The 72,089-nt window shown below is 45.8% G+C and overlaps 1 protein-coding gene across 1 annotated transcript; it reads left to right on the top strand.

The window, feature by feature from the left end:
• The first annotated feature begins 18,594 nt into the window (after positions 1-18,594).
• Positions 18,595-56,292, top strand: LOC142817908 (uncharacterized). Its single transcript, XM_075895860.1, has 7 exons — positions 18,595-18,662; positions 22,968-23,158; positions 30,712-30,807; positions 32,239-32,371; positions 35,265-35,518; positions 44,659-44,766; positions 50,322-56,292. The coding sequence occupies exons 1-6, from the start codon at positions 18,601-18,603 to the stop codon at positions 44,712-44,714; spliced, it is 792 nt and encodes a 263-aa protein (XP_075751975.1). The 5' UTR covers positions 18,595-18,600; the 3' UTR covers positions 44,715-44,766; positions 50,322-56,292.
• Positions 56,293-72,089: the final 15,797 nt, after the last annotated feature.

The following is a 72,089-nucleotide window of genomic DNA, read 5'->3' as shown; positions in this document are numbered from 1 at the left end:
GAGCTCGTGAAAAAGACGCTTTACGCCTAAAAAAGAATTCTAAAAGACACCAAGAGAAGATGGAGGCCAGGCAAACGAAGAAAAGCGCCAGGACACTTCTAGCTACTGTGCTGGAGCTTTTTGAAGAAAACACGTGTTTTGAACTTTCTCGGCCTGTTTTCTCGGAACGAATTTTTTTGCTAGTTGTGCTGCTGAGAAAAGCAAGAACTCGAAAACCGTTCATCAGATTTGTGTGCCTTTTTTTTTATTCTGTTCCTGAATGACTTTGCAAGGGCGTAACAAGCTCCTTTTTTTGAATATTGGTGCTGTTAATTTATAATAAACAATTAATTTTTGATGAATCTGGTCATTACTGGTTACATCAAATTCAAAGTTGCGTGAAAATTTTTGGGGGAGGGAAATTAAAAAAAACGGCTTTGTAGCGCCCTGGGATAGCTATCAAGGAATGACCACAATGAATTTCAGCTTTCTACTATGTCCTGGGATTTCTCACGACTCTTCCTCAGGCACCCATGTGAAGCACCCAGTTAAACCTCAATAACTCTGGAACTAAAAAACACAGCTTCGTGAAACTTAGCAGTTGTGCTAGTTTTATTGTAGTGAACAACCCCTGAAAGTTTCATCCAGATATCTTAAAAAATAAAAAAGTTCGGTCTCCAGGGTAGCCTCCCCCCTTAAATCAAACCATATCCCGAAAGCAAAAATTAGCTACACAAGCTTGAACAAAAAAAAATGATATCGCACGACCATAATGTCCTCGCACCACGACACCGCCGCTAGTAAACACTGCTGCACTGTCCGGCTAGACTTCACCTCAGTACCGGCCCCACAACAGCAACGTTGCCGTCAGCGCGACGATCCGTCGCTAGCGCCGACACGTCTTCCAGTTGTGACCAGCACTCGCGAGGGCGCCGGACTGCAGGCAGTTGCGCAGGTCCCAGGCATCTCCATCGCCCGACGTCATGACCGCATTCTTGGCCAGCGACGCTGACGATGTGCACGACAGCCGGCCGTGGATGACATCCCTCCCGCTGAATACATCAATAACAACAACAAAAAAAAACTTGAAAGAAAACAATCGAGCAGGTCCTCGGGAAGGGAGCTTCGAGCTTTTCGTGTACGTGGTACATTGGTCGGTACTGCTAGCTAATACATCGGTGGCGGCCGAGACGCCCATCAAAATAAAACAAAAATCACTTTTCCTAACTCGTGCTCACAAGAAAAAAAAAGTGAGGGAAGCAGAGCGCAACACCTCAACGCCACGATCCACCTAGTTGTGCCACGTGCGACAGGCGGCTGCGCAGAGCCTTAGGCCTAATGAGTCGCTCGGCAACAACCGGCATCCACCCAGCACCCAGCCTATGCACAGAAGAGGCAGCCGCGAGGAGACGGCCACTCTGTGAGGTGGCCCTATCGCTCGCCGCACACAGCAGCTTACCGAGCGATCGGCGTCCACCGCCCCGGGCGGTGTCACGACGCCTTGGCGTCGAGCCGCAATACCAGACAGCAACAACGCCCGGCTCCCTCAGCCCAAAGATATAGAAGCTATTTACAGAAAATCGGACCACCCACGAGGCTTCCGTACTCACTCGCTTCGGGCCTGGCCTACAAACCACCCACGTGCTCTAGGCCTTGCTCACCCCAGGATGCGGACCGCATGGCTCTCGTCCTAATTCAATAACGTTTTTGAAAACTAACAGCAACATAAAATAACAACACTTGCGAGCAAAAAAAATAAATAGAAAGTCAACCTGCCGACAAATTCAAACACGTTACAAAATAAATCTCCTCGCTTCTCAACAAAGCACACCCCCGGCGCTAGCAAAGAAGTCCCCTTTAGGCCTACTCTACTCCGGCTCTAACAAAATCCCTGTATTGAACCGCAAAAACTGTCGTCCGATACTCCAAGAGCTCCGTGTTGGGCGCCAATGTGGGGTCTCGACGAGGCGAACGCGCGCATCGCCACGCCACGCTCTTGGAGTGAACGGACACAGTTGACGCGGTCGGTACAAAGCACACAACATACCTACATTTACTAACTAATTTAGACGACGATATTGTCCGCCGAATGATACATCAATTTTAATTAACACGCTACCATACAAACAACATAACGCAGTGACACACTAAACACACAATAACATGATAAACACACACTAACACACCCAACACATACCCAAGGCGGCGTCGCCAACGCCTGACTTTCCACGTGGGACCCCGGCGCGAAGCCTGCGGTGCCGAGCACTGGGGACCCATGCTACAGACAACCGTTCGCGGCAGCCGCCACGTGCAGAAGAGGCTCGCTCAACTCTCGCCCACCACCAAAACCGCCAGGGGCCATCGCCGGCGCTACCACTCTACCAACAGTGGTACTCAAAGCCCATCTATCGCCCGGCGGTGGTCACCACCGAAATAAAGCCTAAAAACCAAAAAATAAAGCCTAAAATAAAGCCTAAAACTGAAGTAAGACACGTGCGCAACGCGGCGCAGACAACTTTACAGGGGGGGGGTGTCAGCACCCCCCACACAGCTTTGCTCTTGCAGCTCTTGATTGCTCTGTCTAGGGACAGCATATGTGTCTCTGGCACGTGTTTTGCGGTGGGGATTGTGAGCAGGTTCTGTACGGTTTGAAGTCGCTGTTATTGATTATTCTGCAGCAGAGGAAAAATTCATATTTGTCCCAGATTTGAACCTGGGACTACCTTTCGAGGACTATCGCTCTTACTATCTGAGCCTGCAAGAAATCTAGTAGATATTGGCCTAAGGGTAAATTAAAAGCTGTAAGCACGGGATGCAGACATTGTAATTTGGCATCTCAGAGTTATGAGTTGACTATTGATTTTTGCTGATGCAATCAGTATCACTGGTCAGCATAGATAACAGCATTTTCATTTTTTCTTGGTAGTGAAGTGTAAATTAGTAGAACAGACTGCTTCATATTTGCTCCATATGTCCACTGTGTGTACGGAGGGCCAGAATTCTAGCAGCTAATGGGTGCAATATTGGAATTCTCTTGTAAGCATATTGCCTGTAAGCAGCTTGTGCTTCTTGTCAGCTGAGCTTGTTCATGATGGCCATGTGCAGGCCGTGCAGCTGCACCGACAAAAGACCAGTGTCGATCGCCGTTTACACTGGTCCAGCCTAGGGAAATCGCCAGTTGCCAGGTTTCACGGTTGCCACGTCTCGTCAAATCATCTGTGCGAACAGCTGCCAGCAACGAGTCTAAGCAAGCGCGAGCGCTTCCACAGAGTAAGCAGTTATTGTCGTCCCAAACACGTTGTGGTGGCTTAGTGGTGTAAGCACGATGGTGGCATTTTAACTCTTAAAAGGGACCTTTGAATAAAACAGTTAATTGGTTTGGATTAATAAAATTCAAGGACTCTGTAATGTCACGAGTATTGCGTTCCTAAGTTCATCATTAGTGGAAGAACACGAGGTAAAAGTGTCATTTTAAAATTTCTCGCTGAATTCTCCGCCCGTAACTTCACCGATTTCAAAACGATTAACAGCTATGCAGGACGGAGTGATGGTGTTAGGTGTGGAAATGGCAAGGCGGTTCCTACACCTTCACTTTCGTTTCATGCTTTTTCTCACTTGCAATGTGTCACCTCATGATCAAGTGGTGTCTTCAGGAATGTGAAATTGTACTTTACTGATACAGTAGACTCCTTTTAAATGAAACCTGAAGGGATCAGAAAAATGTGTTTCCTTTGAGAGGAGTTTTGTTTATTGAGAGATAAACAGGGTTATAATATTAAAGTACGAAACCAAACATATTACCCGCAGTTGTTCCATTTAAGCAGCAATTTCATTTAAAAGAGTTTCGTGTGAAAAATAGTCTTTCTTTAGTGTCCTTCTAAGCTGGGATTGAAACCTTAAAAATGAGTTAGAAAATTTGGCTGTAATGTAGTAATATACCCTATGGCTATGAAATTTGCAAGGAATCTTAAAGAAGGTGCAGCTTGGCACAGGGGCTCAAAATCAATTCAACTGGTATTTTTCATTTTTATTTTTTCTACATAGCTTTTTTTTTTTTAATTTGCTATCTGCAGAGCGTTGCAAAAGTGTAACTTAAATTGTAACTGCACAACAAAAGCTTGATTTATGTTTTTGCATTTCCTAATGCATGAAAACTGCCATTTGGGCATGTCATTTTTTTTATATACTAAAAATCAAATGCCCGTATGCTACAGATTCTAGTTGCATCTATCTAAATGACTCTAGTTAACACACATTAGGATTTTGTTTGCCTATGCTCTGTATAGTTCGTGAAAAAAGGTACATAAGCCTCTGAAATCCTTTTGAGAGAAATGCAGAGACCACACGAAAATATGTGCTCATTTCTTATCAACATTTCCAAGCCCAAAGACCAAAAGTTATTTTTGAAAAAATGAGTACCCAAGTGGGATAAATTTTTTGAAAGCTGAAGAAATTTTCTATCAGGTGATGGCGAAATTAAATTTTTCTACTGAACAAAGTCTCTCTGCACCATCGAGTAGAAGACTGTTTTAGACACAAGGTGCTTTAGTTAGTATGGTATACTTCCGTGAATATGAATTTTCGTAGGCTTATATTGAGCCCAATTATTATGTATAAGGTGGAACTTCGACTGTATGTCCCGTGGTTTGGCGATGACCCGCATTTTACAACGAATCTGTTTGGTCCCAGCGAAATCCCCATAGAAGCAGTGTAAATAACCCTTGATTATATAACACAGTTTTACGCAGTCCCCTCAGCCTATGACGACTTTTATATTCCACCCGAAAAAATACTAAGCCAAACATCGTCCAAACATTCACGAGTGCAAAACACAAGCTTGTTTCCCTCTGGCTAGAGTAGTTACCTAGAAGCTATAGCCACACAGAGTAGCTTCAGCTGGCCGAAAAGCTGATATTTTTCCCGTTTTCAATCCGTGGAAACTTGTTCTGATCGACATACAGCTGATCTTTTTGCTTTGTCGCAGTCACAGGCTCGCGCACGCATAAGGAAGCGACACAGCTGTTTTCACCGTGCAAAATTACTTTCACTTGATGTCTATCTTCGTGCTAATAGCGAGAGATCACTAGTTGCATTTCACAAGCCAACAAATTGCAATGCGCACAGCTCAGTCGTGCATGAAGACATTATACGCGAACTCATGGTTTATCGCCATTATGTGATAGCGATGACACTGCGACTCTTCTAATGGAAGGCTGTTGGCAACACTGTTTCAGTTTCGTTTTCTCGCACTGGCTTATACAAGTTTGATGATACGACGCCTGGATTATACAAGTATTGCGATTTCGCATGGTCCCCGAAAGTCGTATAAGCGTGGTTTCACTGTACCAGACTATTATTTTTAAATGATTCACTAGAACTTCATGGGATAATGTTTTTGATAAACTGGCTACTGGTAGGTGGTAGAGTTCAGCATGTGATGCAAGATCATCTCTTATCTGACAACCACTTGTGATCGTGATAGAAACTGATATCGCTAAAAGAGCTAGTATCTTCCAAGCGGTCTGGATCGCCGAAGTGGTCTCAGTGATCTCGGTTGCCGCTTGTCGAGATGTATCAATCAGCCAATTCCGCCTAATGCAAAGGCTAAGTTTAAAAAAACCTTGCTGAAGACAAAGGATATGTGCCCACTGAAAGCACTCGTAACTGTAACACACAGATTTTAGTGCTAATTTTTTGCTGAGTGCCTTGCTACAACAAGCTTCAAGTATCTGACCAAGTTTTTGGGGCAGCTTTCGGTCACCCATCGCACGGCTGTCAATGCCTAAAAATTCACAAGTTGATAATATTCCATGACAAAATTAACAAGTTAAGCAGTGACAAGAGGGGGATCCTTCCAAGGAGGTTGAGCAGCTATTAGGATGGAAACGTGGGATATTTGGTAATTCATAATTGTTCAGCCAACTGGGAGTGTGGGAAGAACACACACACAAAGCAAAAAAGAGGCACGCAGCACGAACGCTCGGGCTGTGTGCCTCCTATTTGATTCGTCTGTGTCTTCCTCCCACGCTTGCAGTTCGCTGAACAATTATGAGCGGCGATTAGTTTGAAATTTGACCTCTTTCTGCTGCACAAAGCGATGCATATCTTGGCAGTCGTAATCATCAGCGCCCAGTGTATACATTGCCATTGTCAGCTTGAAAAACTCGAACGTGGTAAGGTTCTCGCATTGTTCTAGCATCAGGGGTGTAAATTGTAGATATCACACCCTTAGAGTATCCAGATTTATCTGCGATATCTAAACATTCGTCACTCTCTACAGGTATTCCTGCCAGTCCTTTGTCTTATTACTGCCGACAGCGAATTGCTGACATTCAGGCTGAAGGAATCTCGAGCAAAAAGGGCTCGGAGCTGCCACAACACACAAAGCCATCTGTACCACTGGCAGAGCATAACGACTCGGAGCGGAAGCCAGCACGCCCATTGCCTGTAGATGCACTTCCAACAGGTACGCAGACGTTTTGTTCATGCTTCTTGACATCAATAACGCATGCGAGGTATCCTGTTTATAAGAGACACCTCATATAAAAGGCAAAAATCGCTGTCTGGAGCATGCCTTATAAAGGTGTTCGTCTGTATATTCAAGTCATTGCAGCCACATAATGTCTCATTGAAGCACGCCCCACCAGATAAGTTTGACAGAAAACAGTTCAAACTTTGTAGTTATGCAAAAATAAAAATTAAGTGAAGATGTACTTCTCACAGCGGCCTGTTTTTGGTCCCCAACTTTCCGGGAGCAAAAATGGTACTTAGCTGTTCTTTCAATGCAAGACCACTGCTTCTCTGCTTCCGTTGCCAAAAACATGCACGGGCCTAATCCTGTGCTTTAAACAATGGTGGGACAAGCATGTTTCTTTGAGCATATAGGGCAGACATGGCATCCCCCCCCCCCTCTGACTCTTTCGTGCATAGGCTGTTGTACTCTCCCAATTTTGTGTTAAAATTTTGTTTTTGTGTTTCCTTAATGAATATTATTGCATTTGAGTCCCAAGCTCACTGTAAATGATTGATTGATCAAGTCCACGCATTCTACTTAACCTTGCCCATTCTGCCCACCATTTCACCAAACACTCAATCCCGCACTCACGTGCTTGGCACTTTTGCAAACGACCGAGAAGACAAACTGGCTGTGCTGTAGTAGGTTTTTTGCCCTTCTTGGCCACAGGCAGTGCTATAAAGTTTCTTATCACTGTCTGCAAACACTTTGAAAGATGATAGTCTTTCTTGGGAACCTTCGACCGAAAAATTTTGGTCTGTCTGTCTGTACATTTGTCTGTTTTGCTCACCTATATTGGTCTGTCTGTCTGTACGTTTGTCTGTTTTGCCCACCAATATTGCTTAAGATTCAGCATTCATAGTTATGCGATTGTCAATTAAAAAGCAATTATTATGCATATCTGAGGCACCATAATAACACGTCGATGTTTTGTATGTGTGCCTTCATACTAGAAGAGGCACACACAAGTAACTATAAGGACTGTAGCGTTTATCGCGCTGCACTGACAGTGCAATGCGATGCTCAAAAAGTTAACTGTTTCCAGCACTTTGCTAAGACCACGCGGTGGTGGCACCTGCCCGTCACTTTGCGTTCTACACCTTATCACCTCCGAGACAGGCGCGCATCTTTCTCCGCAAGCGCGCACGCCTTCGTTTTCGAAAATAACTGCTAGATGGTGCTCGGGTCTAATATGCCTCGATGCGCTCGTTTGCGTCAGCTACACGCTCGAGGCACTCTAACGCAGAGCCTCCAGAATACGATTCACCGATTTTCTTGTGCAGAACATCAAATAAACGTTTTGTTCACTCTCTCCAGGCACAAGACTATCGTCTTTCGACGACATTTGCAGTTGACATCCAGATTCGGGACCAATTTTTTAGTCGTAAGCACCATCTTCGACATTTGACAGGGAAGTAGGTTCTCTCTACACTGCTTGCTCCCCTTCAGTAGAAAGGGTGAGATACCACAGACGTCTCTGCTCCTTGTGGTTATGAATGCCTGCTCAGTTCAGAATAGGAGTAGCCGTTGCCACGGCGAGACGCACTCTTGTGATTCACACACACGAAACTACTGCTGAATCCTCCTCGGTGGTGGCTTCCTCCGCGTTGTTCTTGTGCTCTCTTATGACCCATTGCTTCTTGTTAGTGTTGCATTTTTAGTTGCCTCATTCGTGTCTCGGGCTCCCTGGCACTTCCCTAGTACCCCTTGCCTGCGACAAGCAGCCCGGGCACCTTCGGAAGCTGCCCCGTCGCAGTGGTCTAGTGGATAAGGTGTTCGGCTGCTGATCCGCAGGTCACGGGATTCAATCCTGGCTGCGGCAGCTGCATTTTCGAAAATGCTGTATGCCCGTGTGCTGATTTGGGTGCACGTTAAAGAACCTCAGGTGGCTGAAATTTTCAGTCCTCCACTGCTGCCGCTCTCACAGGGGCGGCGCCAGGGGGGGGCAAGGGTGGGCTGGAGCCCCCCCAAAATTCTCGCCTGCCCCCCCTACGCCCACCCAAGTGCCCGGAAGCATATATTGAAAACCTAGTAGGAGCAGAGCTAGCTTGCCCCCCCGGAGGAACTCACTTTTCGTGGTTGCCCCCTCAGTAAAAACATCCTGGCGCCGCCCCTGCGCTCTCAAAATCATTTGGTAGTTTTTGGACATTAATCCCCACATATCAACCAAATCAACCTTCGGAAGATGCCAGACGTGACGCGTAGCTGAAGGCACATGTCACGTCTGCCACCTTCCAGCAGCCCTAGATGAGTCACCCTGGCTTGCTTTTTTTCAGTCCCAAAACTGTGTTTTTGTTTCTTCTGCGCTCTCTCACGAAATCACAAAAGTGCCATGTTCATTTTGTTTTTCAGCCGGGCCTCTTTCGTCGACGCTGCCAGCCTCTTCCTCACTGCTTGTTCCCTTCTCTTCCTTCTCCTCCTCTTTCTTACCTCTATCCTTCCCATTGTCTTCCTTCAAATCGGGATCGAAATGTGCAGATTTCTAGCCGCTGATGCCTGCATTCTGCGTGGTCTCACTTCCTTTTTGCCTGACGTTGTTGTCGGCTGTACCTTCCCACAGACCTGCCAAGTCTTCCGGATTACCCGTACAATGTACGAATTTTCACCCCTTTGTACGGTTGACGCAAAAATCTTCTGGAAAGCGTGCAAAAACGTAGTTTTGCGGAAATATTTAGCCATTTTTAGCAGAAAATTTACTGTTGGTCTAGCAACTTTGGTGAGACTAATCAAAACCAACTGCCATCGCCATCACTCATTTGATCGAGCTTGCGATGTTCGCCATGTTGTGCTTTGTTGGCGGTTGAGTTGGCGTTCTTCGGAGCAGTGGTGTTGGTGTCTTGGTTTGCTGTCAGCCATGGCTCTTAGTAAAGAGCAGGAGCGAAAGCAGTACTTACAGTGGAATCTCGATGATACGAATCTCACGGCGTCACGAAAAATATTCGTATTAGCCGAAATTCGTATCATCGAAACAAATAAAACTAGCTAAATTAACAAAGAGTCAGATGCGAACTCATCCAGGCACAAGTACGTAAAAAGCATTTATTTACTTGCCTCGAGTGGGCGGTGCACTGGTCAAGAAAAAGAAGAATCTTCCGATTCTTACAAGCCATCCTCCTGTCCAGGAGTGACAAAAACTCTTCAAACAACGCCGCCATCATCCACGCCTTTTTGTTTGCGCGATAGACGCACGGCGAACGACTCGCGCTTGAAGCACCGGGGCTTTTGGAACTTTCCGACTACGGTCAGCTTAAGCTTTTCCGATCCGTCGGCGTTACAGCACAAGAGCACAGTAATGCGCTCTTTGCTTTTTTTGCCTCCTCTGCTTGCTTCGCCTCTTAAACAGAGGCTCTTTTCGGATTGCAGGTTAAAAAAGAGACCTGCCTCATCAGCATTAAAAACATCACGAGGCTCATACTCTGCAATGAGTGACGGCAGCTTCTCTAACCAGTCGCTGACAACTGCCTCGTCAGCTTTTTTCCCTTCGCCGCAGACGCTTTTGTAAACGAGAGCGTGCCTAGTCTTAAAGCGCTGCAGCCACCCATCTAAGGCCTGAAATCCGTCGATATGCAGAGCAAGTGCAAACTCGTCGGCTTTCTCCCGCAAAACTTTGCCATCGATATTCACGCCAGCTGTGGTTACCTTTTTAAACCAAGTCAGGAGAGTCTCTTCAAGTTTCACGTGCTGAGCGGTCTTTGCTTCCTTTGCGTTGACGTTGAACAAAAGCACGTTTTTCATTATGGTCTCTCGCTGTCCAACAACTGTGCTCAGTGTTGACGTTGCAAGGCCTAGCTCTTTAGCCAACTCCGTCCGCTTTCTCTTAGGATCCTCATCGACCTTTCGAAGGATGTCTAATTTCTCCTTAAAGGAGAGCGCTTATCGCTTGCGAGACATAGCTCGTTGCGACTAGGCAAAATGTCGCAAACACAAAGAACGCGGCCCGAAGCACAGCACTGCAGCCACTTCGTCCAACGCCACGCAGAGAAAGAGGAAAAGCACAACAGCAACAAAAGCGTCACCGCCCCACTTGACTCGCACAGTCCGCCGCGTCATTGCGTCCTCGCCGCCGCACCCAAAAATAGAGAAAGAAAGGAAACCGTGGCCAGCGCCATCTCTAAACCTAAACCGAAATCAAAGGGCGCAAGCGGTCTCTGAGGTCTCCGATATTGCGCACGCCGCGCGCCAATGTTGGAGGCTGCCACGCGCTGCTGGCAGGCACCGTTGGCAAAATGCAAAACCGGCGGTGCAGCGCGCATTCCTGCGCGCGGCTCAGCGCTGTTCCATTTCGCGGCCGTCAGTGGGGCGGCGTTCATTCGTATTAAACGACGCGGGCAGAAAATCGATTCGTAAAAACATACTCTAGCGCATCGCAATGTAATGGGGCTCGGCAGGGACCACAAAAAAATTCGTATCATCCAAAAATTCGTCTTAGCCGTGATCGTATCATCGAGATTCCACTGTACAGGTGTTTTTGAAGCAGTACACATCTGAATTCTCCTGCATTGTGGAATCAAGGAAAGGCAAGCATTTTGCGTTCTGCGCGGTGTGTGGCTGCGACATCAGCGTTTCTCACGGAGGCAAAACCGACGTTGTCGCTCACGTTTCATCCAAGAAACACGCAAGTCACGTGCAATGCCAAGAAAAGCAGCAGCAGCTGGGACAGTTTTTTTTTTTCAAAGCGGAACTCTGATAGTGACGTGATCCGAGCGGAATGTCTCTTCACTGGGTTTCTGCTGGAACATAACCTTCCATTGACCGTCTCTGACCACGTGGGTCTCCTGCTACGAAAGATGTTCCCTGTTCCCTACTTCGGATGTCGCAAAGCGGTACGGCTGTGCGAGAACCAAGACAAGTGCAATTGTTGGCGAAATGGCAAACCATACTCAGGAGCGCATAGTGAGTTCCTTGAAGCAAGAGGTTTTCTCGGTTGCCATCGACGGCAGTAATGATAGCCACTCGCAGTTGTACCCAATCGTGGTGACATACGTGGGGGAGTCTGGCTTAGTTGAGAGTCGACTACTTTCTTTGCGTACGTTGACGGGACAAGCAAGTGGTCGCAACATAGGCAACCTAATTCTGGAGGCTCTCGCGTCGTTTCATATACTGGTCACGAACTGTGTAGCGTTTTGTTCCGACAACGCCAACGTGATGCTTAGTGAAAAAAATGGCGTGGCAGCGGTGCTGACGGAAGTCCAAGAAAATTTTATTAAAATCGGGTGCGCATGCCACTTAATAAACTTGGCAGCTGAGAAGAGAGCGGTGTGCCTTCCAGAAAAAGTGGACGAAGTTCTTGTAGATATATTTTATTACCTGGAAAAGAGTGCTAAGAGGAAGGAGGCCTTGAGGCAGTTTTAGGAAATTCATGATGCAGACTTCAGAAAAATCTTGAAACATGTCCCAACTTGATGGCTATCTCTTGGGAAATGCTTGACCAGGCTCCTGGATCAGTGGAAGCCTCTGTTGAGCTTCTTCTTGCACGAAGTGAAGGACAAAAAAAGTCCCAGCTTTCTGGACTCATACCAGATCCCAAAGGCAGCAGCAAAGCAAGCAACAGCTCCAGCTGAAAAGCCTGATCAGTGAAAAACGAAAAGAAAGAACTTTGCACAGGCTCCTTCAGTGCCAGCGAAGAAAGCCAAGGCTTCCTGCACACAGAACACTGACCAGCATTGCCCAACACGTGAAGAACGGCTTTTTGTTTTCCTCAGCCTGGAAACCAACCGAGCATATTGTCTTTTCTTGCAGAATATTATTCTCATTTTCGAGAAAGTGAACCTCTCCTTGCAAGCTCAAGCTCCCCAGATCCACGTGCTACGGTCGCTTCTCTTGGAACTTCTTCGAGACATTTTCTCAAAATTTGTAAACCCATCGTGGCTGAAACGAAGCCCAGAGCTGCTCAACTTGGACTACCATAGCAGGGAGGCACAGAAAGGGGACGAGGATCTCATCATTGGACAGGAAACTAGGACTGTGGTAGACAAGCTAAAGCCCAGTGAGCAGCAGGAGTTCTTCGAGGCAGCTCGGCACTACTTTGTGACAGTGTGCGACTACATGCGACACAAGTTTCCCCTGACAGACCCTGCTCTGCTTAATGCAGAGGTAGTTCAGCTGAAAACCCTGGACACTATGTCCTTTCAAAAGGTTCGCTTTTTTGTGGACTCTTTTCCAGCCATGCTATCTCTTCAACCGGGAGAGTCGAAAATGGAAGCAGTCGACCCATTGGAGGTAGAGTTTTCCAAGTTGCAGGCTCAGGATCTTCCTCCCCATATTCTACAAGAAGAACAAGTGGATGCCCAGTGGAGAATCGTGTCACAGCTGAGAACTGCAGATGGAACGTTGAAGTTCAGCCGAATTGCTGAGGTGATGCTTGGAATTTTGTCAATTCCACACAGCAATGCCGAGTGTGAGCGTCTCTTCAGCCTTGTGAGGAAAACAAATGAATTTCGGTCGTCCATGTCCGACAAAACTCTCGGACATGTTCTCCTTGCGAAGTGTGACACGGCTGGACATTGCTACAACCAGACCTACACGGAAGACTTGTTGAGGAGGGCCAAGTCGGCGACCACCACCTTTGTTCAAAAATAAGACAAGCTAAAGCCCAAGGAACAACAGGAACTCTTCGAGGCAGTTCGGCACTACTTTGTGACAGTGTGCGGCTACATGCGACGCAAGTTTTCCCCGACAGACCCTGCTCTGCCTAATGCAGAGGTAGTTCAGTTGAAAAGCCTGGAGACCATGTCCTTCCGAAAGGTGCGCTTTTTTGTTCAAAAAAAAAAAAAAAAAAGCCCCCCCTCCCCCCCTCGGCAGGGTCTTCCTAATTCTGTGTCCCAGTACTTGGCAGGTCTGTTCCCAGTTTTAAGTTCTGCTGTCGCCTCCTGTATTTTGATCTTCATTCTCTTCAACGACCACCTCTTCACCATCCGGGGGCATTATAACCTCGTCACCGTGCTGAGACTACTTGACCCAATTTTAGTAGTACCGAAACAAGTCGAGCTCTTCACCTAATTGAAGTCATCTCCTTCACTCATTTTCATGCATTTCATGTCACTCATCTTCGCTACTTTCTCATCATCCCCTGACCCTGCCTCATAGCTGATATTCATGTCAGTGGCTTCATGCAGGTTCGAAAACCAAGTTTTGGTAGGCATGGAATCCCTCTTGGCAGCGCTGCTGTATCTGACGTCATCTGATGATGCCTCATCGGTTGTGGCCCGCTAGTTAAGACCCCTCTAGCCTCGAGCGATGTGTTGGTCCCTGTGTTGAGCCGTGAATGCTTCTAGCAGTCGTGCACACTCGAGATGCGTCTGTCACAAGAAGATCACGCTGTGCGCAGGTGTGGGAGCTCCAAGCCCTGCCTGCCCACTGTTTCACAGTCTTCGAGTTCCATCGCGCCTCTCCCACAGGGACGCAACTTTACCATGACATCTGCGGTTAAAAGTAGCTTTCACGAAAGCGTACTCTTTTAGGGGCTAAGCTCCTTGAGACGTGGGTCTGTCCATCCTTTATATGTATGTATGTATAACGCAGCCACTGGTGGCACTTACCCGCTCTAGAGCGGGTATGTGACACAGGGGATGCAAGATGGGAGATAGCGGTACTTAAAGTGTTCACCTAAATGGACAGACTAGCAGACGGGCGGATGGATGGATAGACGCGCAGACGTACGAACAGGTGGACGCATGAACAGACAGACAGACAGATGGATGGACGGACTCGCAGACAGATGCATGGACGGATGCACGGATGGTGGCACAGACGAATGGAAACAAGAACAGACGGACTGAAGCACGGATGGGCTGATGGACTCTTCGCCCCACTCATCATCATTCACTCCGCGGATATGCTGAGATTTTTTTTTTTTGCATAGGAATGGCAGATACGTCCAGGTGTGACTTGTGGGATAGTGATGAGTCAATAGAACATCAACTGTGTTCCTATGATTGTTTTGCGTGTGAACGCAATGTGCCGCCAAGGGCAATAAAGTGTTGTGTATTTTTGTATTGGAACACTGTCTGTCTTGCCGCGTCGCGCTAAACGCCTTATTTGATGAGCGCGCGCGGAGCGGTGCGCTACACGCGAGTAGGTGCCTAAGTCGCTGCCCTGTGGCTAGCTAAGCGTGAACCCGCGGTGATCATTCGCTGCAGTTAGTAGCGGGGTCACCATAACCTCCTAGGCCCTTTCCCTCAGTCTACCTCCGGAAACAAATGTATAGCTGTCGCTATGGATCATACAACCCGGTATGCCATCACGCGGGCTTTGCCAACCAGCTGGGCCACAGATGTTGCCGATTTTCTTCTGTACGATGTCATCTTCCATCATGAAGCTCCATGCCAACTCCTCGCAGATCGTGGACGCTATTTTCTCTCCCGAGTTTTTGAGGACCTGCTTCGCTTTTGCAAAACCAAACAGAAATTTAGGACGGCCTACTATCTACAAACTAATGGGCTTACCGAACGATTCAACCGGACTTGGACTGGTATGCTCTCCATGTACGTCTTCTCTGACCACCTAGACTGGGACGTTGCATTGTCCTTTGTTAAATTTGCATACAATTCCTCACGCCACGATACAGCAGGGTTTTCACCATTCTATCTCATATTTGGCCGTGACCCAACTCTACTTTTCAACGCCATATTTCAGACAGCTGTCGATTCGCCGACTGAATACGCCCGTGACACTATCACCAGAGCTCGCAAAACACGAGAAGTCGCTTGGAAGTGCCTCTTAGCATCGCGAGAGCAACAGAAGCAACGTTACAACGCACAACATCGTGATGTCTCCTTTGCCCCGGGTTCCCTTGTGTTGTTGTTTACCCCGACTCGCCATGTTGGTCTCTCCGAGAAGCTTCTTTCTCGGTGCTCAGGATCCTACCGGGTCTTGCGCCAGGTGACCGACGTTATCTACGAGATAGCCCCGCTGAATTCGTCATCTCCCTCCGATCTATTGTCTACAGACATTGTTCATGTCTCCCAACTTACAACTCTACTACTCCTCAACACTATAGAAAGCATCGAGACGGTGTTTCTGCACCCGGTGGTCATGTTACAAGACTACATCACGCTGAAGGAGCAAGACAAACAGCGAGAAAGACGACGTGATTCTGGGATGTGGAGCGCGCTCTCGCTTGCCATCTCCGCTTAGGCTTGGCATCGTGCAAATACATCTCAACTGTCACCTCGTTTCGCTGTGTGCCCTCCCGTAACAATATAAAGAAAAATCTGCATACTATATGTCATGACCTAACTAGTCGACGCAATATACATATTTTTTTAAATTTAAGTAAGGCCTGTGCAAATGCCATATTTTTGGTTCAGAGGAAGTGGAAACAACCTTTAATAGTAGTCGGTGACTTCTGTTAGAATGCAAGTGACAGCCTGAAAAATATGTTGCGTTCTAAAATTTATTATACTTGGAGCATATAAGCCGACATAACAAGCGTTTAAGCTGAAAAATAAAGAATACATGTTCATTGAACCTTGACTTGGATCTTCACGATAGTGCAGATTTTTTTTCAATAAAGGCGTTATTCTTATTCATGATGCCGCACTCCTTCGCTGCAGTGAAACCACCTTTGCAAATGGGTTACATGCGAACCAGCATGCACCTATTCATTCATTTCTTAGACATTTTCAATAATATAAATCTGAATCCAAGGGAATTCAAATACTGTAATATTTGTTCAAATATTCGAAGCTTTTAAATATTTGCAAAACCCACTCGATAGTAATGAACAGACCGCCTCGCCGCGGTGGTCTAGTGGCTAAGGTACTCGGCTGCTGACCCGCAGGTCGCGGGTTCGAATCCCGGCTGCGGCGGCTGCATTTCCGATGGAGGTGGAAATGTTGTAGGCCCGTGTGCTCAGATTTGGGTGCACGTTAAAGAACCCCAGGTGGTCGAAATTTCCGGAGCCCTCCACTACGGCGTCTCTCATAATCATATGGTGGTTTTGGGACGTTAAACCCCACATAACAACATAACAACAGTAATGAACAGACCACTACCACTCATTTGTCATGATCTAGCCCGGGTCTTGACGTGTAGTTTTTAAACAAGTTTTTGTAATCCTAAAGTGAATATCGTTCACAACTCGTATTCAGGTCAAAAAGCAGGTTCGACAGCACTTCGACGCTTGTGTGCACATTAGACGGCTACCTTCTATGCTTACGTTATGGCTTGCTAAAACAGTTTAATGGGCTCCTGGAAGGCTGCTCCTTCAGCTTATACTGTTATGTTTGTTATGTTTTTCCAAGTAAGAAGTCACTGCTTTTTTCCTTAATATTTATTTATTTATTCCTATAACTCAATGCCCTAACCAAAGGCCTGTAAGGTACCTGTAAATAAATAAATAAATAACTCTTAGGGTCCGAGGCACTATAGAGGGGAATGGTACACTTAAATATACAATAGAAACTTCGTTCTGTCATTCTTGATTGAGGTTTAACTGCAGCGGAAGAATAAAATTGCGCGGTTACCTTTAAATAGTTAAAGGTCATCTCAAAGGCAGTATATCCAATTACATGCATTTTTCAACATGTTACGATACCAGACTACGACACTGTTTTTCAATCGCTTCATATGAATCAGCTAATAAGGTTTCTAAGTATTCTTTTTTTCTGTGAACAATCGTAAAGTAGAAGGCCCTAGATGCACGCATCGTTGAAACCAACAGTATAGAAATGTTCGGCTCTTTACTTGCCAGTCGATTACGTGATGTTCCATTCTTGTGCATTAGATGCCTATCGCGTTATCTTTCAACTTGAACGGGTTGTCGGATTTTGTTTTTAGGCTTTTTTTCCTTATTTTTGTCAATACACATTTCGCTCCTCTTTTGCTTCACAAATTGGGTTAGTTCTTTTCTTTATATTGTCTTCATTTTTTCACTACTGTTTTTCCTAAAATGTTCTATGGATCATTCTTGTTTGTAGCCCCACTCTGCAACGACTTTGCCCGGAGTTAGCACTATAGTCAAATAAAATAAAAATAAATAAATGAAATGTTAGCAGGGGTGGCACCAGGATTATTATACCAGGGGGCCACCCATGATGAGCGAGTTGCTTCAGGGGGGGGGCTTAGTCATTCTGTTATGACTGTTTCCTTTCGGGGAGGCAACGGGAGGTAGGGCAGGAGAAAATTTTGGGGGAGCTCCAGCCACCCCGTGCCCACCTTGGGTGCCGCCCTTCAATGTTAGCTGAAAAAATAACAGTACAAGTTGTAACTATGCAAGCAAAAATCAGACTGTTGGTGAAATTGCATATTAATATAGTTAAAGAAGTTACAGTAAAAGTCTTAACGAAATAAACAAGAATCACAGTTTGCAAAAAAAAATGTTATCACATAATTGGTTTGTTGCTCAACAGTACACTTGAGCCTAAAGTGCCATGAAAATTAGAATGAGGAATAATAGATGTGATTTATCCTAGAAGATCCTTCTAGTTTTATTAGGTTCGGGGAATGAATGACTGATAACATGTGCGAGTCGAGCATCGTATGATTCCCACCTTTTGGGGATAGTCGCAACAAGTGTCGATGCACGGTGGAGGGAAAATAAAGCCCTTATGCAGGGTGTGACTATAGTATATTTTGGCAAAGGGACATATGCGGGAGAATTTGCGGCGACGGGCGAGTCACGGAAGCTTTAAAGAGTTGTTCATTGAAGTGATAAAGCAGACAGAATTATATTGGACTTGCTCAAGAGCAGAGGTTAGTACAATGGTGGACTGGTACCAAACGAATGCAGCATATTTGTCCTTACTTTGTACTAAAGTTTTGTGAAAAAGTTTTAAAGGGACAGGGGTTAGCATTACTATAGATTTCGTTGATGTGAACACACTAGGTAAGAGTGCTAGTTACACCCAGGTAGTGATGGGATGGTATGAGCTCGAAAGCGGAGTTGTCAAGCGGATAAGCAGTGTAGAAAGGTGTTCGGGAAACGTTTAAGACATTCCATTCAGTAGTGTTTAGGGTGTGGCTGAACTAATAGAGTAGCAGTCAAAAGCACTGCATCATGTAGAACGCTTCTGGAGGTGAAAAGGACAGGTGCGATAGATGGGGTGGATCTAGAAATCGAGTGAACTCGGTATGCTCCGTTTCTGATGCCATGTGCAGGGGACCGCATGCGTGAAACCTCGGAAGCTCTGACGGCTGGTATTGAGGCAAAAATGTACACGCCTATGAGGTGAGCTTTCAAAGCCATTTTTTGCAGTTCGACGGAATACTTCAGTCTTTACAGTGGTGTAGAATAAAATATACTTGGTTCTGTGCTGAAAGTGATGAAAACTGGCATAGTATATTGCTGAATGCTTTAATCGGTGGTTCTGAACTTCGAAGTAGTAAACTGCATTAGACCTCTTCGAGGTGTTTGTAATATCATTTATGTGTTTGCATGGTTAGTGTGTGTGTACATGCACTAACCAATCATGTAAAATCAATGTAAAATCAAACGACAATCGTGTAAAATCAAACGACACAGCTGACAGCCATCTCCTCACAGACTTTTTAGTCTGTGAGGAGATGGCTGTGAGCTGTGTCGTTTGATTAAGCTATTCTTCGGGGAACTTTTTCTTTGTAAGAATAAAAATGAAAATATTGGGAGCCATTTAACTTTGCAAAGGTGGCTTGTCATGCAACAAAGTGGTCACATGGTGAAGTGCAGACTGGTATGAAAGGCTAAGTTGCAAACGTGGCCATTAAAGTTAAAACCACTGTGACAAGTCTATCATGACACATCAACGATGACTTTGCCGTGGTTATGAATACACGCAAACCTCGATATAATGAACCTGGATATAATGAAATATCGTTTATAACGAAGCAAATGAAAAATTGTCTTGCAATAGAGTGTTTAGAATATATACCTTTATAACGAATTTTCAGATATAGGGAACTTTTTTATGCAACATTTAACTTCATTATAGTGCGGTTTGAATGTAGGCTTCATTGCAACGCGTAACATACGAAAGCCAGCTTACAAAAATAAAGGCTATGCCCATCCTCTTAAAGCAGCCTTTGCCTGTAAGCACAAACGCTTACTGGGAAGAAATGGCTTCCGGACGATATAACCCCTTTAGCAATGGTGTGTGCAGCTGTACACGTAAACTACGCGAGCACATTGCGCACCGCGTGTTTCTTAAAACTGCCTGAAACGTAGTGTGTGCATTTGCACAGGCTTTGTTATGGACAGCTAGTTAAAAGTAATTCTTCTGCGTGTTGTCGAACAGGGTCGTTGTGCTGACGTTTCCATGTCTAATGATTGTTTGACATGCCTCGTTCCGGGACCAATGTAAACATCCATCTGCAAAGCAAACTGGGCATACGTATATTGTGAGCCTAGAGTTTAGTTCTTCTTGTGCAGCAATGAAATATAGGTAATTGTGTTATAATTAGATGTACTATGAGATGATAATGACAAATAATTACAGAAATGTGCACATAACAGCAGGTTACCTCATTTCCTCTACTAGAATGCGGTATAGTGCAATGAAGTTGAGTGTGTCGTGTTGAGACACATTTTGAGTCTATCATAACTGTCGTCTGAAGGGGATCAAGTCACGTGGAAGTGTGATGGCGCTAGAATGTTTTTATTTTATTGTTTGACGTTTTTTTTGAAGCACTGTTTGACAAAACAACGCTTGGAATACCAATGACGCCATTGCTCTGCAGGAGGGGGAGCCATGGCGGTGGAAGACCCAAGGCATTTGTGTGGTTATGCTATATTCACATTTTGTAATCGTGGGTGTGCATTCTAGTCGATGGCAGTTGCCAGGGGTTCCTTGTCTACTTCACAATGCGTTAATTAGTATTTCCTTCTGAGCACAAACTTGCTCTCAATGCATATACGGCTTTACTGTGAAGCAAAACGTGCCCATCAGTGGTGGCAGTGGCTTGATTTCCAACAAATGGCTGTGCCAGTGCTTCGAAGTACCTTTCTTGGAAGCCCATATAAAAGCCTTTCAATTCAAACTCTTTTCACTGGAGGAAGGATTTTGCTGCGGCAAAATCCTTCCTCCAATGGGCTACACAGTGTGCCTTGATCAGTACCTAAGTTTATGGATTTATGCACATTGTGCCTGGATGAGTACTCAAGTTTATAGTATTATCTGATCTTCAAATGTGTGATTATTTTGCCGATTTGTGTGGTACAGATCGACGCCATATCAAGCGTAGGGCCAAAGACTCTTCAGGCAGTTATACACACAATACTTCATTCTTTGTCGGCTCCAAAACCCTTACAGCATTGCAGTAATTGCCAACAAGCCCAGCGCCTAGCACAGTCATGCCATCAACATGTCATTTCTTGCCATGGCAGCTTTTAACGCTAAGCATAAATGCATGGGTCCGATTTCTGGCCACGGAATCTGTGCTGCAGTTGAAGTTAAATGCGAAAACAGTGATGCGTTTAAATTTAGGTGTGTATTGAAGAACCGAGGGTAGCGAACAGTGATTCGGGATGTCCTGCTATGCCATGCTTCGGAATAGTTTTTTTCAAATGGCACCACAGTTTACCACGTGCTTGTGATGGCACAGTAATGCTAGTGACCACTCTCAAGTGATCCTTATTCACATGAGCAAGGATTGGGCTACACGTTTGGTTAGGCGAACTTCAGCAGTTCAAGTTAGTGATTTCTTCTCGACGTAGCAACTGTGTAGATGCATAACTCGGTTTTAGTGCGCAGTAGCTGTGCCTGGGGTCATACAGTAAAACATTTGTGATACGAATGTTGCGGTTTCACCAAAAATATTCGAATCGTGTAATTCGTATCACCAGATAATATAGAGTATGAGCATCAAAAAAAAAAAAAAAATCTGGCATATGTTTTTGTTACTGCGTCTTGGGACCACAACGTCGCGAACTGCTTTGAATAGTTTCTAGTGAAGTTTTCAGGCAGCAACAATTATAACTGCAGTCTTGAATGCACGACCCGTGCGCACGTGTGAAATTTATGAATCGGGTGTGTAGTGACCTGCGACATACACTAGCGCCTTCCTAAAGCTAGTTAGCTTTTCCGCAAGACACAAGAATACTGCACCGAAAGTGAATAAGGAACGCTTTGCAGGTGATAAATGAAGGCCTGAAAATTTTAGAAGCAGTGTCCTTTGTTGTTATTACAGTTGAACCCCTTCATAAAGAAACTGATGTAACAGACTAATGGGTGTTAGAAACACCAGTGTGCCTACATTGAAACAGGGGCTGATAGGGAAATGCATGGTACCCTGCGTGTAAAAGACACCTCATGTAAAAGACAAGAATTGCTGCCCGTTGCACGTCCCTCATAAAGGGGCTGAACAGTATTTTCTTACCGCGGTGGTTTTTTGGTAGATTTAGGGCAATGCCAGCACCATGGGAGAGTTTGCAGGTCTGTGTGTTCCCAACAGTCGTGCATGTTGACGTTCTGAGGCGTAGCTCTTTTGCCGAGATCATCTTCTTCCTCTTTCATTCCTTGTCCACCATTCATAGCATGTCTCAATGCTCGAGGACACGGCCCCCTTTGTTGTCCACACGTGGCTGCCACATCGACAGCACAGCATTCCTTAATGTGTAAAAAAAAAAAAAGAGCGCCACGTCAATGTTATCTGTAATCTATATATGAAGTCATACGAAAGTGCATTAAGGCTTTTAAAATTAGTGCATGCATTCTTGAAGGCTAGTACATGTCATTGAAGGCATAGTTTATAAAAATGGACTAGAGAGGACTCTGGCACTGCGATTTTTCAACCATTATCGTAATGATGGGTACTACACGGATTTCCTAGGCTTCTTGCTTTCGGGATTCGAATATGCTTGTCAATTTGTTTATTGGGGTTTTGGTTTTGTTTTGAATAAAAAAAAGAAAGGCACCCTTGTGAACTTCTTGAACAGATTTCAATTGGCGAGTCTGAAAAGTCAAAAAGGTGTAGCGTAACAGCTTAACCTTTGCTGAATTTTTTGCGGCCAAGTGAATTGAGGCCACATGGAGCCAAATTGTGCCGATAGAACTTATATTAGACAAATTCGTAGACTACCCAACATTTCCGCTCTTGCTAAAGTGCCGTGTGTTACATCTCCTATGCACGCTAGCACCAGAGTCACCTTTAGTATAATAGGACACTCTGTGACGGAAGGTATATTCTGACGAACTGGGGGTGCGGCACGCTAGCCCGCACTTGGGTTTACGCACCCGTGCATGCTTGTTGCGCATTCTGCAACAGCACGAGCAGCTCCATATCATAAGTATTTCGTAGCGGGGGTTCATATCAAACGTCCCGGGGCGACAATCGGTACACAACAACCATACTAGATTACATTGTGGGCTTGTAAACCTCTGCCGAACCAAAAAACAATTCCCATCATTCCAAAATTTGTACAAGCACTGTTCCTACCACTACGGTTTTACCGTACAATGGATTTTCTGTGTGACTCCTCAGAATTTAGTTTTGCTTCTGAATGATATGAACTTACTCAACCCTCACCTATTCGCTTGTCACTGCTACTGTGAACCTTCAGGTCAAAGAGCAACCCGAGTCCAACCGATCGTAAAGGCAGTGACACGAGCCTTTCAAGTGGTTGCTCCTACAGCCCGTTGCCCCCACCTGTAGTGCCGGACTTCAAGACTCCTGACTTTGAGCCGTTCCGCAGTCCTTTCAAGGACTGCACCATGCACAGGAATCCCAGCAAAGGTCTTGCCATGGGATACGGTAAGTACATGCTGCATACTTCGATGTCAATGCCTAAGAATCATGAAAGCTGCCAAAAATCACTCAGAAAAATGTGGTTGCAAAACTTCAAGCATATTTCTGATGACCAGTGAAGCTCTGAGTGGTCTGGTGAAGGCCAATCTTGGGGTGACGAAAAATTCAAATTCGAGTGCTACGTATTGATTTTTAGACAGTGTCAATTAACGGAAAAATCAAGGTAGCAATAGCCTTCTGTAGCTTGAGTGTGCTTTAAGGGAGGATGGAGGGATAAAATTTAGAGACTTTCTGAAAAAAAATTGCTTTTAGATTTGAGTTGTTTTGAATTGGTGGTGCATTAACAATGCTGAGGATGCTTGGTTGTTTGTGCAGCAGAAGACAATAAAGAAGTAATTTTTTTTCGAGATGTCGGCGTGGAGGTCTCTTACAAAGTCACGGCTGCAAAGTGGGCAAGATGCCGATTGTTAAAGGAACATGAAAGAGCAAACTGTTTTTTCACGTATTAGTAAAGCACAGTTTCACTGTCATGAAAACACTACTCTTGCCGCGACATGAGGCCTGTTATGCAAAAAAATGTGCGAAAAGAAAATGCGGGTGAAGTCGCCACAGTGTGAAATTTAAAAAATAGCACTTCAAGCTCTATTTTCACTGCTAATAATTAATAATGAACTTATGACAGTCAGACTTAAGGCAACACAGCTCTTAGAGTGCAGTTTGTCAATCTAAATGAAGTCATTGTTTGTTTTTAGTTTAAGCACCGACATCAAATTTACACATGTGAAGATTTTTGCGTCGAGTAGCTATCGACCCCCTAGTAGCGATTCGCGATCTAAAACGCATCTGATTGATGAATGAGTATTTGTAATAATAATATATTCACTATCGAACGTGGTTCAAAATAGGTGGAAAACCCGCCAAATTGTAGTGCTGGCAGCGCTACCTCGCGGCCATGTCGAGGCCGCTGCACAGCTGATGCCGCTTTCACAAAAAATGGGGACGTCACATTGGCGTTTCGTCGTCTAGGAGTGCACGTACAGTCATTCCAGCAGTGTCACTGAATGCTTAGACATGCCTCTGTCGCCAACATCGTCATCCTCGCCGTCCTCGCGGTCAACATCGGCAGGTGATGATGACAGCGACCTGAAATTGGGTATCGCCGTGATTTGCGACGATCCTTGCTTGACAAGCTCCGCATTAAATTCTATGTATTTATCAGTCTCGGCTGTACTGGGTGAGCTCAGGAACACCAACTACACACCTCATGTCGCGGACGTTTGGCAAGTGAATTGCTGCTTTCAGCTACAGCAGGGCACACGGTAAAAATAGCCTCGGCCTCGAGAAGAGGTCTCGTACTACCAGTGAAACCCAACTGGTTCGCCAGCACAGTATTTACTCTGTAGCAACTAGCCACAAAGTGAAAAGAGCAAACGCGGCTGTTCTTCTCAGGCGTCCAGCCCCTCTGTCCAACGGCGCATATAAAGTCAACCCACTTGCTGCGTTGGGTTTCGTGGCTTGGAAAGGCATGAAACACCACGCACTTTCCGCTTTTTCCGCGCCTCGACGTACAGGTTCTCACTACGCAGTGGTTCCCTGACATTCTGGCACGTATTGTCGCTCTGAATGATCGTACTCACACGCAGTGGAGCACAACGCAAATCAGTCGATGTGACACGATGAATCGCACGCATGCTTCAACATAGCAAGGATAGCGACTAGTGAGAGCATGGCTGGAAGTCGACTCCAAACACGCTCGGAGATTGTGGACGTCATCGTTACTAACGTATTGTCACTCAGGCTGGTATTTGTGGAACGTGTCACACCGAACACGTAGCACTAGTGTCAATGTCACAGGGCAGTCTATCTCTAGTTTTTTCTCCTTAGCTTTTCTACGCTGTATGACGTCGCAAAAAAATAACTTTTACGCGACGGACGCCGTTCAAATTTGGCCAAGAAGGCCTACCATATTTTTGCGCGTATAACCCACCCCTGCATATAATCCGCACCCCCACTTTCAGCTCACTGAGAAATAAAAAAAAAATAATCGCGTATTGCCCGCACATTTAATATACAGGAAAGGCTGTACAAAAGCTACTGCTCAAGCAACATAGCACATAGCAGAATACGCTGTCTCCAAGGCCAGTCACAATTCACTCACTGTCACTGCTCTCGCTAGAGCTATCACTTGAGCCGCAGTCCTCACTATTATGCACAAGGTCATCTTCGGTTCCATCCATGTTGTTTGTGATGCAGCATTTCTTGAAACTTTTTCGCACCATCTCACCTGGAATGGCCGTCCATGCCTCGACAATCCACTTGCAGAATAGGGCAATATCAGGCCTTCGGATTCGTCCTGTCGGCGTCAAGTCGTAGCAGCCTTCGGTCATTCACTCGGCGTAATAGCGCTTGACATGCGCTTTGAAGGGCTTGTTAAGCGACACATGTAGAGGCTGCAACATTGACGTTATTCCACCGAGTATAACAACTAAGTCGGTGCCCTTGCATGAAAGGCGGTCCTTCACTTCCTCAGTTGTATGGCCGCGGAACGAGTCAAGAACGAGCATGGACCTCTTTGCGAGCATCGCACCGGGCCTCTTCTCCCATACCGTCTTGATCCAGTCTACGAACAAGTCACTGTTCATCCACGCGTTTTTGTGTGCGCGCACCACCACATCGGCAGGCAAATGAACCTTTGGTAGAGTTTTCCTTTTCAAGATGACAAAAGGTCGCAGTTGCCTGCCGTCAGCGAGGGCACAAAGCAAGACTGTGATGCGCAGTTTCGTGTTCCCGCCGGTAAGCACGCTCACCGAACTGCTGCCCGTCTTCTCAATCGTTGTCCAATGGCATTTCAACATAAACAGGAGTTTCATCCGCATTGCCGATTTGCGAGAAAATGTAATTGTGTTGCTTTCGCAGGCCAATTACATATCTCTGGTACTTGAGCAGCTTCTCCACATAAAAAGCCGGCAAGCGTTGACATATTGTAGTCCGCCGTCTGATTGAGAGCCCTTGCCGCTTCATAAAGCGGTGCAGCCATCCGCGGCTCGCACGGAACTCATGAGGTAGGTCTAGCTTCCTCGGAAGTCGCTGCGCTTCCACTTGGGCCATCTCGGTCGATACGGCGTGACCCCTGCTTCTCACATCTTCGATGAACTTTACTAGCTCCGCCTCGAGCTCAGGGTAGGCACCGGTCTTGGGGCCACAAAATGACCTACGGTCGTGGTGCGCGGCTTGTAGTCTCTCTTTCTTCTTTCTCCGCAGTCGCACGCAGGACTCATCCACATCGTGCCGTCTTCCCGCTTCGCGATTTCTGTATTCTTCGGCGACGACGATGATATTAAGCTTTTGCTGTGCCGTGAAGGCCTGCCGCCGTACGTTACTCATGGTGACAGAACAGATAGACTTAGGCTTGGTGAACGGGTCGAGATGTGGAGAACTAGCGGTATCAGCGAGGTAAAGAGTGCTCAACTCGGCGACAACTTGACAGCACTACCCCTTCTAGTACACTGTAACAGCCCCCTGGAAACAACAGAACCGAAATGCATGCCTGCTACCGCGTCAAAAAGTAGTACATTAATTTACTGATAATATCTCTATAGGCACTATATCTCGTTTGCCTTGCTGAAATAAATACTGCTTTATTTATTATGGAACTTACTTTATTATGGAACTTTCTTAGACAGCACCACCTTTTCGGCAAGCCCTTTCTAAAAGTAAACATGGCGTCCGGGACGTAGGGACATGTGGAGGGTTACTGAGCGGCCGCGAACGTCCAAAAAATATACTTGTGGTGTGACAGTGATATTTTACACTGAACACTCGAATTGTCTCTCCCTAAATGTTTTTCTAAACACTTCAACGATGCAAGCAAGCAAAACCAAAATCGGCCGCAAGCTGCCGTGCTACTTGCGGAGCAACACGAATTTGCGGAAACCGCTCCGTAGCCTTCGCTACACTGTTAAGGGGCTTCACAGCACAACAGGCATTGCTGTGAAGCAGCACTATAGGAAAAAACCCCGCATATTATCCGCACCTACACTTTGCCACTGAAATTTTTGGGTTTTTGGTGCGGGTTATACGCGCAAAAATACGGCATGCATACCAAGTGATCGAACGATGCGCACATCTCAATCTTGAAATTTGATGTCAGGGCTCCTTTAGGTGAATGTGTCTGTGTTGGAAAACTTGTATCCAGCGATTTTAATTTATGGGAGACTTTCGGTTTGTTGTGAACCAGACTACAATCAAATTAAATAAGCAGAAATTTAGCCTTGCTAATGGAAAAGTCACTTGCTCATTGGTAGCGAAGCTCAAGTGGGTGGGAACGTATCAAGTGATTGCCCACCGCTGGTTTAATGCAAATTCTGAGTAGGTTATGGTCTTTTTGTGTGATACTTAGCTGATACAGTAAAAGCTCGTTAATTCGAACTTCGCGGGGATGCCCAATGAGTTCGAATTAAACCGAATTCGAACTAACGAAATTCACTGAAAAAACAGCAAGAATTGAGATCGGTTTGTTTGAAGATGAGACAAAATATTTATTTGCGAAAGTAATCTGTGATAACTTTCTGCTTCCTTTCTTTGAAAGTGATTGCCATCGCTTTGTTTTCCAATGCGCGAACGTGGCGGAAGGCATCCTCTTCATCTTCCTCGAAGCTGAAGAAGAGGCGCGCGACACGCATAGCCTCCATTACCTCCGAAGCTGTCGGACGCGTCGGCGCCTCATCCTCCTCGTCCTCACCCACGTCGACGACGAGTGCTTCCTCGCCAGTCACCTGGGCGATGATATCGTCGTCGGTGATAGTGCCACAGACCACTGCACTGCGATCTGCATCGACGTAGTCGCCGAAGTTCACGTCCCCCAGCGCATCCCGCAGTCCGGCAGGAATGACGTCGGCCTCACGCTCATCGAGCTCGCCCGCTGTGCCCTCAATGGCCACACAAAAGCCACTGTGGCGGAAGCAATTGGCAACAGTTGTTGCCGTGACCTGATCCCAGGCCCGCACCAACATATGCATGGCCGAGAGCAGCGTCACGTCGTAGCCTTTTGTACCGGCGGCGCACAACACCAAACGCTCCAACATGTGGCGCCTGTAAAAGCATTTCAAGTTCTTAATGACCCCTTGGTCCATTGGTTGCAAGGCTGCCGTTGTGTTCGGCGGCAGAAACGAGAGCTTGATCGCCTTCAAGTCCACATCAACCACGTGCGCTGAGCAGTTATCGACTACCAAGAGCACGCTTCTGTGAGCTAATTCAAACTTGCGGTCAAGCTTTATCAGCCACTGTTTGAATATTTCCCGCGTCATCCATGCCTTGCTGTTGGCTGTATACTCTGCCGGTAGTGTGCGGATGTTCTTGAAGCAACGAGGCTTCAGGGCCTTCCCTATGATCAGCAGCGGTAGTTTTTCTGTACCATCCATGTTTGCTGCGACCAAGACAGTAACGCGCTCTTTGCTTCTCTTCCCGCCAGCACAGGTGTCGCCTTTGTACGTCAACGTTTTACTTGGCAGCAGCTTATAAAATAATGCCGTTTCATCGGCATTAAATATATCGCGGGGCGAGTACTCTTGAAGCAGTTCTTGCAAAGCACCGCTTTGCCACTTTGCGCATGTCTCGCTGTTGACTTCTTTGCCTTCACCAGACACAGTGCGGAACACAATCTCGTGTCTCTCTCGGAAACGATGAAGCCAGCCCTCCGAAGCTTTAAAATCATCTATGTTGAGGCGAAGCGCGAAGTTTGCTGCTTTCGCCATAACGATAGGGCCGCTCAGTGGGATGTTTTGGCTCCTCGTTTCCTTGATCCACGTGAGCACTGCGCGCTCCAATTCGGGGTGCTTCGCTGAGCGAAGCCTCTTGCGACTGCCGGTGAACGCATCAGTTGCGTAGGCCTCCTCAATCGCTCTCTTATTCTTGATATATGTTGAAAGAGTGCTTTTTGGGATTCCATGCTTCCTTGCGATTTCAAGCTTGCTTGTTTTCCCACAGTCCACTTCACAAAGGATTTCTACCTTTTCCTTGAGCGTTTTGGCGCTCTGTCCTCTTCCGCGAGAAGTCATGTACACTAAGTGCGGTATGCTAGGTCCAGCAGTCGAAGGCAACACCGTCACAAAACCCACGGCACTGAACAACTTCGTAGCGTTGACGCACACGAGGCCTAGCGACTGAATGTGTGGCACACAAAGCACACGGGGAGGCGTCCAACACGACCACCACACGATGCGAAGAGCGCGCGCAGTCGCCCACAGAACACCCACGCGTAGCCTGTCGCAGTCGTGCAATGACGCCACGTGGCCACGTATCCAGGCACTAGATTGGATTGGATTGATTTGCGCTCAGCCCTTGCGCCATCTATCGTAGAGCCGTAAAAGCTTGCGGCGGAAGCATAAAAATACTACCACGCAGCGGCGCGCAGTTCGAATTATCAATAGAGGAGCCGATGCGCGCATGAACTAACGAGTTGGTTAACTCATAGACGCCTATACATTGTGGCCGGACCATGACCATCAGTTCGAGTTAACCCGAAAGTTCGAATTAATGAGGTGCGAATTAACGAGCTTTCACGTATATCACTCTAAATAGTTCATTGCAATTAGCGGGGGATCTCTTTTGTGATCAACACTTCTAGTGAGCAACATTCACACCTCGACAGCTGGGATAAATGGAAGACGATTGGATGTGATTGTCACAGAGCAGCAGCCCTAACTACGCAGCAGGTCATTTGGATTTTTAATTTTTTTGACAATCGACAAAGGATGTTGTAAGATCATCGAACTCTTTCTTCTCAGTTCAAAGTATGTTAGGAAAACTGTGATTTCCTAATTGTTTTGCCAATAGCTGCATACATACAAGGTTCGGTTCTAGACAAACTTTACAGGATCAAGGTAGGGTACCTTTCTGATCACAAAGTATCTTCAAACACATTAAAAAATTTAAATGTCTGACATCCACTAACAAGGAACAAAAATCTTCACTCTTTGGATTACACCTTTACAAAAATGTCAAAAGAGGGGTGTGACTCTCCTTAGCCTGTACTACAAATCACTTGAAATGGACATAGTTATAAAAAAAGTTGGATATTTTTATTATTTTTAAAAAGACGGTTCTCCAAAGTTGATATACCTGATCAATCACTATAACAGCTGTTTTTTTTTTATGATGCTAGGTTGCTAAAATTCAGAGGTAATCTATCTCTGCAATTTTCATCAATATTGGTAAAGCAGTTCAATTGTTGACTTCAGCTCTGCAGAGCCCGTTAATTATATACTCAAACCTTATTACAACAATGTGTCATGCTACACAAAGAGTAAGTTTGTGATATATGAAAATTTGTTATAAAGGTGCATTCCTTACTCTTTATATTGCAAGATTACTCTTAATTTAATTCATTATAACTGATAGTTCATAATGCCAGTGTTCGAGGTTTGAGTGTAGTTGACCTCTATCGACTTTCCATTGGTGACAGAGCCATATTGCTAAGCCTTTAAGGCAGTATTTATTCAAGACTATCCATAACTGGGTATGAAACGAGACTTCTGTGTGGTTTTCATCCCTCCATCCAGATGACAGCTCTTCAGAGCTCGATTCTCCGGTAAGCGCTACGATCGACGTCAAGAAAATAGTAGCCTTCCCGATCCCCGACACGCCAGCACATTACAGTGAGTACTCCGTAAGGACCTGGTAGTGTCAGTTTTTCATGTGCTGTTGTTTCTGGCTGTTCCAAATCAAGGCGTGAGCACGGCCAGGCGATTAAATTTATTTGTGGGACACAAAGTTCTTGATAATAAAAAAAGCCACAAGAAATAAGGGCGAGGTGCAAGTGTTAGTCTCGATAAGGCCAGTACTTGAGAGAGCGATAAAACTGTCCTGTGCGATCAAGACATCCTTCAAAACAGTACCGCTCTGATGTCTCCTGTGTAACTCCGCCAAAAAATAGTTTTGGACTGGAAACATGAAGTTGACTAACTCCTCGGTTCGACTTGTGTGGTTTTACTCTGGCACAACCATACGAGCAACGAGGTGTGTATAATTTTTCATATTATGGCGTTTCACAGGCAAAGCCATAAAGGTTAAAGACATTTTACTGCTTTTATTCACGTCGCTATAGTTATCTCTCATGGAAATAAATGTATAGGCATGCATCATGTGCAGGTCTGTTGTTAGTTTTCTGCCATGTCTGCGGATAACCTCAGTAATGTTCAACACTCTTGCAAAAGGATATAAAACTGTGATTGGCTCTGAACCTTTCGAACGAGGTTTTTAATTTGGGTACAAGAGTACTAACAAAGGAGAGAGCCACTGTGAAGGGAATTCAGATTACCTACACCGCATTTTCTTCCACCACATCATGTTCCTACATCATGAAGTCAGTACGCCTCCTCCCTCCTAATTGAGCTGTTTTCACGTCTGGTTTTTCCTCCACACCCTCAAACTCCTGCGATATCCTATGAATTTGGAATTAATTTAATGCACATTATTTCGAATGACAAAAAATGCAGGTACAATGAGCACTACAGGTGGTGCTAGCAGGGGGCACGGTGGGGCTGTAGCTTTTCCAGTGGTGCAGCTGTTACCCAGTCTCGGGTTCTTGTGGCGAAAGCTATTGACCCAAGGGCATTATGACTTAGACTGTTTCAGTAGGTTCATTCCTAGCAGACAGTGTTGCTTCGCTTTAGCAGCAGTTAGCAACCTTGATTGTAAGAGCGCAGTTGAAAGCACTGTTGTGCTCACACCTTTTCGGCGGGCGTAGCAAGTGGCTAGTAGCAAGTGGCTAGTATACCCTTTTACATGCTGTGCTCCTGCCATTTATGTACTTCATGTTGAGATGACACACTACAAAAATTTCTTTTTGCCCTGGTGCAGCCGTATTCCCTTAAACTATTGCTTTGTGGAAATAAAACACTCGTTTCAAAACAAGTTCACTGCTAAGTCTTAATTCTTATAACGCCATAATTTGTTGTCACCGCATTCATTGCTTCAGCCTTGCGGTGAAACTGTTTTCTTATTGGCGGGTTTTTATTAGAGGTGTTGTATATATGCAAGAAAAATAAAGCAGTTATTTAACTAGGTCATACTATATCCACTTGCAGCTGGCACACCCGAACCAAGTGACAGCCCTGAGCTGTTCACACTTCCCGTCAATGTGACCATGAGGCAGAGGCGTGCAACGAGGAATGTGTCTCCTCTTGTTCTACCGGAATTCTTGCCAGAACACCTTACGGAGTATGTTTGAAATCTTTGTTTTCGCATCCAATGGTGTGTGTGTATATATATGTATATGTATATATATATATATGTGCATGTGTTTGTTGTATGAATATTGCATGCATTAGTAAGTTTTAGTTGGTTAGGGAAGTTTTTTCTGTGACAGCCGAGAAAATGACAAGTTGCGAAATGTGTGTACAATGCCTTTGCATGCTACGAAGTATTTCGAGAACTTGAGGGGATTTGAGAGTGCAGTTGCAAACATTCTAAAAATCCAAATGGTTAGCACGCGTACACACACACACACACACACACACACACACACACACACACACACTTTGTTCAACATTTGGGAGAAGAGGTGTAGTTAAGACATTATTCTGTAAAGATAAACTGCTTTATTGTGGCTGGGACAAGACGTCTGAGCATAAGTGGACAGGATGAACACAGATCGATTTGGAAAGCAAAGGAAGACAATTACCTGTTTGTAGCAGGAAGCCACAAGGAAATCCTTGTGTCCATATGCTTCGAGTTGTCGATGAATTCGCTCTCACGGTGCCAATTGCTAGCTTCCTGGAAGAGCGACCGCCCCGTAAAGGCGTTGGTCCTGAGTGCGAATATCGCACCAGGATGAATTTTTTGGGAACTAAGAAGCTTTTCTTTCTGACAAATCCTTGCGGATTTCCTTATAGCTTCATGCTGCAAATGGGTGATTGTCTTTTTCTCCTTTTTTAATCCCTCCGCCACCTTGCGGGTTTCCGCAGAACTCATCTGTAACAGACTGATTTATTGAAATCACACCAACTTGCCTCCTGTAACAGTGCACGAGCTCAATAAGTCATGACCTCGTGCTGACAGAATGCTCCGTGAAGGCCCCCTGTGTACTTTAAAATCAGCAGGTGTTAAGTGTACAAATAGCTCCTTAGAAATAGGACTCAAATGACTATGTGCCTGCCACTCTCTCTGCTGGCTTTCTAGAAAATGATAAGGTGGCGAGCGATGATGCGGCGGGGACGTTCGACGGTGTACATGAAAGGGATCGCATGTGCACGAGAGAGATCCAGTGCGAGATTAGCCTTTCCTCGATGAGATTCAGCCTCGGCAATTATTGCGGTTTTGGCGAGAAGCAGAATCTGTTTGTTACTCTGAAAGCCGGCACGTTGCCGAGCATGTGATCTCTTGCACGTCCCGCGCAATTCAAACTCGGCGTGATTGTCGGCGCTGGGAAATGCTTTTTTGAACACTCGGACTGGGTGTTCAGTTCGTGCTTTGTCTCATTGCAAGGAACCATCGATGCGAGACAGATTGTTCTTGAATCGAAGTCTCTTGCGTACGCGGCCACTGTGTCCAGAAGTGCGCTCGATAAAGTCTCGTTCTTAACTGCAGTCAGCACCGATGTTGAGGTGCTGTGGCCCATGTTAACATGCTCGGTGTGCCTGCATTTCTTGGACAATGGCCTGCATCTCCTTTGTCTGAAACAAGCATGTCACAATCTGCGCATGTTTGCACAGGTCTTTGTTATACAGACGATGAGCCCGATGACAAAGGCTTTCTTTGTGCGATTTCGGGGAAGTGCCCTGCAGACTTGCGCTTTTTTCGCGTACAATGGCATTAGAGCACTGAAGTTCACGTAGGGAGAGTGTCTGCTGCGCATGGTGGCGGGAACCATTGAATAAGTGAGTGCATGCGCCATCTGCCGCCGCGCCCGTGCAGCAGCTGTTTTGCTTGGCACACTTGCCTCGTCTTGAGAGCTTCGCTTGGTGGTGACGTCTAAGTGTCGGGCTAAGGAGCTTCGTGCCTAAAAATGATCAAGCTCTTTCTTTGCATAAAACACTCCACTCTTCCCTGCAGAATGGCAGTGCTGTGTGGCCGAACGACCTTTGTGTGGCAGACCGGGTTATGTATTAAGCGTTTGATAGAGCATTCCAGTGCACTAGGAGGTGAGTGGGAAGCACCTGCTGTTTAATTGTAGTATATGTGCCAAGAAGTAGAAGCCAGTTTTAATGTGATAACTTCAGAGAGCTCGTTTTGTAGAAATCAGGGCATCGGACTCATTTGTTGCGAGCAAAAAATCACTTTATTCGTGACCAAAAGAATAAGATGCAGATAAAATAAATATTTCAGGGTCCAAGTGGCGAGCGATGTTGTCTGCATGGCAAGCAAGTGTTCTACCACAGTCACAATATTTGTCAGAACAGCCTCTGAAAAAAAAAAGCACTATATCAGTGTCATGTAGTGGAAAGAGCTTACGCTTCATATATTGCGTGCCAGAAGCATACAGTCTTGCCAGGCATCAAAATATGTGAATTTAGCAAAATGTGGGTGCTCTAAAAGGCCACCCATTTTAAGGTCCTCGGACATATTTAACCATAATCGGCAGCAGAACCATCAACAAAGTGAACAGCTGGGTAGGTTCGCATGTTGCCCTACAGACACGTAGGGGGCCCTCCGCTGATTCGCAAAGTAAATATGGCCTAGAGGCACTTAACAACGGGGCTTGTAACAGGCATTCATCGATGCTTTGAAACGACCAATGTGACGCACACAGCCATTTATTAGGTAAAGGGAAGGAGGTCTCCAATTTCTCGTTACAATTCGCCGTCGCTCCACCTAAACCATTCTGACACTCTGGGTCGGACATATTCTGTGTTCAGAAGACTACTTAAAAGGAGTTGCCTGTCTGCTGTGCTTGCTGTTCTCCTTCTCGATCGATCTGTGTAAGTACACTAGCAAATAGTTATGTTTCATCTCGTTTTACATAACAGTATTGTGGTTCGCTGGCGTAAAACCACTAGTAATAACTGAATCGTGGCAGAAATTCATCCTTATTTGTGGTGTGGTGTCCATTGGTATGCAAGAGTCTTCTTCAAGTTTCAGTTTGCAGTCCACACTTTCGTTTTTCTCGTTGCAGGAGATTAGAACAGGAGCCTGGAGATGACAAAGGTGCTGAATCGGACGACAAAGATGACTCATCAGACGAGTCTGACTATGGCGAGGACACGGGGGGCGCCACAGAAATCCCCAGTGCTCGAGCACCGACGGTGCCACTTTTCCCGAGCCCGGACTTGGCAGCCTACAGGCGTATCATCCACGAGGAGATGTCCAGGTGTTACGGTCCACACATAGTGTCACCAGTCTCAACAGCCGATTCTCCGGCAAGCACAGGTGAGCATACTAGTAATTATGGACTGTGATGGACACTGTGCAACAGTTTAACCTCCACTATAACGGAATTGTCTGTATAACAAACTACAGAAGGCTTTCAGTAAACGGGAAATCTGTTGAATGGAACTGCTGCTTATTAAATGAAACTGCCTTTGGTATCATTGGTCTCGTACTTGAGTTCTACACGCTTGTTTGTCGCTCGGTAAATGGAACTCTTGTTAAACGGAATATCCTGGTACCTTTAGGTCTGTTTGACAAGCTTCCTGCAACATGTTGCCCATATGAAAAACTGTGTTTTCGAGTAGTGGATTTTGCAGGCCTTGCTGCCAGAGGAATACATAGAACAGTCTTTTTTTTTTTTTTCAGCTGCACAATAGCAAGCATACGCACAACTGAAAAGGAAAGCATGTGCGCATTTTGCAATAAAAGTTTAACTCTGTGAGGGTCAAATTTTTGTGACATGACCTCCAAAAAATGCTTATTTTTTTAATTCCTGAACTAAATTTTTGGAGCAATACATTTTTGCAGACTAGATGGTTCATACTTGAAAAATTGAATTGCTGCACAAACTTGAAGAAAAAACAAGAGAGACAGGAAAGAGCGCAGACTACCAACTGTTTATTGTCGTTTTTGGAAGCCAATATATACGCATGCTATGCTGCGCTTCCATGATGTGCACAAAACCAAAGGCGCCGCAAACAGAGTCGACCGAAAACAAATCAAATCAAAATTGACTGCCACCACAATGACAAAAGTGAAAAATGGCAAAATACAAAAGTGATGCCCACCACAATCTAAACTGCGTAATCCCAAGGTGTGCGCTCATCTTTTTTTATTTATCTTTTATTATTTATTGCACCAAGCATCAACAAAGGCATTAAAAAATGAAAACGCACTCAAGACATTTTTGTTTAAAAACCCTAAAAATAGCGCTTAGCACCAAATAAAACAGTATATTAACATTTTTATATTCACTCCAAGCAGCCCTAATTGAGAAACACGAAGAAGCAGTACGCCGAGCGAGTCAAAAACTATACTAACATAAAACCTTACAAAACATTACGTAGCGTCACATGGGAAATAAAACATGAACACTAATGAACAAAACAAAAGAAGAGGAATGGAAGAGAACACAATGCAAGGCGTTAGCGACATCATTATACATGACTATGTAGGAAGACCATTTCCCTGTCTGAAAGTGAAATTGAAGGCACGCTAATGCACTTGTCATTATATTGCCTGATAAAGTACGCTTCTATTATCTCTCTTTCGGTCTTATCACGTGCCTTAGCCATGACTGACGCATTCTCGAACCGGGGGGTGCAACCGCATTTCCTACAGTGGAAATCTAAATGACCTCCATTTTTTCCTTTTACGGCCAGACTGTGCTCACGCAAGCGTTCGTTGAGGCAACGCCCCGTCTGCCCTATGTACACCCTCCCACATGACAAAGGGATCAGATATACAACAGCAAATACACACGTAATGAACACGTTCGCATGCTTTTTTGTGCATTTTGCCTTCTTCTGTTTAGTCATCAACGAGCAGATCTGACGTAACTTTGTAGGCGCTGAAAACAGTACATCCACACCATACCTATTAGCCACCTTTTTTACATTATGGGAAACAGTATGTAAGTAAGGCATAACATGAATAGGCCTCCTCTCCCTTCCTGCGACGTTTGGACCCATGCCCCTGTATTTTTTAAGAAGGCTTTCACAAGCGCTAGCTAAAAACTGTGCTGGGTATCCAGCCGCACCCAGACGAGCTACCTGATTCTCGAAGCTTTCAAACATCAGATGAGGGCAAGACTTGTCGAGGGCTTCCGCACAAGCTGACAACACAATGCCCCTCTTAATCTACTTCGAGTGCGCGCTATCAAAAGGCAATAGGCCTTTCTTCGATCGCGGATTGTATTTGAAGCAGATGTGCTCCTTGGCAAACTTCAGCCGTAGGTCCAAAAACTGGATCTCATTTTCAACCGGCATTTCGTGCGTGAACTTCAGGCCACTGGAGTGTCTGTTGAAAACCTCAAGGACACCTTTCACAACACTTTGAACCCGTTCACATGGGACCTTCCCAAGCACGATAAGGTAGTCGTCCACATACCTGAAGGTGCGAACGACATCCAAATGGGACAGATCATCCTTCAGGCGTTGGTCGAAGGCTGCCAAGAATATGTCACTGAGAACAGGTGCGACTGCTGATCCAATACAAATTCCCGCTTTTTGGACGTGGGTACCCTCCTGGTGGCCGATTGCAGTGGACTCTAGGTAGAATCTTAAAAGTTCCAAAAAGTTACTCACGAAGATACCATGCTAGTTTTGGAAATTGACTTCACCGAATTCTTCGATTGCACTCCTGACAGCATCAAAAAGCGCGCCATGTGGAATTGAGTAAAAAAGATCTTCTACATCAATAGAAAAAGCTGTGGATGCCACTGGTAAGCTTTCCTTCAAAGTAGAAACGATTTCCAAAGAACTTCGCACTAAGAAAGGGTCACCGCTGTTAAGAGAACCAAGTATGCCTTGTAGGTACCGTGACACTACCCTTTGCCAGCTGCCCTTCTCGGACACAATGAGGCGAAGCGGGTAGTCACACTTGTGCGTCTTGCAGGTGAAAAATGACTGTAGCGTCACATTGCTTGTTTTTACCACTTCTCTACAGAGCGCATCAAGGTTCATTTCTTTCAACAGTTTTTGTATCATGGTCTTCCGTTTCTTTGGACAGCAATGCACCTCTTTGAAGTTTTTGCACACTGCATCTAGTGCCTTGTCCTCGTACATCCGTTCAGGAAGAACCACGAATCCTCCCTCTTTGTCTGAGGTTAGAACCATCAAATTCCTTTCTTTGAGTGCCTTGACGACGCACACTTTAATAGCGTAAGTGAAGTGAGTAAAAGTGCGTAAAAAAATCCTTATGGTCGTGCATCTATAAAAAAAAGAACAAGTGATAAAGGTAAAATAATTATTCGTCTTAATGGCAACAAGAGAGAGTTAGCTTTTCAGAGTCGCCAAAACAGGAAACGCAACCAGGGCGGCATTGTTTGTTTAATGTAGCGCCTCATAAAAACAGATGTAATTGCACCCCGGGGAGCAATAAGGGAGAAAGTAACAAGCGGTCACTCTTTAAGAGATTATACACCACACAGCCATCAGTTTTGCGGGTGCAAGAAGCGAAAAGCACCCGAACGATGAAACCATACCAGCTGCACTGCTAGAGGCACGCTCGGATGCGCAAGCAAAAGCCAATGCAATGCTATACACTTACGGCGTAAACCTTGAAAGATTAAATGTATAAGTTGCAGAACTTGCTACTTTCCTCACTAGCCATCAAGACAGCTCTTAGTCATGAAACCTTAGTTCGGAGGCCCTAGTGGAAAACGGTAGAAGCCAGTGTGCTGTGTGATGTCGGTGCGTGTTAAGAAACATCATATGGTCAAAATTTTTGGAGCCCTTTACAGCGACATGTCTCGTAACCATATCGTGGTTTTGGGACGTAAAACTACAGGTATACTTTATTGCTGGCCCCAGTGACGTTGAAGCATCTTTGGTGTTCCTGCTCCCAAGCTCGTGTGATTTGCTCACAAGTTCTCGTGATATTTTGTATGCTACTGTCAGTGATCCTGTTTATAAGGAGGCATTCGCCAGACAGGTACCAAGGGCCAACGAACCGGCCCCTTCTACATGCACTACAAAAGCACAGACAATTTAGGGTAGGCCCTTTTTGGGCAGCAACGAATGATGGTTGTTGTCCAAAGACATTCAGAGCAGAGAGTTCCTAAAGCAAAATATCTCTGTTAAGGCTGCAAGCATCACACGAACCTGCACACTCAGTTATCAAAAACAGCTACTCATAACTCTCAGTGTAACTCAGATGGTGTTTAATACAACGGAAACAAACTGATCGCACTACATATGCAATCTCCTGCATTGAAAAACACTGTTTTGACCATTTGCATAATGTATCCAGCCCACTATTCTTGAGACGTATCTCGATTGTTTCTCTTTCACGAAACATTCTCACAAACTCCAGTGCTGATAGTCGTTGTTCCCTTCCGCTATCGGCCTGTTGGCGACACTTCTCAATTTTTCACTATTTTCTCAGCGTCATCATTCTATTCTTTCAGATCGATTGACCACCCTACCAGAATCGCTTGATCAACATAACTTCATTGGTGTCGCTATCCTGCTCACCTACTCCCTCCGCCACCGCCTGCTTTTATCCTCTCGCTTCTGGATTTGCAAATACACTCAAACCTGGATACAATGAATTATCGGTTATAGCGAAGTAAATGAAGGATATTCTTGCAATAGAAATAGTGCTAAATATGTACCTTTATAACGAATTTTTGGTTATAACTAACTTGTTTTTATGTAAGATGCCTCTTTGTTATAATGAGGTTGGAGTGTATTATCCGTGATTTGTCTGTGGGTAGCACAGCCAAAGCGAAAAAAAGGGCAAGATTTTACAACAGAAAGTGTTACAAAATCACAACAAGGGTAGCGTGCGCCGCTACCGCTGGTGTCCATAACCACTATTGTGCTGAAGAAGGAAAAACACTCTGTAAATTAAAAGACAAGGGCATAGTAGAATTCGAGCCAGGGTACCCTGCCTGCCAGCCCAGTATTCTACCACAGAGCCACGCTGCTTGGAACTTTGTTGCTAACTAGCTTTAGGCAGGCTTGATGTCGGGAAAGGAATGGCGTTAATATGAATAGTAAAGTGCTTCAGAACCAGGCGTCGCACAATGTGAATTGCGTAACGAGTGAGATGTCGGTTGCTCCAACATATTACTCAAGCTTCAGGCATAATTCTTCATCATCCTCAGTCACAGCATCAGAAAATTGCACAAAATTTTTTGCAAGTGCGTAGTGGGCACTACCCTTCTCGGATGAATGAGGAACATGGCATAGGAATCTTTGTTTTTTTTTTTTAATATACTGTCTTCATTTTACAACTTTTTTTTCCCCCTTTTTTTTTTGTTGTAAGCAATAGTGCAGTTATCGCCCATATGAGACTATATGTTCTCTTGGCCAATCCCCCAGAGTGGGTATGAGCCATGGATTCTAGGCTACAAATTCCTGACCAATTTTCCACAGTGGGTATGAGCCGAAAGAGAAACTGAACAAGAATGCAGACCTACTACACAAAATTTATAGAGTGGTGGTTATTCTGTGAGTGGGTTTTCAGCAGCTACTCAAAGATTGTTTATAAAAGGCTTTTAATGGCCACTCCTCCAGCTTTCGGTGTGACTGTGCTGCGCATTTCGCACAGGCCTGATGTTTTTTTTTTCCTCGCTGGTTTTATTTATTATCGCATAGCTCAGCTTTGTATCGGGCTTCCTTTCACGGTGCTTCGAGACTTGGCCTGGAGTTTGATCAGAGACTGCTTTTGGTCACCTGCCGTTACGAGGGGCAGAAAAGTCGTACTCACAGCATCGTTTGATCGTTATTTTTTTAATGTGTCACAATGAATCGATGAACCGTCAGCGCCTGGACTTCACTCGGCCGCCTGAAGTCAGCAATGTGTGCCTAATTGAGCACCCGTTTGCAAGTTTCCAGTAGACAGATCGCATAGTTTGGTCACGTATGGTGGAAGGTCTCGGCTGTGAAAAGCATCCAGACTCCTGCACATGAAAGCCTCATCCTTTGGGATGACTTGCGATGATTTGCCGCTCCAGCCATTACTGAACAGTGCTGCACCAGCCAATACAAAACTCCAAACTTGCGTCTTGCTGTGCAGTACTTGCTTCTTCGGCGCAGAGAATGGCAGCCTTCTTCAGCACTGTTGTGAACGAGTGCAGTTTTTTGAGGCAAGGATGGCACTCGTGATGGTCAAGCTCGACTGTTGGGAGCATCGGTAGCACACAACAGCTGAATGAAAACGTGCGAGAGCCAGTGGCGCTTCCGACAATTATTACCAGTACCCCTCAAACAAATGGCCACTGCCTTATAGTACAGTGGCTTTTCAATCAATGATTGCATTAATTACGACATCTGTGATCATCATTTATCAAGCTCATGGTGTCTGTATGAACTCAGTGGCATAAAATAAAACTTATTGAGACATTTTGAAAGAGCTGCAAAACGGAACCCAATGAGTAAGCCAGAAAGCAAATTTTATGTTGAAACCACACTGCAGTATCCAATGGCGCATTTCACTGGTAGATCCGGAGCAGGTTTTCTTGCTCCGTTGGGACTAATCTGGATTTCGCTGGTAGATTTGGAGTGGGTTCGCTCTTTTTAATGGCAGTTTCAGAGCAATTCGCTCGGAGGCGGTCTTGCTCTCGCTGCTCCCCCGCCAAGTTACAGATTTGGGCGGAAGTTCGAGGAGCAGCGTACGTCACTTCCGTCATTGTGCATGGGCTGAGCTTTGCAAAATGGCTGCGTTCACTGCTGTGAAGGAACTGCGGTCTAGCGATAAGCACGCCCAACAGCAGCAGGCGCACAGCCACAGAAATCTCCGTGTGCTCTTCCATTATCTTCAGTGCAGCAAAAGAAAACGATACCCCTGCTTTCCGTGAACAGTGTGGTCGAAATGCACGCTCTGCAGAGGCGACAAGTTTGCCATGGAAACATAGAAAGCTGAAAAGGGAATCATTACCGGAACTGGTTTAGTGACCTGTACGTAAACAACGTGCGAAACGGCCTCCGCGGAGCATTCACTTGTTTCACTGGCAGATTCGGCTTGGTGCAATCCAAGGGCTCGCTCCAGGATTTCTGCGGCTATTATTCCAGGTCTTCTAGTGAAAAACGCTTTTAGGTTTGTGATTAGTCTTGTTGTTGCTAGCGTGCGATGTTTCGAGTTCCAAAAATGGACTCTGCATCTTCATATGTGAAGTTTAAATCTCGTAAGTCAACAACATGCAGTCGCATAAACATGGTAAATACAGTTTATTTGAGACTTCACTTTTAGTTTCAACTGTATGGGCCCACTTTCATATTTTAATGCTTGCCAGCTGGATGGGGCTCAAATGGCCAAATGTGCAGAGATACCCGAAAAAAAAGAAAAAAAAGAAAGGCTGGGCAGAGATACCCGAAAAAGTGTTGCGGATTACAGATATTGAAATACACAGTGTGGAAGCCTAAAATACAGATACTATGATACATTTGTAATTGACGTAATGGGATATTTCAGAGATAGCTTTGCAAAAACTGAAATACTTTTCTCTATGTCGGGGATAGTCATACTTCGTACAGAGATTCGTTATGTGCAGCAGAGTATTTTAAGTGCGCAGTGCATTAAAACTTGCAAATATTTTTACTCATTATTTTATCACCGTAGTCAGAGTTCCATTAACGCATTACAAAGAGGCCTACACTGCACATAAGTGTTAATAATGACATATTTACAGATATCAGTTGCAATAAAGAACTACGTATGCTGTATGAAAGCAAGTCAAATGCATTGTACTCCGAAAAGCCTTGCTAGAAGTAGCATAGTTCAAGCGAAGGGCTGGAACCATTAACAAACGAATTAAGAAAAGCTATGCTTTTATTTAACACAAGTCTGTTTTGTTTAAACATTTGGCACGTCAATTGCACTTGAGCAGCAGTAGCTTCTCAGATAGGCCGTCATCTAGACATCGTCAATTCGGCCTCAACACAAGACTCGCGAACGAGAAGTCACTCTACTGCTGCAGAGGAGCACAAACTTGTGTTATAATGGATACAATTCACATCGATACTCTGACCACAGTAAGTGTGGTGTGTCAGCAAACAGTGCCTAAAATGCAGAGCCAGTGTCATCAGAGTAGGACCGCCACCTTAACGTAAGTACTTTGCCCGTTAGAGTTTTGAAATTGTGCATTACTGAGTTACCTAAAAAAGCAATGTAATACCATTAATGCCATTACTTGTTACATGCTACGGCTAATCCTGCACGAACACAGCGGTCAGCATGTGTCTCTGACTAAAAAAAAAGGAATTAAGGCTCCTGAATTTCTTGCTGCCACTGTAATGGTGGCACTTGCTCTGTACGAAGTACGATTTTCTCTAAGCAGGCTAGCGGTTCAGGCTAGTTGGTTTCCAGTTTTGCTAAAGTGGCCTAGCGCCAAGAAAGAATGGAACACAGAAACAATGAAGACGGGCGCTTGCTTCCAGGTGAAGGTTAAGTGTTCTCTTGAAACACAGAAAAAGCAGAAAGAAGAACGAACAAAACAAGGAGTGCAAAAGGAAATGCAAGAAGACCTCCTTCCAATCGCCGTGTCGCTACGCCGGCGTCTTCCGGAAATGTTTTGAAGAAAGAAGTATCGTTGATGGCACACGGCACCACACGCCAAATTTTTTGGGTGGTTTGTGGCTTCCACGATAAGCTCCGCTTTTCAAATGGGCGCTGCAAAAAATAGAGAAGGAAAAAAAAACGAGAGAAAGAATTATGCACTGCTCATTCAAGTGGCATGAGGAAACACATTTTAAGAACGACACTGTTGGTTGCCGCCCATTGTGCAGTATACAATGCTGCTCATAATGAAAACATCGCTGCTGGAGTTCGAAATGGCAGTATAGCAGTGTTGGGAAGATCAAGCAGGTGATTATTCAAACACATTCCAGTTCTGCCTGAAGGTGCACAATGGAATGCGCGTAGCAAAGCGACTAGCTCACCTTCAGGAATGTACGAGTCGGTTTCACCCTCAGCAGAAATGTAGAAATGGTGAGTGCATATCTCGCCGCAAGCTGCCAAGATCAGAGCAGAAAAATAAATGATTCCCATTCTAAACACGTCTTGGCTCAGTACAGAAAAAAAAGTAACCAGATACCCGGGTCCTGGATAGTATCGAGATAGGGGCAATACATTGTAAAGTATTTCAATACAGCAATACAGCTACTCCAAAGTATCTCTGAAACACTGTCGCGATACTCTTGTATCGCAATACTGCCCAGCCCTGGTTAATGCATACACTTGGGTACGTACTTTCAAGGCTTAGAACCTTTATCTTGCAGTAAAACCACCTTTACAGGAGGTTACATGTGGACCAATATTATATAGACGTAGTCATTCATTTCTAATACTTTGCAATTTCCAATTGAGGCAAATTGGAATTAGGAATATTTGCACAAGCCTTCACATGGAAGGTTAGAGATTTATATCTGAAAATGGACAGTTTTTTCTTCCTCTTTTCTTTTTTGCTCTTTCAGTGGGCTCATCCAGAAGAGTCTATGATAACGAATGCCAGGCAGCCGTCATTGATTGATGGGAATTTCAGCTGTATATCACCATCGGTGGCATTTGGCCATGAAGAGCTGGTAAGTTGCACTGTTTTGTGAGTACTACTTGAAACTGTGCACTCTTACCAGGTGGAAATTACACTTGCGCTAACTTTGTTGAACTTGCCCATAAATGTCCTCGTGCTAAAGTTGAAACGCAGTGCACACTGCTTCTGCTTTTTTTTTTTTTTTTCCCCTGTCTTTTTTCGCAGAGTACAGTGCTAGGTCAGTGAATGGTGAGGTGCAGACGCAAGTGTTTCGCCGTGTTCAGGAGTGCAACACCTGCGCCAATTTGATTCAATTGCCCTCTTTTGCGCTGAGCTGCATCAAAACCATGAAATTCGCCGGAATTGTGCCACACTGCACCAAAATGCCCGACCAGCTTCGAAACTTTCTCAGTTGCCCTACTTTCAGCGAGATGTGGAGGCCACGTTGGCCATTTATAGTTTGCGTCGTCAATCAATCCAGGGATCCAGGTGCACACACTCCAACCCTAAACTCGTTTACTAGAATAGGGGAGTGCCCGGAACGACCGTAGCACCAATGCACAGAAAGTGCAGGCCAAACAGAGTCAATCTGCATGCGGAACTTCGGTTGGTAGTCTGTGATTTGTCATTGCTTTAAGAGATGCGTGCGGCTTTGCTGAGGTAGTAGAGGGGCAGAATTCCCGCTTCCCACTCAAAAGACCCAGGAGCTGTAGGTAGTAGATTTGTATTCTTAGTGTCACTTGTACTGCTGTGTTGGTTTCCTTTTTTGAGCTTCAGTTGCTACATATTTCTACCAAAAATTTTATGAAATACGAATTTAAAAAAATGTTTGACAGCAAGGGTATTCATTTGCAGTGCCACTGCATGGGATTCGGTAAAAACTTCATATTTCACGTAACTTTTCGTAGCAATGCATAGCAACTGAAGCTAGATTTAGAAAGAAAAAAAGCAAGCCAATACAGCTGTACAAGTTACACTAACAATAAAAATTGACCGTCTTCTGCTGCGATTTGAACTTGCATCTTTCGAGTGGGAAGTTTGGGCAACTACCCCTGGACCCTTTTTTGCTGAAAACCACAAAAGATAATTTTCAAAAGCGAAACCTCAAAGTATGTTGCTATATAGCTCTACTCATGTAAAGTATGTACTATGTAAATAGAGACTCTCCCGGTACAGCAGTCTAGCAGTGAGCACCTCATCCAAACTTTATTGTTAGCAGCAATTTCGTAATGCTTTTCTAAATTTTGCTCACAAATCTTGTGTAAAAATTGAATATTTAATATAAAGACAATATCCGAGCTTCAGAGAGTCTAGCGGGCTTCACGGCAATCACCGAATGTGTTCTAGAGAGCTTGGCCACACACTAAAATGCTGGATAACTGGGAAGCATTAAAGCAACTATTTCGCAATGAGCTGTGCTGATTTTACTGCTTGAGCAGGATATAAACGTATGCATTCATCGTTTAAGAGTGTGCCAATTCAGAACAGTCTGAAAAATCGCACGTAAGCTGTTGATTTACGTTGCGGAAGTTCCTATAGTAAAATTCCTGTGTAAATCAAAATGTTTTAAAGTTAGAATGTTCACATATATCTATTTTCATCACGTTAGTGACAACATTTAAATGTTCCGATTGGTTTGGCGCGACAAGTCCTAACTTTTTCGTTACTGCACGAAAATGGTTGTTTTTCTTATGTCTCGGGAAAATCGTTTTTGCCAGTTAGAAAAGTGCTCCAGCATGCATTGCAGCATACCAAACTTCGCACAGTGAAATGCTGGTTCGGAAAAATATGTTGTAGAACAAGAAAATTCTTCAGAATAAATAAAAATGTGAGAAGTGTGTAATTTTAGGTTGTTACCTGGTAAACAGTGCAAAAAAAACACTATATATGCAAAAATATTCACAACAAAGGAAATTCAGAATATAGGTTTTATAGATAAATGGCCCAGGAAAAATAGTCAATGTTGTACAATATATTTCTCTTCACATAAACAAAGAAAATCGGAACCAAGGTGTTGCTCTATTGCTCACTCGTGCAGTGCAGTGAAATATTCTATGGTTTTTCTTGAGACACAAGTGTACTCGTACAGTTTTCTCTGTAAATTTTTGTTGTCTTGTGATAAACCTCCAGGTGTTTCAATATATAGATGGATACCCGTGATGTGAATAATCCCTCTGTAAATGAGGGGTCCAATGAACTTCACTATTTCATCTAGGGTCACCTCTCTCCATGAGCCACCTCACTCCGCATAGGTTGGCGTTTCAATATATGCATCCAAGCATATTTATTTACATTTTCGCGCATATTGTATTGAAATAAAGACAATATCGCACGCAGTTCTAAAACATTTCACACTGCTTCATAGTCGGGGCCAAGATGTGCTCCGGGGGCCTTGTTGTCATTAGGAAAAGCTCCGCGGCCAGCGCCAGCACGCTGCCCTCCAGCAAAAGGTGGACCACACACGTAACCAGAGTAGCTATAAGATTGCGCACAAAGGTCAGAAGCTATACACAGTTGCCGCAGACGAGACAACTTGAGGATGTAAACAAAAGAAATCCATGAATGGCTGCGGATGTCTCAGGCTGATGCAATACATCGTGACAATAAAACTTGAAGCTGAGGTGCTGTTATCCTTGGACTCTGAGGTCGTCCTCACTGAATTCAGGTGGGGTTGCTAGACAGTTTCAAACAGTGCATGTGTTTTGTAGTGCTGGTGTGCACCCATGTGCGTGTCGTCATAACTATATAGGAGCGCCTAGTGACACTAGACGCAACCTTGTGTCTGATATAACAATGCAAGCAAAGCTGAAGCTGCTGGAAACTGTCATAGAAGGCCACCAGGACACTTTAAGCATGTGGCAGACCTTTGCAACAATTTTTCGTACAACAAATTTTCTCTGACTTCAAAGAACAGCTCTCTATTGAATATCTGACATATATTTCTGGAAATATTACTGCTTAACATTATCAAATTAAGTAGCTGACACTTTAATTCAAAATTTGGCTTGCAAAGGTTCTTTTCATTACATAACTTTGCTGTTACTGTAGCCAACATTTTTAGAACTAGGTAAGTTGCAAAACTAAGCCATGTTGCATGGCGCCGCCACTGTCAGAGACAAACATGACGCTGCTGTCACATCCGGAATCACTCGCAGCATGCTTGCTCGTGTCACTCCCGTACTAACCTTCGTCTGCTGTGCATGTTGCAGTGCGTTGCTATCCGTGGAGGCTTCTTTCTGCGTGAACAGTCTTGTGCTTCAGCGTGCCCTGTTCTGCTTTGTATGTGTTGCGTGTTTTCATCATGCCCACATGTTGTGTTCTCGGCTGTACAAGTGGCTACAGGAAATGAGAGACATGTACCACGGCATTTTTTTTGTGCCCCGCGTGTACCTAATCAGCGAAAGGCACGGAACCGCGCTGTTTCTTGTGCGGATAAGAAACTGCCCAGCACATCGCATGTGTGTGATATGCACTTTCATGAGGAGGACATCCTGAAGACTTTCACTCACGTCATCAATGTTAAGAAGGTACAAATCGCAGAGGAAAGTGGGACCTTGTCAAAGGATGCGTTCCACAGATATTCCCGAATTTGCCCGCTTACCTTTCAAATACCCCCGACAAAGAGGCGAAAGCTGCCCGATAGAAGTGGGGTACTTTTCAGAATATCGTCAGCGCGCAAGTACTGCACAGCAAGAGGCAAGTTTGTAGTTTTGTAATGGCTGGTGTAGCACCGTTCAGTTATGGCTGGAGCGGCAAATCATTGCAAGTCATGCCAAAGGATGGGGCTTTAATGTGCAGGAGTCTCGAAGCTTTTCGCAGCCGAGAGCTTCCAGCATACGTGACCAAACTATGCGATCTGTCAACTGGAAACTTACAAATGGGTGCTCGATTAGGCACGTGTCGCTGACTTCAGACGGTCGAGTAAAGTCCAGGCACTGGCGGTTAATCGTGACACATTTAAAAAATAACCATCAAACGATGCCATGAGTACGCCTTCTCTGCCCCTCGTAACGGCAGGTGACCAAAAGCAGTCTCTGATCAAACTCCGGGCGAAGTTTTGAAGCACCGTGAAAGGAAGGCCGATACAAAGCTGAGCTATGCGATAATAAGTACAACGAGCGAGGAAAACAAAAAGCCAGGCCTGTGCGAAATGCGCAGCACAGTCACACCGAAAGCAGGAGGAGTGGCCATTAAGAACCTTTTAATAACAATCTTTGAGTAGCTGCTGCAAACCCACTCACAAAATAACCACTACGCTATAAATTTTGCGTAGTAGGCCGTCATTCTTGTTCACTTTCTCTTGCGGCTCATACCCACTGTGGGAAATTGGTCAGGAATTTGTTTGTTTGTAGCCTAGAATCCGTGGCTCATACCCACTCTGGGAGATTGGCCAAGAGAACAAACAGTTTCATATGGACGATAACTGCACTATGGCTTACAACAAAAAAACGAAAAAAAAAAGTTGTAAAATGCAGACAGTATATTACGCGCACATTTTCGACAGTCTAAGTTGCTAAAGAATGGGACTGACATAAAGAAAGAAAAAAATTGGCAGATCCCACGTACAGTGAGAATCGATGATAAGCGAAGCATGAATGAGAAATGTGATGTGTCAAGTTTCTGCGGCAGCACAATAGCAAATCCCAATAATATACTGTTAGCAAAGGTCTTCAAGGATGGCCGCCACGGCGTCTTGCCACGACGACTACGCATTTTCGTATGCTAGTGGGAGCTTGTTGCGTCGCAATCGCCACCAAACCGGAAGCTATCCTTGCGCCGTGTGACGGGCAGTCTGACTCGGGTAGTTTGACTCGTAGAACTTGCCTGGTTGTAGAAACGTTGACTGTAGCATAATCACGAGGGGCATGCACTTCCATCAAGTTTCCCAGCCTAGTGCACTTTTTTAACAATACATGTACATTGGTTCGCGCAAAGGTCTGTAAAAAATTACTACGTTGCCAAAACAGGCAAATTCTAGTTGATTCTGAAAGTTTAGTGGCTGGACTAACTACTAGAAAGCGCTGGGTGCATGAGAAACAAATTTCACATGCCAAAATCGATGACCCAAAAGCGTCGATCACTATTGATCGATTTGAATAGGCGTGGTAACGAAACAGTTGAGTAATATTCATACAAACCTAGCTAGGCCACACTTTTTGTGTGTTAAAACTCTAAAAAGCATTCTTTATATTACCTCAGAATACAGAAGACTTCTGATTGTTAAATACAGTCGAACCCCTTTATAGGAGACATTCGTACAAGAGACAAATGGGTATGAGAGACACCAGTGTGCCTTCAGTTGAAACCTGCCTTCGACGACAATGGGCACGTTTCATTCTCATCGTCTGCAAGGGTTTTGAAGTTTTAAGGTGAATAACTTCTGTCACCTTGCTCCAACTTCTGTATTTCTTCTTGCGTTCATCTCTGTATTCGGCACAACACTCAGCCCAGTGCTGCAGAATGCAGGCAGAACAAGGAACATTGCAGAACCCCTTTAAATCCAGAGTAATGTTGATAGCAGAGGTGTTCAAGTTATTTACTCATGACTCTTCGTACTATATCTAGAGGTTCAGCAGTACTCTTATCTCTCTGGCTTTTCTCTCGCAGGATCGACAGTCCGAACAGCCGCTTTCAGACTCGCTGCTTTCGTTCATGAAACACGAGCGAAGCATTCTGCAGGCTTCCTTGGATGAGGGTGCCGTCCTTTCCAATAGCTGAGCAAGACAACTGTCGAGTCTGACGGCCGTCTCTGTGTCTTCACTTTTGACAACGGACACTGTTTTTGACAACTGTGTTAAATAGTGTGAACCACTTTACTTTGACCAGCCAACGAAAGGCAGCAGGAGAGGGCCTGCACCAACTCTGGCAGTGTGAAAACCTATTAAGCTGTTCTTTCAGTTGGCAGTGGTTGTCAGTTTTAGTGCTCTGCGTTTTTTTCTTTTTACAAGAGCTGCTGCATGTATGTAGGCTCGTACTTATGACCGTGAAGTAAATTATTGCACCAAAATTTTTTATTGTGGACAAATGGGCTGGTACAATATACTATATATATTGTTGCGCACATGCACGAAGACAAAGAAGCGTATACAGTGAACGCACTTGTCGCCGAGAGCGAGAAAGGAAGAGGCTCAGTAGGATCTTTAACCAGTCGGCCGCTTCTGAGCTGCCCCTCGCGACCTAATAAACGACCCCTTTCAATGTCTACCAGTCTCTTTCAAACGTAACAGAGCCGTGGAGGAGCTGAGTAAGCGCTTCAACTACGAAACGATCGCTGCCACAGCTTCGACGGAGCCGTCGACTTGCCGGTCTCCCACCATCTGCCGTGAGTGACTTCGACATGCCCGAAGAAGCAGGCATTTCCAGGACGGCACCGTCTGGCCCGCTTCCGTACTACAGAGTTCCACCGCCCTTCGGAGGAAAAGCCAAAAAAGATGTCGACGCCTGGCTCACCAAGTACAAACGTGTGGGCAAGTCCAACGGTTGGAATGCTAGCCAACGTAGTGTTCTTCCTGACCGACACCGCGCTGGTATGGTACGTGAACCACGAGGACGCACTCACGATGTGGTATCTTTTTGTTGAAGAGCTCAGGGCGTGTTTCGGCGACTCGGTTGCTAGAAAGAAGCGGGCTGAGCAAACACTGTCGCAATGAGCACAGCTACCAGGTGAGACATGCACCACTTACATAGAAGTGCTAAGGCTGTGCAAGGTGGTCTGTGCTACCATGTCGGAAGAGGACAAAGTTGGGCATCTGCTCAAAGGGATCGCTGAGGACGTGTATAATTTTCTAATTGGAAAAGAAAGCCTCAGTTCTGTGTCTGACGTCATTCAGCATTGCCGAACATTTGAAACGCTCAAGATGAGTCGAATCGCGCCCAAGTTTGGTCGGTTGGCTAAGGTTACAACTGTTGCCAGTGTGGACACGAATCCTGGCCTCGACCTTTTTTCTACCATTCGACAGATTGTTCGTGAGTAACTGTCCCACCGAGAAATGTCGTGTTTTACAGCTGACCATCCCGAGTTGTGTCTGCCACGTGAGGCTATGGACGTGCCTCCTTTGACCCCATGGCAACCGACGGTGAGCGCGGCAACTGTGGAGTACAACCCAGCCCCACAGTAAAGGATGACAACCAGATTTCCCGCGTCGCGGTATGACCGACGCTCTCAGCGCATGCCTCCGCGACACCCGACGTCTCGTTACGACGTACCCGACCAGTACATCCGTTACACAAGAACAAGTGATGACGCTCGATTCAACGACGAGCGACCAACGTTTCGACCTCGGCCGGTGTGCTATTCCTGTGGTTTGCCAGGCCATATATCGTGGCTTTGCAACCGTCGGGTGACTCCTCGGTATCCCCAACCATCCGACTTTTCACGACTCTTCGAACAGCCTCACGGTGTCCGGCGACCGGCCCACATACCACCTGATTACAACTATTGGCCCAGCAACTTTCGCAACCACTTCCCGGCATCTGACAGGAGTTAAACGTCCCCACCGCGACCTCGTGCTCATCGTTTTCCTTCACCGCTGCGTCGCAAAGCGCCCTCTTCGCCACCAGAAAACTAGCCAGCGCGGCCAATGGAAGTGAGGTCGCTGGAAACGTGCTACTGACAGAAATACCTCCTGTGTGTATGTTTAAAAACAAAGTGCGTGTTTTGGTGAATTATGTGCCTGTGATGGCCTTGGTGGACACAGGCGCAACGATTTCCGTGATGAGTGCTTCCTTTAAAGACGTGTCAGGGCGGAAAGTTCTTTTTACCTGGGATTAAACTTCAACATTCTGTGGAGTGAGTGGAGAGCCGTTGCGCCTTATTGGTGTGTGTAGTGCTGAAGTAGTTTTGGGAGGCCTTATGATAACGACAGAGTTCGCGATTATACCTCCGTCGACACATGATGTCATTCTCGGCATGGACTTTTTGCGAGAATGTGGTGCCACTGTAGACTGTCGCACGGGAAAGTCTTTGTGAGTGGCTAGATGCCGTCAGAACTTCCTAAAACTCCAGCAAATGATCAAACTACGCTGTGTGCCTGTGGCGATACGTTCATGCCTGCGTTGTCTACCGTACGTGTTCCGGTTGTTTGTCGCGGCGCGGATTCTGACAGCTTCGATGCGAGCATAGAACCAATGCACATATACTGCGTGAAGAAGAATGTGTTGGTTCCCCTTTGTGTGGTGTCGATAGATGGCGGACGAACAGGCCTATGGACTGTAAACTGTTTCTTTGAGCTCGTGACACTACCCAATGGTTTGAAGTTAGCTTCAATCGGCAAAGAACACGCGACCTTATCAGTGGTCGAGCTCACAGACGTGCCGGATAAACGTGACGAAACTGGTTGTCATAATTTGGACGGGGCGCTTATGGCAACGATAAATAAGTCGCTTAGCTCAAGCGAGTGCCGAACTTTAATGAATGTGCTGTTGAAGGACGTTTCGGTATTTGACTTTGCGCAGAACGGCAAAGTAATCCCTATCCCCTTGTTTCGAACGCGCCATACCATCAACACTGGCGCGGCAAGTCTGATTCGCCAAAAACCATATCGTGTTTCCCCGTCAGAAAGACAAATTATCAACGACCAAGTACAGGAAATGATGCAAAAGGGAGTGGTACAAGAGTCAGCCAGTCCGTGGGCAGCACCGGTAATCCTTGTTAAGAAGAAAGATGGATCTTGGAGATTTTGCGTCGACTATCGCCGACTGAATGCCGTGACTAAAAAGGACGTATACCCGCTGCCCCGTATAGAAGACGCAATAGACTGCTTACATTTGGCCTCTTATTTTTCCTCCATAGACTTACGATCCGGTTATTGGCAAATTCCGATGCACCCAGAGGACAAGGAAAAGACTGCTTTTGTAACCCCTGATGGGCTCTTTGAATTCAACATTATGCCATTTGGACTTTGCAATGCACCGGCAACGTTCGAGAGGTTTATGGACACCATTCTGCGTGGCTTGAAGTGGAACATCTGCATGTGCTACCTCGACGACGTCGTCATCTTTGGCCGCACGTTCAGTGAACACAACTCTCGTCTGGATACTGTTTTGAACTGTATCCGAAATACTGGCCTAATTTTAAACTCGAAGAAATGTCACTTCGGAGACCGCCAGACGCTTGTGCTCGGGCATCTCATTGACAAGAATGATATCCGCCCTGACCCCAAGAAGACAGCAGCAGTTGAGGCGTTCAATGCGCCGCGTTCCGTCAAGGAGCTTCGTAGTTTCCTGGGGCTCTGTTCGTACTTCCGTCGCTTTATTCCAAAGTTTGCCGACGGTGCGTATCCTCTCACATGCCTCTTACGAAAGGACAATTCCTTTGAGTGGACTCCGGCGTGTGATTCTTCATTCCGTCAATTGAAGTGTCTGCTAACGTCACGACCCGTCCTTCAGCACTTCAGTCCTTCTGCTCCGACAGAGTTTCATATGGATGCTAGCGGCATAGGTATTGGAGCCGTCCTAGTACAACGTTACGGCGACCGCGAACACGTCATCGCATACACAAGTCGCTCCCTAAGCAGGCCGGAACAAAACTACACTGTTGTGGAACAAGAATGCCTGGCGGTATTTGCAATTCAGCGGTTTAGGTCTTACCTGTACGGACGCCCATTCACAGTCGTAACTGATCACCACTCGTTGTGTTGGCTTGTCAACCTTTGTGACCCTTGTGGCCGCCTTGCGCGCTGGGCACTTTGGCTACAAGAATACAGTTTTACCGTCGCTTACAAGAGTGGTCGTCGACATGCTGACGCGGACTGTCTTTCACGTATGCCACTTAGCACAACGGACTGTGAATCCGATGACCTTGACCAGCTTGTAGCGTCTGTGTCGCCTACGTTCCCGTTCTATCCCAGTTTCAGAGCAGAACAGCAGAAGGACACTAAACTAGCACCACTATTTGCCGCTGCATCCGCTTCCACTAGTGCACGCCGTTCCTGTATGCGTGATGGACTGTTGTTCAAAAGGAACCTCTTCAGCAGTGGCTCGCATTTCCTTCTAGTGGTCCCGGAGAGCCTGCGAATAGTTATTATGAGTGTCATGCACGACGACCCTACATCTGGACATTTAGGTTTGGCGCGGACACTTCACCGGACTAAAGAGCGCTTTTATTGGCCTGGTATGCAAAAGTTCGTTGAGAGTTGTGTGGCAAGCTGCATGCAATGTCAGCATTACAAACATCCATCAACTGGTCCAGCTGGTCTTCTACAGCCGATGCCTACTCCAAGCGCACCTTTCGAACAAGTGGGGATTGATTTTCTGGGCCCCTTTCTAAAATCGGCTAAGGGCAACCGATGGATAATTGTTTGCGTCGACTACCACACGCGCTACTGCGAGACGGCGGCCGTCCCCTCCGCAACTGCCAGTGAAGTCTCGTCGTTTTTGTTACAGTACGTCATCCTCCGACACAGCCCACCTCGCCTGATTATCAGCGATCGTGGACGACAATTCACAGCGGATGTCGTGGCTACTCCGTTTATATGAATCCCGCCTGCGTCACTCGACACCATACCGCCCCCAAACTAATAGGCTGACGGAGCGTACCAACCACACCTTTATTAACATGCTGTCTATGTATGTCTCATGCGACCACAAGAACTGGGATGACGTACTCCCGTTCATTACTTACACGTTCAACACCGCAAAGCATGAGATTACAGCCTATAGCCCTCTCTTTTTTGCTTTATGCACGTTCGCCCCGCCACACAATCGACACAGTATTATCTTTCTGTGATCATGAAAACGTCCCTGTTGCCAAGACTCCCTGCCTCGCCGAAGAGGCGCGTCGCATAGCTCGACCACGCACATTGGCATCGCAAGGGAAGGTGAAGGCACGCTATGACATTCATCATCGACCAATGATTTATCGCCGTGGTGATCTAATGTGGTTGTGGACTCCGATGCGCTAGTGCGGGTTATGCCAAAAGTTTTTGACCACTTACGATGGACCTTTTGTCATTGTCGACAGACTTACAGAGGTCAACTATGTAATAGCTCGTCTCACGGCGAGTGGTCGACGAGCTGCCAAAACTCAAGTGGTTCACGTTGCCCGCCTGAAACTGTACACACCACGACAACTCGACTGACTCGTCTGGCGGCTTTCGTCTGCGCGGAGAGGAATGTTGCGAAACATGCACGAAGACAAACAAGCATAGAAGGTGAACGCACTTGTCACCTAGATCGAGAAAGAAAGAAGAGGATCAGGAGGATCTTTAACCAGTCGGCTGCTTCTGAGCTGCCCCTCACCACATAATAAACGGCCCCTTTCAACTTCTACCAATCTCTTTCAAACGTAACAATATCACTAATCCTTGTCAACTCTGTTGGCATTGTCTAGAATTTCACACTGTAGAACTAGTTTTGTCGCCCTGGTACCCCGGGAGGTTGCAAACATGACCAGCTTGATGTGTTTTTAAAATTTTGGTACATTAACGAGGTTGTCGGACCTCTTATCAACCCTTCAGATGTCGCCTGTAAAGAACCTGTATATAGTCAAGTGTATGTATAATTTCGAGGCTTTCAACATTTCATTGCTATGCAAACATCATTTGTACATCTTGTAACAATAAATGCATAATTTAAATTATTTATTGTCTGGTCCTGCTGTTTTAAATAAACATATAAGAACTTGTAAGCTGTGCCTATTCGTTTTCAGCTTCTTTTTCATTTTGAGAATGAGAAATTTTACTTCAGACGCTGCTTGTCAGAAATGGTAGGGCCTTCAGCAAAGCCTCTACATTGTAACTGGAACACTACAAAATGGTGTTTAATGATGTATTTATGTGTTCTCTTAGCCATTTGTCAACATACCTAGCAAGAACAAGTGTACATATTTCTATATGAAGTGTCTCAAAGGGCTAAGCCACCATAACTGAACTGTTTAACTATAAATGAATAAATGATAAAGTTGTCTACATTATTGCCTTACAAAAAAAGGGGGGGAAAGGACCACAGGCCACAAGCTACAAAACTAGCTCGATTGTGCCTGAGGCCCAACTGAATACACTGATATGGTATACGTGGCTAAAAAACTGCACCTAACAAGCAAAATTCATTACTTCATGATTCACAATAAGAAAAGATTCATTACATCACAATAAAAAAAACTAAATTTTGAACTCTGAGCTCGAATGAAATACCGTACTCAACCGGTACAATATACATCAAGAAAGCATACGCACTGCACATTACACAATATGTGTTATTTAGTTGTTGGTGTGTGTATGCAACTGTCATGTTGAGTGTGTCACAGTCCATAAAGTGATGGCATCCAGAGGGATGCACACAGACACACTTCACTTTAACTATTTACTTTCGATCAAACATGAAAATGAAATACACATGAAAAGGTACCGACAACAATGTAACTGTAGTGGCTGCTTCGAATTCGACATTGCTAATTAGGAGTCCAAATCGCAACCCAACTTAGCTGCACGTTAAAAAACAGTCCAAATATACTTTCCTTGGTGGAAGTTGGGGTCCAGAGTAGCAATTGACAGCAGGGCCTGGAGCGTAGCCGAAGTGGGTTCTTTCCAGGAGTCTGTGCACATCTTGACTTCGCCCGAACAAAGTCTCGACTGCCTCGAGCTCTACGTCAGCTTCGTCGAAATATCGCGGCTTCTCCAGAGATTCCTATGAGGTCACACGCAGCAGAGGAGCATTTCTTCCTGCTGCGCCAGTGTGCGGGGTGTTTACACTGAACGTTGCCTGACGCCGGGACTGCAGGGCCTACGTTGGGGGTGACTTCATGTTTCCTGGTGTGCGATATGGGACGTCCACTCTAAGTTTGCACGGTCTTGTGATGTATTCACTGGACATAGATACACTTAGTTCGATTATTATACGAAGTCCTTTCATATATGCACACCAGTGACAATGCGTAGACTGAAACCTCGATATAACAAAGCCAGATATAAGGAAATATCGGTTATAACGAAGTAAACGAAAAAGTCTTGCAAAAGTCGGGAATATACCTAACGATTTTTTTTTATATGAACCTATTTTTGTGTAAGATCCAACTTTGTTGTTATGAGGTTGCAGTTCAGTTCTCGGTACAATGATGTTCATTTTATGTTGTTAAACTAGCCAGTGATTCACTTCTCCGCATGCCATGATGCCAGGTATGCTGTGGGAGCGCAGGGTGATATGTGGGGTTTAGCATCCCGAAACCAGCATATGATTATGAGAGACGCCGTAGTGGAGGGCTCCGAAAGTTTCGACCACCTGAGGTTCTTTTACGTGCGCTCAAATATGAGCACGCTTGCCTACAGCATTTTCGTCTCCATCAAAAATGCAGCCGCCGACGCTGGGAGTCGATCCGGTGACCAGCGGGTCGGAAGCGCAGGGTGGTTCGGAGGTGAATCTCTGTACAGTGAGATGGGGATCACAGTGTCGTGTAAATCTTTGAAAATGTTTTTCTTTTCAACAGACCTCAGGAAGTCTGTCGAAAAACAGACACACAAAAGCTGCACGCTGGCCACGACTTCCTTCATGTAGCCTTGCACTGCACCTGTTTGCTGCAAGATTGCCGGCGCATCCCATTTTAGGACTGCTAGCAGTCATTTTCTTGTAGTTGATCGAGTTAGAACCCCGTAATGTTCCTAAACGGCAGTGTTGCCGGTAACACGAACAATGGTATCAAACTGCACTCTAAAATGAAAATGGAGGTTATATTGTGCTCACGTAGGCACCCATATGAAAAAGAGATTTATAGGCACCTATAAGCGTTTTGGCACGAACGCCAAAGTAGGCATTTATAGGCACATAAAAACACTATAAAGCTTTTCTTAACATCTAACTTCTGCTCATAAAAGCTTAGAATTCTGCTCATTCGCTTAGAATTCGATCGCTACTCGTGACAAATGGGTTCATTTTTATATGTGGTATCTGCTCTTCGAGTTCGACTCGAAATCATTCGAATCGAATCGCTATTCATTTAGAACTTAAAATTCATTATTTGCAGAAGCCTAGATACAGGAGGTGGTTAAAAATCTAAAGGAATATAATAGCGTGTGTCCAAAAGAGCGGTAGCGCAGGTAGTATACTTAACAATGAACTATCTAGTGTGTATGTTCTGTCACTTGACAAATCAAAAACTAGTGACCGAAAGGGTGTTTCATATGTCTAAATCTTTATTATATGTTGTCTTGAAAATCGCCACCATATACACTAAGTGAAGGGTCTTAGAGGAGCTTGCTCGGCGATGATCGGGTAATCCTCGAATATTTTGTACATCATCATCAGCCTGACTACGTCCACTGCAGGACAAAGGCATCTCCCATGTTCCGACAGTTAATCCGCTCCTGTGGTTGCTGCTGCCAATTTACACCCGCAAACTTCTTAACCTCATCTGCCCACCTAGCCTTCTGTCTCCCCCTAACTCGCTTGCCTTCTCTGGGAATCCAGTTAATGACCCTTAATGACCAGCGGTTATCCAGTCTACGTGCTACATGCCCGGCCCATGTCCACTTTCTCTTCTTGATTTCAACTATGATATCCTTAGCCCCCGGTTGTTCCTTAATCCACTCTGCTCTCTTCTTGTCTCTTAAAGTTACACCTACCATTTTTCTTTCCATTGCTCGCTGCGTCGTCCTCAATTTAAGCTGAACTCTCTTTGTAAGTCTCCAGGTTTCTGCTCCGTAGCTAAGTACCGGCAAGATACAGCTGTTATATACCTTCCTCTTGAGGGATAGTGGCAATCTACCTGTCATAGTTTGAGAGTGCTTGCCAAATGTGCTCCACCCCTTTCTTATTCTTCTAGTTACTTCAGTCTCGTGGTTCGGCTTTGCGGTTATTACCTGCCCTAAGTAGACATAGTCATTTACAACTTGAAGTGCACTATTACCTGTCTCGAAGCGCTGCTCTCTTCCGAGGTGGTTGTACATTACTTTCGTTTTCTGCAGATTAATTTTAAGACCCACCTTTCTGCTCACCTTGTCTAACTCCGTAATCATGGGTTGCAATTCGTCCCATGAGTTAATCAGCAATGGAATGTCATCGGCGAAGCGCAGGTTACTAAGGTACTCTCCATTAACTCTTATCCCTAACAGTTCCCATTCGAGGCTTCTGAAAAGCTCCTGTAAGCACGCAGTAAATAGCATTGGGGAGATTGTGTCCCCCTGCCTTACACCCTTCTTGATTGGTATTCTGTTGCTCTCATTATAAAGCACTGTGGTAGCAGTTGATCTCCTCATTGCCGATTCCACGTCTTCATAAAAGCTTTCAACTGAAGCGTCATCATGGCTGGATGTAGGCGCGTAAGCCTCTACCACCTTCATCTTGTATCTCTTATTCAGTTTAATTACGATACCTACCACCCTTTCGTTAATGCTATAGTATTTCTCTATATTGCCAGCTATGTTTCTGTGAATTAGGAACCCCACTCCCAGTTCTCTTCTGTCAGCCAAGCCCCGATAGTAAAGGCCATTCTGTAGCACCGTAGATGCCTCATCTGTCCTCCTAACCTCACTGAGCCCTATTATATCCCATTTAACCCTTTGTATCTCAGCGTCCACATATGTGGACAAAACATATCAGTGAATTTTTGCTGTTGTAGCGAACGCCTCACCGCAAAATCAAGTTCAAATGTTCGCGCTAATCAGGCGTTTCATAAAAACACCGCCAGATGGCGGCAGCTGTCAAGAAACAGCAGCAAATGCACACAGGAACATGGCGTCCTCCTCTAGCCGCGCCGCAAGGTGGGTACCTCTACTTTTTTGGTATATTACCTCTAAATTAAGAATTTGTGAAATATTTGGTAATAAACAGAAAAAGGAAGCGTGTATCTTGTTTATGTCCAAGTTTTGTTGCAATACAAGCGGTAGATCTTTTGTAAAGCGAGTTGCCGTGGCGGCGTCCACGCGTGTGGACGCCAGGCCCAGGGAGTTGCGCGAAATGTTGATAGAACGCCGCACAATACTGGAGTGCGCCTCGCTACATCGCGACTCTAACAAACTTTTATCTGTAATGGGGTGAACTACGGTATTTATAAGTTCGACTCAGACTTTATCTACTTTATTTCAGACGTGGGCTAAGCGATGAAGACATACAAGCTATCCTTTTCGAGTGGCCCAGTGGACGCGAGTGTTCTGATTTGGACAGCTCCGATGATGAACGCGTTAAAGCAGAGCCATCAAGCAAAGGCCCCATCGACGAGTACATAGAGGACTCATCGGACGATGAAGACTTAGAAGTGCAGCAATCGTCCACAGTAAAAAAACTAGGTGAAGAAGATTTGGCATTGGGTGAAAAAAGACGTCCCTATCAACGAAGGCTTTCCCGAGAGTGAACTTGTGCCGCTGGTTACCCCGGAAGAGGCTAAGACACCCCTCCATATGTTCTCGAAGCTCGTAGACGGTGGTTTAGTTGAGCACCTAACATTTGAGACCAATCGGTTCCTGGTTCAGAACAACAAAACGAAGGTGAAGCCTGTAAGAGTGGATGAAATCCGGAAATTTCTAGGAATAGTTCTGTACATGTCAGTTGTGTGCCTACCTTTCAGGCAGATGTATTGGTCGCGACTCCTGCGTCAAACCCACGTTGCAGAATGTATGTCTCGCAACCGGTTTGATGAAATCATTTCTCTTTTCCACGCCGCAAACAACGACGACGAGAAGAAGAAAAGAGAGGATGGGTATGACCGCTTGTACAGAGTGCGCCCCGTTCTCACACGCCTAAACAGAAACTTCTTGGCTGCCGCAGAAATGGAGCCATGTTTGGCGGTGGACGAAATGATGATTCCTCTCAAGGGTAGGCACAGCCTGAAAGTCTACGTGCAGAAAAAACCATGAAAATGGGGCTACAAAGTATGGACGTTAGCTGGTATAGGTCAGGTTACGTGTACCGGTTCGAGCTGTATGGTGACAACCTTGTCTCTGAGCCGGCGGACCTTCATCATGCAATTGGCGAAAGTGGGAAGATAGTGGTGCGTCTGACAGAAGGCTGCCAAGGAAAAGAAGTGTTCTGCGACAACTTCTTCGCGTCTGCTGAACTCCTTGCTGAAATGAAACAGCGTGATCTGGGATGCACTTCAACTCTCAGAAGCGGGAGGACTGGTCGCTGTCCCCTGCAAAATGAAAAGGAGCTCAAAACAAATGGGCGTGGCTCATTTGATTTCCGCCACGAAAAAGACAGTGGAATTGTGATCTGTCAGTGGTATGACAACCGAACTGTAACGATTGGATCAAACAAGCACAGTGTGAACCCTGTGGGGTCTTGTCGGAGGTATGACCGAAAGAAGAAATCCTTCGTTGATGTCCAGAGACCCAGCCTTGTGAAAGTCCACAACCAAAGTATGGGTGGTGTAGACAGGGCAGACCAGCTGCTTGCCTTCTACAGGAATGACCTGAAGACGAAAAAATGGTATAAGAGAATCATTTTTCACCTGCTCGATCTAGCCGTCGTAAACAGTTGGCTATTGTATCGTGCCACAAAGGGATCAGTGATGCAACTGGCTCACTTCAAGCTGCAGATTGTATTGGGCTTGATGAAAGCTGCGCAGGCAGCGGAGGATGTTGAAGAAGAAAGAGACGTCAGCTCCACCTCACTCTCCGATCGAGCCTCGGACATTCCTGGTGCAGTGCGGTACGACTGTGTAAATCACATACCTGTGAAAATCGCCCAACCGAACGCTCAACGCTGCAGAATGTCACAGTGCAAACGAAAAACCCGTATGCAGTGCAAGAAATGCAGTCTACCTGTGCATTGAGGTAGATGGGCCCACAAACTGCTTCGAGCAGTTTCACCTTGTGTAACTGGTGTTCCTACTGTCCACATATGTGGACACTCGTTTTCTTCTAGAAATAAAGCTAGGATTTCCGTTTTTGCAGCTTATTTGCTGTTTTGTATATGCTACTAATAAATATATGTAAAAAAACGTCATTTGCACAACTGTATAGCTCATGGGAAACAAAGACCCTCTAGGTCTTCGAATAGTACAGCTAGACTTCCCTCACTAGATAAGGTTCTAGCGTTAAACGTTGTCAAGTTCAGGTTCCGATGGCGGCCTGTCCGGATCCAGAGATTTTTAGCACCCTCTGCTGCGTTGCAGATCTGACCGCCGTCGTGGTCAGTTGCTTCGCAGCTGCTGTGGACTCAGGGCCGTGAGTTAATTGACGTATGCGTGTGAGAGGTAGTGGCCAGATACTACACCAGGGTGGCCAATTTTTCCTTAGTGAGGGAGTGCGTTACTGGTGGTGGTTACTGGTGAGGCCGCACCCCAGGCCTCCTAATGCAGTTCCATCACCACGTGGATTTTTTTTAATCCGGTTGGGAACTGCGCGGTACTGGGATTTGAACCACGGGCCTTTTGCATGCGAGGCGGATGCTCTAACCACTACGGCATCGCCGGAATTTGGTACGTACTCCTCTACAGTCATAAATACACCAACAAATAAAGACGTGACAAGTTTGCTGGTGTCCTGTTCCTTGCGCAGTGCAAGGGGCAGGATGCAGGGTATTTCTGCGAGTAAATTAGTGCTTAATGGCGCTCTGTCCCCTGTTTTTAGAGCGAAAGCTGTTATGAGATCACAACTCGGATTTGTTGGCAAACTTGCCTTGGGCAGGCTTGATGTCAGGAAATCAATCGCGTTAATACGACTTGTAAATCGTTTTAAAAGAGCGAAAGAACAAGCAGTCGTCGCACAATGCGAGCAGCTTAACGAGTGGTTCGTTTAATGCTCCAACCCATTACAAAAGCTTGTTTTTGTTCAGCTATTAGCTGTTGCGCATACGCACTTCAGGCATAATTCATCATTGTTGTCAGCCACTAAATGAGCCATTGGCACGAAATTCCTCGCAATAGTTTAGCGGACACCACGCTTCTCAGAAGAATGACGAAAAAGAGCATTGCGAATGCCGGCCAACTACCCTTAAATATCTATTATTAAAGGCTGTAGTGGGCATCAAGCAAGTGTGTTTGCAGCTCGAACTCAATGAGTGTTTAGAAAAGGCTCTAAAAGGCCGCTCTCCTTTCACTGTGACTGTGCTGCACCTTCTGCGCAGGCCCAGCAGTTTTTCTTGTGAATGTGTTGTTTAGCACGCTAAAAAGTTATGAACGTACACCAACTAGCCTAACAACAACAAAAACATTTCACCGAAGGTAACCCAGAGGGGATGCGAAGCATCAGCGTTGCGCACGAGTTGAACGGCGCTAACGCGGTTGCTGTGGTGAGCGCTGCGAGTTTCGTTTGAAGCGATGATTGGTACAGGTCTTGTAGGTCACACGTACAGACATATTTCAACGCGTACGTTAGGCGCGCGTCAGGTTTATTGCGCGTGAACTGACGATTTGGGGGTGTAGTGAGCGTTAATCACTGCATGTGTTACGGGCTAACGGACGAAGTGGCAGCTGCGGGCGTCGCAGCGAGCGCGTGGTAAGCAAGAGAGTGACGTCAGCGCGCACAGCGAGGGGAGCGTGACGCCAATGCGCAGCTGTGGTCTGACCTACTTGGCACCGCGCCAACGCCTGCGGTGCGTTGTACGGAGGGACAGCGTTATACAGGCTAGTCAAAGAGTTGCTTACAGTGGATGCTGTCGCAACAGCGAAGTTCTCACTTTGAAACTACCACTGGTGCTCGCGACGAGTGACCTAATTCTTCTTCACACGTACGAGATGTCTCGCCCATCCTTGGAAAAGGAGTGGTGGACATAAACCCCCGCGGCTGCCTAGGGTTTCCACCGCGCCTCTCGCGCCAAGTGTGGCCTCGCATTAGTTGTTGCCGTTCCGGCCGACGCCACCTAAAAATACCGCTTTGTCCGTCACTGAGACAGTTGCGACATCTACATGTGTGTCCAGAAGAGATTTGTCCTTCGTGTTTTGTCGACACTGCGGTACCTCGTTCTTGCCATATAAGCCGATGAACATCCGCCACCCTTAACGCGATGCAACGGATTTGCACACGCACCCCTCCACCCCCACCTCAAAAAGACTTAATCCTGCCGACGCCCTGTTATTGTTACACGCAGTTGTAATTAATGCTGCGTCGAAAGCTTACTCATAGTTGTGATTTTTTGTTCCAATTCCTTTTGTTTGTTTCTTTAGCCTACTTTGATCACCTATTTCAATGATAATAAGATGTGCCATTTATGAATCAACACATTGTGCTTACCTTGGGGTTACCAATGTCTAATAATAATTATCAGAGGATACCATGGTACGTTCCAAGCGTTTGCCAACTTGAGGCCATATAAACGACTACAGAGGTCCCCCACTATTTGCGTGTCAAAAACTATGCAGAGATCGCACAGCAGCGGAAACCACTCGAATTTTCTTTTCTTGCAAAAAACGAAAACTTTCACGTTGTGCAGATATATTTGTTACAAACTTATGGTAATGGCAAAGGAACTCTTGAGTTAATTGTGTGATAACATAACATTTCTTGCTGCGTATTTTAATTCACAACACAAGAAATATGGGTAAGACGGTTACGGGGATACACTGCATAGGGGAGGGGGGGGGGGGGTATAAAGCGCGTAATCATGAGCCATGCATGCACATTTTGGCGCAGTCGTCCTTCGTTCGGAATCGGTTATCGCCAGTAGGGCAGCGGTGGTGTGCGAGGACGGCTCCCGATGCCTTGACGCAGCGGAAGGTGCCGCTTCCCGCAGTGGGAACTCCGATAGCGAAGTACGGAAACCTAGCATTTGGAATAAGGAAAAAAGAGACATCATAAGCGCCACAGAACTTTTGTCGAGATTCACGACGGTAATGCGTTAGTTATAATAGTTATTATAATAGTTACTTACATTACCTTGCCAACCAACGTAAGTCAAAACTTGGTCGGTGTTATTCATTCCAGGGCTAGTGTTGTATTTACTGTGGGCTTTGCGCAAACAAAGCAAACGTCTTGACACAGGGCAATCGCTCTTCAACGCGAACGTGTTGGAAACACGATAGCCTCACGTTGGCTAGTGCCAGATAGGCGAAAATTTGATTTCACATTGAGTTCTAGTTCACCACAGCTGCCGAAAAATACGCCGGCATTATAGCAGTGGTTGTGTGATTTATCTCTAAGGAAAAGCAAAATAAATGTACTGTGTGGGGCTGCGAGTAACTCTAACACGGGGTCTTTTAATAATCTTTTGACTCTCGGCTGAAAGCCGTCGTTTGTTTTCCCAGTGGATGTAATAATACTGTCATATGCTGCCTTAAGAAAGCCGTCTGAAGCTCGCCCGGTTTTGCGCAGCCTCCGTAATAGACTCGCCTTTGGCCAAGCAATGACATCATGCCAAACGTCATAGTGACGTCACCAAGTGATTACTTATGCATCACTCGTGTTGCAGCCGATGGTCAATTATTGTATTTGACGAGGTATACCTAAGGCTTTCGCCTTCAAGGACTTCACGTTATTTCCAAATATTGCAACTTTCCTACAGAGCAATTCGCCTTTGTACGGGCTTTCAAATGCGAAAACATGAAGTTGGCCGCGTGGTAAATAGCTTGCCCTTCGTTTTGAGCAGGTTCACTTAAAGTCGCTGGCCTCTGAGGACAACCACAGGTTAGAATGGTAACAACGTGCGTTGAAATTTAAATGTATAATTATACCCTTGTTACATATGTGCGGTACCTCAATTGGGCGAGTCTACTTCGCCACGAGTGTCATTTGCACGCTGTCACACGAAAAACTTTAGTGCCACTCATTGCAAAGTACACAATGCCGGCAATGGTGTTTGCTAACGTCCCTTCGCTGTGACGGACTGTTTGTTTAGCTTTGGTAGCAGCGGCTTGCACATAAATACGCTATGGTATAAAGAGGCGCTCATTGTATTTAAACATCTGTTGCCGTTATGGTGAATACTGCTGTGTGATGAAAGAAGTCATAGTAGAACTAAAACTTCGCTACTCTTGTGATCGAGCAGCTTCCTGTCACGTCTGCTTGGGGAACTTTATGCACATACTATGTATGCAATGTCTGCGTCCGCGGCGTTTGCTTCCGTGCACATGTCAGTCGTTGTCTAGTAATTTGCGATGGCCTGTGCCACCGGTGTCACTTCCACGAAGACAACATGGTCCGGCGCTGATGATTGGGAGCAAAAATAAATATGTGTTGCGCAACTAATCCACCGATTGCCACTGCTATTGTTTCCAAAGTACACTTCACTTTCTCGTGTAGCAGCGCACCTTCAAAGCGGTGCTCTGAGCGTAAGGGGACTTGCGCAAAGTGCAATTGAGTTGCCACGTGTGACAGTGGTATTACATTCAGAGTAATCATCCACTCAATGTTAACGGCTTATGTCTACATTTAAACAAATAAGCAGTGTATAGGTTACTTGAAGAACCGTGACAAGATGATTACTCTTTTTGCGTGCTCACAAAGCACTCCGCTGCCAGCGTTGAAGGTACTGTTGGCTGCGTAACAGTGCACCGTCTGATATGGCGCGATAATTGACTGGAGGTCCTGTCGTCAAGCTCGGCGGCGTGAAATAATTTTTGTAGGCTTTGAGGCTCTGAAGGTGTGAGACGCCCGATGAACAGATGCTTGAGTGTTATGTACGTATTCTCTGCCAGTGGACCGAGGAGTAGATAGTGTGTTTCGTTGGCTGCTTTCGGTAATAGGCTATAGCGACCGCTTGGTCGTGTTTTGTTAAGACAGCATTAATTTGACAATCACCGAATCGCTACTTCACCTTCAAGAACCAAAGAGGCGCCTCTACTGTCCAAAACGGCGGGAGCTTGGTGTCGATGGCGGAAATGGCTGGTGCATCAGTTGATCTCTGCATGACGTCGATAGGTTGAAATGGCGGTAAGCCACGTCTGGTACCCCACGGGTGGGACACGAGTACGCGCGGCAAAGAAATACAACTGCACGGTGAGGATCCCCACTCTCCACTGCCTTCTTTATTTTTTTTATGTTCACTCTCGCCGTTCTTTTCTTGCCCTCTTGGTAAGGGGGCTGAGTAGGAGAGGAGAGAATAGGTCATGAGAGGAGAACTGCCGCTTTTTTTCGGCTCGGACTGTTGGCGGCCACCACAATCCCTTTAACAATCATTCTTTACTACGCTGAGCATAAAATCAACGTCCAACTTGAGAAAAGAAAGGTATAAAAACGGATGCGAAACTTCATACCATCTGTGAACTGCCTACGATTGCTGCAATTAAAGTGAGCACCGCCGCTGGTGACACCTACCGAAGTTGGTGAGCAGTGCATGGCTCCCTGACCGGTGGCATGCAGCGGCGGTTCAAGTGGTGTTGTTGCTGGTCGCCAGCTCCCTCGCAGTGTTGGGCGCATTCATGTCTACTGGTGAACGCCTCTCCACCATCAGCGTCCGTCAGCGAAGGGCAAGCACCCAGCAGGAAATTCCACGACTGGCATCGGGAGCCGTCGTAGTACCACCACTTGTGGCGCACGTCACGCCTGCGACGAGAGGACACGTACATATAATCCGTGGTTCGCGGGCATCAATGCTAAAAATTAACTGAACTCTAGGAAGATATCAGCTTTGCTAACAGAGAGGTGCGCTTAAACGCGCACGCCCCGCTACAGTGGTAGAGCGACTAAGGCACTCAGCTGCTGACCCTAAGGTCGTGGGATCGAATCCCGGCCGTGGCAGCCGCACTTTCGATGAAGGCGAAATTGCTTGAGGCCCGTGGGCTAGATTCATCTGCACGTTAAGAACCCCGGGTGGCTGAAGTTTCCGGAGCCCTCCACTACGGCGTTTATTGTAATCGTATGGTGCTCTTGGGACGTTGAAGCCCAACAATTATTATTACTATGTATTTTATTTATTAAAAATACCTCAAAGACAATAACGAGTGTGATGAGGGCACGCTATTACGATCCTCTTATTGAAGCGACAAGTCTGATGCTCCTCTTGAGAAATTAAGACGACCTTACTTTCTTGCGACTGCGAATGTCCATCAAATTATTAATAACCGTAGGTTAAAATAAGAATATGAATCATAGGTGGGATATTGTTAAATGTGGTTTCGCTGTAGCATGAAAATGATCACGCTGAGCCCAGCGGGATATGCTGATGATATGCAAGATAACGCAATGATAATGAAGCGTGGCAGTTGTTAGGGCTTTTTGGTAAGTCATCGCGATTGTTACTGCACGAGCTCAGAACGATGACAAAAGGACAGGAAGACGAGCGCTGAAAAATCATAGAATATCCACGAAGTGAATGATGATGAGTGGGGCGAGGCGTCCATTCATCCATCCGTCCGTGCGTCTGTTCGTCTATGCATGCGTCCGATCACGTTCGAGAATGCAGACGGCGCGCGGGTAATCCCGACGAGACGCGCGCCAAGGAAGCCGAGCGCAAGCTTCTTCAACGCGCCCGCTGCTCTGCTTCATCCATGCCCCACCAACGATCCGCTACGTACGGCAACGATTCAGAGATTGAAAGAGGCACTCGTTCCCCGCGCATTCAGGCAAAGCACGTGCAGCAGCCATTCGGAGACTAGCGGTACAGTGACATCTAGAATATCCTCACTCAGCTGCAGTATGTACTTCTGTGGGACATCGCTGTCTATTATACTGTTCGGGAGCTACTGCCTTCTTTTTTTTTTCTCGTCTCTTCTTCTCGCGATTACGCGTGACAAGGTTAGACTAAGAGGAGCTTCGCCCCCCCCCCCCCCCCAAAGTTACGGGGCTCCATACAGTTTTACTCCGACTGTACTAGAGGGAAACTGTATTGTCTTCTTGTCCTTTTGTCGCCGTTCTGAGCTCGTGCTATAATAAACGTGATGACCTGCCAACTAGCCCAAACCGTCACGCTTCTATGCAATGATCATTCTGCATTGATCTCAGATAATTCATGAAAATTTCGAACTGTTCTGGTTGTGAAATAACACTAAATCATGCAAAGCTTATCAAAGTACGGTTTCACTTTCTGGTTCCAATGTGGTACTCCAGTGCATAGTGCATCCTAGGAAAAGTGTATTCTAACATACTTATGTGCCATTTCACGGAAAGCGTGAAGACACTTAGGAACAACCACCAAAGGACAGACAAGTGCGATATATTGTTTGTGGAGAAGTATCAACTTGATACTTCTTTTTTTACGCAGTTATTGTTATTTTTTACGCAGGTATTATACTTTTTTACGCAGTTATTGATAGGGACGATAGCAGACGAAAGACAGGACGTCTGTCGACTGACAACTGAGATATGAACACTATGATGTTGAATATTATGTGTTCAGATCAGCATTTTTGTTTCTTTTGAACCCATTTTACTTTTTAACTATTTTTGTTTTCATTTCCAAATGCATAAACAACGCCAGATCAATTGCATGGCCTCTGGCTGTATTGAAGTCACCTTCCTTGTTTCTTTTGTTTTTGCTGGTCTATACTTTCTTCATTTTCACCGTACTTACTAATTTTCTTCGTTTAATTACAAAACTCATATACGTATTTTTCTAAACTCCTTTTGTACTCAGCGCCCTACAACGATCCAAGCAAAAAAGTAGAACCCTGGGAGGATTTATCATGCAGCAACGACGTCGAAGAATAACGTAAAGTCATCGGTCTCGCCCTGACCGCCGCCGAATCCCAAGGCGATCCGGCCGACGGCAGGGGGAATAAGGCCAAAGCTTCCTCCTCCATCATTGTCGATGTGTGCAAATAAATAATATTTCTCTCTCTCTCTCATTCAGTGTACGCGAAGGAGTTGACTTCTGTCAGTTATTGCTTCTCTATTTATCACTTTTGTTTTATTTCCGGCTTAACGAATGCCGTAATTATCTGAGGCGTACAGACGTGTCATGCATGCTTGAACTGCAGACCTGGTGCACATTGAGAAAGTGGCTGTATGAAAGCACTTTTCAGCCGGCACTGCGCTCTCGACGCAGTTCTTCCGGCAGCTGGCGTGCGAGACGAACTTGTTGCGGCTGTGGTTGCAGACGACGGTGCTGTCGGTGGGTGTCATGACGCACGCGTTCACCGCCGGCTGGTAGTAGTACTCGTCGCGCACTTTGACACAGTACTTGTGCAAAGCGACGTAACAGCCGTGTTTTGGTGTCTGCTGCGGGAGAAAAGATTGGTGGGAGTCCAAACCATACGCACAACAATGCGTCAGCGCGTGGCAGGCCGCCTTGCTATCCGCGCGCTTTTCCGGTAGGCTGAGGGCGCACAAGTGCACGTAATTGCGCGCCCTTTCCATTCAGGCGAAAGCGACGCAACGCCGAGTGTACACGCCACGCGATGGCGCGTTGTAAGGCGGATGCATGCCATGGCTTGAAGTTTCGCCTGTGCGGGGTCCCGAACCTTACGTCTAGTTTTTTAGGGGCTTCGCCCCTAAAATATAGATGTATGGTTTGTTGTGACTTCGCGTTTCCGAACGCGCGAGAAAGTCCCGCCTTTTTTGTGCACCTCAAACACTAAGCGGCGTCTGCATCTACATGAATCGCTGATGGTGTGCCCCCGTCACTTACGATAGCGTGACGAGACGCGCGCCAAAATGGACTACTTCGCGTAGTGTAACATGTGCAGAAGCTCCGCCTCCGTAGCTTTCCCTTCAGCACCAAGAAAAGTTGTCGCCGAGTATAGTAGTAGTAGTAGTAGTAGTAGTAGTAGTAGTAGTAGTAGTAGTAGTAGTAGTAGTAGTAGTAGTAGTAGTAGTAGAGTAGTAGTAGTAGTAGTAGTAGTAGTAATAGTATAGTAGTGGTAGAAGTAGTAGTAGTTGTAGTCACGTCTCGTTTAGTCCTAGGAATGTCCGCTGGATGGTGGTACTTCTATCTGTTAAAAAATTGCAGCATATCCGCGGAGTGAATGATGGAGAGTGGGGCGAAGCATCCGTCCGTCCATTCGTTCTTGCTTCCGTCCGTCCATGCGTCCGTCTGTGTAACCATCCGTGCGTGCGTCTGTTCGTGCGTCCGCATGTCCATCTGTGCGTCCGCCCCTGCGTTCGTCTATGCATCCGCCCCTGCGTCCTTCCATGCATCCATCCGTCGGTGCAGCCATCCGTGCGTCCGTCCATGCATCTGTCTGTCTGTCCGTCCGTCCATCTATTCAACACTCCAAGTACCACCATCTCGCATCTTTTCATCATATATTCCGCATATGCACTGCCATCCAGCAGACATTCCAAGGACTAAACGAGAGGTAGCACACGCACACTTTCTTACGGCTTGCGCTTCGTGTCTACTTCCCAACATTAACCACCTCGAGTTCATGGTATATACTAGTTAACTGTATCCATGACACTGTGGCCTAACGCTCGCTAAACCTTTCTGAAACCAAGAAGGTTATGCCCAGCGAGTATAACGTAGCAACTCTTTCTTGTCAGATAGGGCTCAATGTACATGCCAATGGCTGCTAAGGAGAAATGAGAGACAGGAAAATTCGGCTTTTAATTATTGCGCACGCTGCGAATTTTTTATTGTTCAACAACGCACAGAAAAATCTCTCACCGGCACCACCTTGGAGGTCAAAATGTAAGA

The sequence above is a fragment of the Rhipicephalus microplus genome, chromosome 5 (assembly GCF_043290135.1).
Source record: "Rhipicephalus microplus isolate Deutch F79 chromosome 5, USDA_Rmic, whole genome shotgun sequence".
Taxonomy (NCBI): domain Eukaryota; kingdom Metazoa; phylum Arthropoda; class Arachnida; order Ixodida; family Ixodidae; genus Rhipicephalus; species Rhipicephalus microplus.
Note: the sequence above shows the minus strand (reverse complement) of the source record. Positions and strands in the feature narration are given on the sequence as shown.

Coding starts and splice junctions, on each gene's coding strand:
- LOC142817908 (XM_075895860.1), top strand. CDS start 18,601: ATGCGTGAAACCTCGGAAGCTCTGACGGCTGGTATTGAGGCAAAAATG. Junction 32,372..35,264: donor TTGCCAGAACACCTTACGGA/GTATGTTTGAAA, acceptor TTCTCGTTGCAG/GAGATTAGAACAGGAGCCTG. Junction 35,519..44,658: donor CGATTCTCCGGCAAGCACAG/GTGAGCATACTA, acceptor TTGCTCTTTCAG/TGGGCTCATCCAGAAGAGTC.